Consider the following 72,089-nt stretch of genomic DNA (forward strand, 5'->3'; position numbering starts at 1 on the left):
TTCATTACTTCTTCTTCTTGTTGAAGGTTTCTTCAAGACTTTGTACATAAATAAAAAAAGAAATACAGAGTGAGTAAATTTAAAAATAAAGCAAAACTCAGAGTTGTGTATTAACTAATTATAACTTAAGGCTCCTGACTCCTCAGCCAAGAACTCTAGGTGGACGGTAGCGACATTCGGTCGCGGACAAAATTAGAACTAATACACGTGAAACGTGACAGATTGACGATGAGATGTTGTCGTGCATGTCATTTTGTTATTATGTGTTTTATTATAAAAATTGACTTGTCTCGTATTTATCAAATTCGTAAAAATGGACCGCGAGTAAAGTTTCTTTGAATTTTATACATAAAAGTTTTTCACTCCTTTCAATAGCTATCTGTGTGTTTTCCTGACTGAATAAACGTTACTTTACGTGCTTTTTACGACTATTTACTGATTGTTAGGCAAAAAAAATAGTTGTGACTAATATTTAGAAGTGTTTTACATCTGTTTAGTCTGTTTTATCGAAATTGGTTTTATTTACAAATGGCATGTTTGAAATGGCATGTTGAAAATTATGCGTCATTTTACACAATTTCTCGTTTCTGACATCACGACTTCAATATGGCCTCGGCGAGTACTTAAAAAGTTAAAAGGTAACTAATAAGATTAAAAAGTTAATAACATTTGACTTGATTCAATTAATTTTGAACAAGATGATTCTTAACTTTAACTATTATAGTTATCATTATTATAAATTACAACAAAATAATAAAATATAGAAAAATTCTCTCAAAAGATGTTATGGTTAAAATATAAGAAAGATTCGTAGTTTATATCGAGCAAATCTATTGAATGTAATGATGACAAAAACCCAAAAGATATGTTTTTCTTAAAGTTGCTCACTCGCTAGTAATACGCGTTCCTGCCGCAAACAGATGAATGCGGCGGGGATTACTTTTTGTATATAAGTCAAAAATTGCGCAGAATGGAATATAAAAGACGCAGCAATATGAAATTAATATTTACTTATAAATTATAATGAAACGTTTTGAAAACGATTATTCAAAGTCCGAAGACAAAAATAAATAAGACAGCGCATTTTGATAGTGCAATTTATATTTATAAAAATTAATTACAAAAATCAATACAATGAAGAAATTGATATTGATCTGCTTTTGTTCTTAAAAACAGATTTGATTTCATACCTCTCTGGCGACAGATTAGGTATGGTATAATACAAGTCTGTAGACGCTTTACAATAGACTAATAGATCTGTTTAGTGTTTGTTGCTGTCGTCGCATTGCTATTATCATCTGCTATGGTGTTGTCGTTAATTTGGCTGCGGAATATGTTCTTCAGATTTAATTCATATTGGAAACCAACTAAATGCACAATTTTGCCTTTGCTTCTCATTCAACAATATCCCATTACCAAATTACTTACTGTTATATCTCATAACAAGTTTTTTATACATTATAAGAATTTATTACGTTAAAAAGTCGAAGAAAAAATGGTTACATTCCGATAACTTTCATTCTGATATTTTTCGTTCCATTGATGAATTAAACATTTAACTACGAGTGAATCAAGACAGATCTCTACTAATTTGGGACATTGCAGAAAAATTTCACAACATACGTCAGGTGTTACATCGAGGATACGTAACAAAGTTAAACATTTTAAATTTTTGCATAGCGTTATAATTTCTAATTCACGATTGGTGAGAGCATCATTAAAGCTAAAATCGATTTTTTCCAAGCGTTGACATGAGGAAAACAATCTATGGAAGCTATTCCTTACGTTGGTTGTATTTTTAGCATCTGTCCACCTAAACAAAAGTTATACGTTTACTTGGTTATTTAATCGCAAATAATGTAGAAGAGAAGAGGAAAATATGGCATTTTCATTTTATTGAATAACTCTGTTTGTAATTAATATTTTGTATTAAAACTTGAACGATTATATTCGTGTGCTGTTTGACATTCTAAACACAAAGTAATAAAATATTTATTATTTCGAACGTGATTTATAAAAATCTAATGCACTGCATAATTGGAGGAAGAAAAAAAGTGGTTCTATCATGGTTATTTATAAAAATAATTTAAAAAAATTAGTTTAGTTTAAAAGAAACATAATACCTTGTTACAAAATTATATATTTTTAATTTTCCATTGTTTTGAATTTTCCTAATTTTGAATTTTTCTGCGCTTACAAATTTTAGTAATACCATTAGAAATTTCATTAGAAATATCATTTTATCTCTGTTTAACAACAAGCATAAAATGATATCTCTAATGTTTCTAAACAACGGCCTTTAGAATGATAATGGATTGAAGAAATATTTAGATATAAAAATTTTGCTTAAGAAATCATATTAACAAAAGTCCATGTTATTGCTTTAACTTTGTATAACTTGAAATGTGTACGGCCAAATAAAAAGTTAAATACCAAAAAAATATTCGAGTGTATATAAGTTTATGTGAAAATACAATTAAGTTTAAGGATAATAAAGAAATACATGTCATTAAAGCTTAAAAATGTACCTTGAAAGAGTTTAAAAATTTTACTCAAAAGTAAAAATGCCTTGTAACAATTGTTAGTTATTATATAACAAGTGTTAGTTATTAGCATATTAGCATCATTAAAAAACGGCGGGCTACTAAACAAATAATTCTATAAATAATTGTTAGAATACGTCACCTAATAACGGTAGTAGCCATATTGTCGACAATAGCCATAATAACCTGTTCTCCTCTACTTATTTCAAGAACCCCACAAGATAAAAGTAAATATATAAATTTTAATGAACTATAATACCAAAAAAAACTATTTTGTTATATACGTACATGTTTATAAAATTTACTTCTCTCAAATTCACACAATCGGCAAGGGCATCAATACCTTGCGAGGTCAAACGAATTTTTGTTAAATTTATCTTTTCAAAATTTGAGCAAAAAGTTTTCAGTGTTATTGCGACTTTGTCTACATTAAAAAATCTATTTGGGCATGCTAAATATAAGTAGCGCATTTGTTGATTTCTCTGCAGTATTTCGCAAACAGTTTCAACTTTTATGTCTCGTACGTATGCCAAATGTAAACGCTCAAGCGACTTTAGATTTTGAAGATGAGATAATCCATCGGCTTTTCCGATATTACAACCATTCAAATCCAATCCTGAAAAAAATATATATTGTTATGTATATATAATTTTATATTAGTTATACAGTATTTACAATTATTGTATAATTATTTATATGTATACCTTTTAAATTTTTGCATATTTTTGAAATTTGAAGTACAGCAGATTCGTCAATAAATGGGCAATGTCTTAATACTAAATGCGTCAGAAGTTTGCCACGAGTAGCAAGAAATATATTAAAAACCATAACAGAACAATCACAAAATGATAGATCTAACTGTGACAAATATTCACATTTAGGTGCAACGTAAAAAAATATATCATCGATATTATAGCGCCTATAAGTGTAGAATATATTTCGTACGTTCAGGCTTTTGTAAAGTCGAGAATCCCGTGATAAAGTGTACAGCCGTTTATTTACTCTACTCACACGACACAATGACTTTAAATCTAAATCTCCCAATATTTTAACTATTACTTTATTCTGTAAAAATAAAATAGATTACTTCAATACTTGAAATGACATTACAATAAATTAATACAGTAAAAGATAGACTTCTTGGAATACTTTACAGGAAGCTGAGAAAAACTGCAAGTGACAGGCTTATTGGATTCTTCCCATAAAAGTTTAATTTCTTGCAAAAACTTTTTATAATCCAAATAATTTCCGTGTAAAGTGCAATACTTACACATTCGTATAAAATATTGCATAATCAGGGTTAATTTTCCGAGATATATGCTTGTGACCGAGAGCATATTTATGGGAAGATTCTACTATTTCGCTGTAAATGTAAAATAGGAACAAATTAATTTTCATTTTCATGAGTATGACAAGAATTGAAAATATTATAACGTATTCGGTCGCAGTGAGTTTGAACTATTGATATATACTGGACAGAGTATGCAGCTTATTTCTTTTATTCTTTGTCTCAAGAGGCTTAGAACGTAAAAGGTATGTCAAAGTTCGTGATTATCCTTCTAGTGTCACGGTTGATTGAATTTTATTTAAGGAGAAAAGGAATAATAACGCATGCTTTTAAGTCAGAAACGTTTACGTTAACGTTTAGATTTATAAATTAGCGGCATCCGTTCTTTCTTTTTTTCGAAAAACGAATTTCACGTCTTAGAACTAAGGCTTTTGAATATTCGTCGCAACCATATTAAAGTCGTAACGTCAGAAGCGAGAAATTGCGTGAAATGACACGTAATTTTGTCAAACGTGCCATTTGTAAATAAAACCAATTTCGATAAAACAGATGGCTTTAAAACTCTTCTAAATATCGGTCACGACTATCCTTTTTCCGCCTAACAGTCAGTAGTCGCAAAAAGCAAGTAAAGTGACGCCTATTCAGACAGGAAAAGACACGGATAGCTATTAAAAGTGTGAAAAATGTACTTTTATGTATAAAATTCAAAGTAACTTTACTAATACACGTGAAACGTGACAGATTGACGATAAGACGTTGTCGTGCATGTCATTTTGTTATTATGTGTTTCATTGTGAAAATATGACTTGTCTCGTATTTATCAAATTCGTAAAAATGGCCCGCGAATAAAGTTTCTTTGAATTTTATACAGAAAAGTACATTTTTCACTCTTTTCAATAGCTATCCGTGTGTTTTCCTGTCTGAATAGGCGTCACTTTACGTGCATTTTACGACTATTTACTGACTGTTAGACGAAAAAAGAATAGTCGTGACCGATATTTAGAAATGCTTTAAAACTATCTGCTTAATCGGTTTTATCGAAATTGGTTATTTACAAATAACATGTTTGACAAAATTACATGTCATTAACGCAATTTCTCGCTTCTGACGTCACGACTTCAATATGGCCGCAGGAGCCTTGAGCCTGGATCTTGATCATTATTGTATCACAACAGCGAACTGTGTGTAGTTTGCACGTCGATTATCAGCAAAAATCAAATATAACACAATCATATACGTGCATGAAGCTCAAGATCTGTAAACTAAGCCTGTAATCTATGCCATTTTAGGTTAGCAGCAAAATCCTAACATGCCCTGCGTGTACGTTCAATCTGATAGTAGACTGTCAGCAAAGAATAGGCATGAACTGCAATTCTTGATTAATTACTGCTGCTAAATTTACCGACATAGCATGCCATAAGACTTCGTTTTATTTTGCAGTTGATCCATACCATCGAATATTTCAGACATCGAATATTTCAACATTTCTTTGTGCAATTTATTTTCTTCACCTTATTAAAAATTAGTATTCTGTTTATAATCTATTTTGCTACTCCTTTCACATCGTTGTTTCTCTTTCTACGTCAGTCAAAATAATTTTGATTCTACCCACACAATATTATAAAATATTTCCAAAAAAGTATTTTGTTAAAATATTATAAGAAATATTTAAAAAGGTTTATCAACTTTAAAAAAAATTTTTGACAATTATTTCCAGAATATTTTTAAAAATATTTTTTAAGAAAATCTATGAAACATAGAACTATTTTAAAAACATATTTTCTAATTACTTTAAAAATATTTAATCTGTATACAAGATGTTTTTATAATATTGTAAAAATATTTTGAGCTGTATGTGTATGTTCCGCCTAGTACTATATCCTCCATTTTCTAATTGAACGGTTGCAGCATGTGAAACCGATAATCCATCTTGGATTATGTTCAAACCCAGTACAACCGAAAACGTTATTAACGTTGGTGATTATTACCTTTCACAAAGTCATAATAATCCTATAAATTACACTGAACAACCTTTTGTCTTAAATAAAAGTATATAGGTGGTGTTTCCCATTGCAAAATATTTTTGCTTTTGAATGCAATTGTATTTAAGGCAAATTCAAAGTTTTCTGTTGGACAATAGAGGCAAGGATTAATCTTATCTAACAGATTAAATAGACAAGATGGATTTGATGGTTCAAGTCTTTTAGAAAGTATGAAATCTGATGTCCCAATAAGCATTACAGCAGTTGGAAACACAGCACTTAAGTATTCATACTTATATTCCAGTCTCAGCACTTTGGTTTTAAAGTAACCCGACTGTAAAATAGAAATACTTTTTGTTGTATAATTTTTTCTATAATTATAATAAATGCTTTCATCCCATAACAGAGACCACTTGTCATCAGAGTCTTTAGCCCAAATTCGTTTTATTTCGCTCCTCGTAAATTTCGAATAATCGAAAACGGAAATTCTGAGTGGACATACAGCTTTGTGATATTCCAGGTCTTCAAAGTAAAAAGTACAATTATAATCTCCTTTAAATGGTAATATACGAGGGTTATTCGAAAAATAAGGCTCGAAAACAAATATGGAAACTATGTAGAAATCAAACCTTACTTTTCGAATAACCTTCATATCTTCTTTAACAATATCAATATTATCAATTTAAATGTTACGTACTAATATAAGAAGTCTTTTTAGAATCCGCTAAGTCATAAGACGGTTCAGACGGTGAATATGATCTGCCCTGTGTATATTAAAAATATTAAATAAGAAAAATATCAAATTACATCATTTTGCAACGTAAAATAAGAATGTGATTATTCGGAAAAAAGAATTAGATCTGATCAAGTCAATAAATGATGTATCGGCTGATCAACTTATATCTGATCAAAAATGCTTAGGTGTTGCTTTTCAAATATTCGCGTACTTCTAGTGATACATATATTCAAAATGGACCTATATATGTAATTATATTGACTATTGATCATTATACGCAGAATATTTGCTGTGTGGCAATATGTTACTCCAAATTAAATTTGTTGTAAATCAGGATGAAGGTCTATATTACAGTGAAATAAATAAAGAGTATTGTAAAATATTTGGATATGTTACCTTCTATCACAATCAGTAGAAAGAACAAAACAGAAAAAAAGATGTGGCACCAAAAACAAAAGAATCATCAAAATATAAATAATCGATAATCAATTCAAAAACAAAATGCTCTAAGTTTAAATTTACTGTCCCAACAAGATCGGGTTAAACGTTACTTGATGGCAAACGATTTGATTGGTTATTGCGCCAACGTTCATCGCGTGGCAAACGTTATCGTGTACAGTGCACATGTGTAATTCTACTAAATCCATGCAAGATCAATTATTAGAGATTGAACTTTCAAAATGATTTCTATCTGTTACAATTCACATGCAACACTTGAGAAAATATTTTGTAAAATAAAATGTTGCTGCTGAAATATTTCTAAAATTTTGTGAAATGGAATGTCGCAATAGTAATGTTTCTGAAATCAAAACGTTTCTCAAAATAATTTCAGACATAAAAAGAATAATCTCTCCAAATATTAGCTCAATCGATCAATGCGACGGGAATCTGTACCTTAGCCTTGATGAACATTCATTTCCTTTTATTAAACTTCCTATACAATCAACGTTGGTTCTAAAAAGTTATTTCTCTAAAAATCTGCCTAGATAATTTTTTTTAGTATGTATGCTTTGCTTTTCTGCATCGTTTAAGACCTTATACGTCTCATTAAAAAAAATAATTAACCCTCATACTCTGTTCGCCTGGTACCCCTTAATCTTATATTAAGAGTCAAATTCGCCCTACATTTAAATGGTACAACAAGACTATTTTTATTTATCAATTGTTAATATTCTAATAATACAGTTTTGTTTACTCTATTTTTGTACGGTCCAACAAAAAATTTATGTTTACTTCAAGCAAAAAAAAAACACGAATTATATACGTACTTATATCAAAGAGAATTATTGTATTTTTGTGAAAATTATAACAAATCACGATGAAAAGAAGAGTCATAAAAATTTGTTGACAACTATTATAAATTAAAAGAGGGTTTATTTACGACTAAAATAAAATTAAATGTTTATTACCATTATTCGAACACGTAAAATTGATCTATGAATAGAAAAGTTTTATTAGTATGTGTTAGGATCAAAATGAATGTTACAAGCAGATTCCAATGACGAAAAAACTCAAAACATAATCATTCGAGACTTCATTAGAATGATTTAAAAAAATAAAATTTATGTTGTTTTATGCATTATAATTACATATTATTATAATCATATTCTAAGTTTGTGAAATGCTATTTAAACTTATATAAGCATAAAACTATAGACATTTAAGTTGCCTTCTAAATTACCTATTTGCATTCTATTACTCATTTTTATATTTTCATATATTTTAATATCATTTTTATAGTTTAAACATGAGTGTTTACTGTAAATAATAAAATATGCAAGTTTCGAATGCGTAATTATATCATTGAAATAGTCGTAACATTTTTCTTCATAGGAGATATCATTTTATCCATACTCATTAAGGAAGACGCCAATTTTGCAGGACTTAACAAATGTTTTGTATTAATCTGATATGTCAAAGTTTTTATAACATTATTTGTATGAATAAAGAGAATGTCAAAAATATTATAAATAATTTTGGCGGTTAATTCCACAGAATGATAAAGTTATTTTAGAAGAAAGGCTCCAACTTTTTATATAATTAGTATAAATAGTAGCACAATATTATTTATCACAATATTTTTGGAATGTCGCAGCAAGCTTTGTTTTGTATGAGTCGTGACTTGAAATTATATAAAGTAGTGACAATGACTCATAATACGTTTATAATACAACTATTTAAAATCATAAATGTAAATGTAAAACTATCCTTTTATTAAACACGTGCAATTCATTGTGTTTGTATGTTGGAATTTATTTTGTGCCTTCACATATACTAATAACACTTTCTCAGTTTATAATGCATTAGCTCTAATAATAAAAAAACAGCGTAATTAAATTTAGTTATTAACAATTTCTACTTGTTCAAATAAGAGGTGTAATATCATAAATACGCATAAATGCAAAACACATATGTTAAGAAGGAAAAGTATCCTAGATTTATTACGATTTTTGCGAAAATATTTTAGAAACTAATATTAGAATAAAAAAGAATTCGAGTTTAATATAAGGAAACTCAAAACTTTAACGAGCGTAAGGCATGGATATTCGTTTTTCAATCGCGCTGAAATTTTGCAAAAATTTTTTGTGGAATAAAATCATTTTGAAAGTTTCCGCAAGAAAATTCTGCTGTGAAAAAATGAAACCATTTTATAACATATAGTATATAAAAAATATTACATTTTTGTTATTTGTGTAAAAACAAATTATGATAAAGATTTAATTCGGAAAAAACAAGTATCTTTTTGTAAACAAAGAATGTTAGTTGAATATATACAATAAAACTTATACATGTATAAATTTTATTGATACTTAGTAGATTTTATCGATGTTTAGTACACTGCAAGCATATAGATAACAAATAATAAGAATAAAGAAAGCTTTGTGCTTTTCTTATCTTTGAAAAATGAAAAATTCTCAATTTATTAGAGGGGAAAAGGGTATTATGGCTACTGTCGACAATATGGTTACCCCTATTATCTCCATTATTAGGTGACATATTCTAACAATTGCTTATATAGTTATTCATTTAGTAGCCCGCCGTTTTTTAGTGAAGCTAATATGGCAATACATAATAAGTGACAATTGTTATAAGGCGTTTATACTTTTGAGCACTTCTAAACTTTTTCAAAATACACATTTAACCTTTAATTACTCATACTTCCTCATTATTCTTAAACTTGAGTGTATTGTCACACAAATGTACATACACTCGAGTATTTTTTGTTATTTACCTTTTTATTTGGGTATACACATTACGAGTTATACAAAGTTAAAACAATAACATGGAATTTTATTAATATGGCTTTTTAAGCAAAATTTTTATATTGAAATATTTCTTCGTCGATAAATCAATTATCGTTCTAAAGAGCGATGTCAAGAAACATTAAAGGCATTATTTTATATTTGTTGTTTAATGTTAAACAGGGATAAATGATATTTCTAACTAAATTTCTAATGGTATTTTTAAAGTTTCCGAACGCAGGAAAATTCTAAATCAGGAAAATTCTAAACAATGAAAAATTAAAAATACATAATTTTGTAACAAGATACTGTGTTTCTTTTAAACTAAACTAATTTTCTAAAATTATTTTTATAGACAGCTATATTACAGTCACTTTTTTTCTGCCACCGATAATGCAGTGCATTAAATTTTTATAAATCACGTCCTAAATAATAAACATCTCATTATTTTGAACCTAGACTCTATCAAACAACTTCGACGAATGTAATCGTTCAAGTTTCAATAGAAAATATTAATTGTAAACAAAATTATTCAATAAAATAAAAATGGGTGCCATATTATCCTTTTTTTCTCTATTATTTGATATTTTTTAAAGTTGTATTAAACGCTTTTAAAATTATTTACAGTTTTATATTAATAATAATATAAATTTATTTATTGTATATAATATCATACGAAATTTGCTTTTATTAAAAGAACACCTCATTAAATTTTAGTTTATTTTTATTATATCTTTTTTTCGCTTGATTTGACCTTGTTTGTCACTGATTATATTTTGTTGAATAATATAAATAATATAATCAATTTGAATATGCATTTTTATAAACTGAACACATTCGATAAATAATTTAACTATTTAAACCTGCTTATGTCTGTTTACATCTAGCCTGAAAAAATGCGGATCTAGCCGGATCTGATAAATCTGGTATGATTATATATTGGCAGATTTGATTCTTTTTTCCCAAGAATGGTATTAGTAAATATATATAAAACCTTACACTTAGTTTATCACGTAGACAACCTGAAAGGTCTGTAGATGGTCCAATTACATGGTCAGCAACAGAAAAACTAGAAGGACTTTTACTGTTTACATATCGATAACTAAAGCTTTTAATTGAAAATTGATAAATAAAATCAATAGACACACGATTATTCTTAGTATTCCAACCTGGAATAGACAGTTTCTCGACATAATGATATTGATTAATATCTTCATACCGTAAACAACGGTAGGGAAATGTTATATCTCTCTAAAAAAAGATGAAAAAGCGTTCCAAAAATTTAAAGTCCGCGTGAAAACATTTTTATATAATTATAATATACATTTTATATATATTTATACATAATTATGATTATGTATGAAATGTGTCTATATACATATATTAAATTTTTTTCATAATCATTCATTTTTTATACATTATTATATATTATTATATATAATTATACATATATATAAAATATTTTTCCTCTTTTTTACTTTGTGTAAGAAGTAGAAATCGATTGCCGCCAAAGTCTTTAAGATTTTCTTATTTGTTCAAATGGAAAATTCCAAGTTCCGCAATATACGGTTAATTGCCAAAGTAAGTGCACCTATTATCGTGGCATTTTTTAAAAATCTCAACTTCAATACATCGTAAAAAAAAGTAAATGAAAAATTTAAACTTTTCTTTCTTAACATTTATAAAAGAACTAAAAGAATATATAAATCCATCTATTATTAACAATACATCGTAAAAAAAAGTAAATGAAAAATTTAAACTTTTCTTTCTTAACATTTATAAAAGAACTAAAAGATATATAAATCCATCTATTATTAACAAAATGCAATTTCATTAATATTATAATAAAAACAGAATGCGCTTGTTACCGTGGTCATGTACGAATTATCGTGTACCCGTTTCCACGAATTTACCAATTATCGTGTCCCAAATACCGTTGATAAAAAAAATGCATTCCGTAATGCTGATTGGTTCTCATTCTGTGCTTACTTCATGAGCAATTGTCATCGTGGAGATCGCGTTTTGATAGTTATCAAGAATTATCGAGTAAATTTCATTGAAAATACCACAGTAATACCAACAACATGCGCATTGCACCTAATTTCGTGGGTAAATTTGATTTATTTATTAAATGTATTCATATTTCCGTCTTTATTTGATTTTAATTTATTTTACTTTTGATTAGGTTAAATGTAAAATAACTTTTTTCTATAGGTACTCTTTTTTTAACGAGCTATCATCTATTTCCCAAAAATCACGTTAGTAGGGCAGGCCACGATAATAGGTTCAATTACCCTACGTGGTAAAGTGGAACGCATCCCATCTTTCATCCCGATAGGGTGATATGGCTAAGAGTCAGAGAACGCGATAAAGATAACACCAGTTAAGTCAAAAACAAATTTCAATTCAACCACATTAAAACACTGTAAATATTATTATGTAAGAACAATATTTGTAATTATCTGGAAACTCTATATAGGATACAAAACGATTTTTTTAGGTAAAAAAGGCAAAATAAAAATATTTGGTTTGATATTTCACTTGATCTGCACTATAATATTGGTAAGGTGTAGATAATCTCATTTATTATAATATTTTGAAAAATAAACTACAAAAAATCCGGCTTTGTAAGAGTACTTTTGTAGCTTGGTCAAACATAAACCAAACAATAATTTAAAGCAAAATATTGTTCTACGAGACAAAAAGCGTTTGGTCACATTTGCATATGCATTAATTATTGAATAAAAAGTTGAAAATATCATTCGTTAAAACAACCTTCCATCTATAAAGATGAAATAGATGCAAAATTATTTCTATCAATAATTTTTAGCTTTATAAAAAAAAGCTGGAAAGGTGAAAAATATTTCGTCTGTGATATAAAATATGATAAAATAAATCCGCTCTAATAGGCATATTGTGCGGATATTCTACAATAATAGCATCACGAATTGACAAAAATTTTGCAATAATTGCAATATAATGAAAGACACGTTTGTGAATTAAAATGTTTATTATGCGAAAGTTTATTATATAATTTAATAAATGTTCTATCAAAGTACAGATATTGTACATTTGTTTCTGTACTACGAATACAGTTTAACGATATATAATTGAATTTACCTGTTACTTCTGCCGACTCTTAACAAACATCACTATACAATTTTTTATTTTACGCTAGTTCACTTGCGATTAAATGAATTACAGCAAACTTACTGAATTTTGCGGTCCTGTCTCATCAACTCTGTCCATCTTACAACAAAAAATTACAAAGGTCCTTTGTTTCCTTTTCTCGCACACGAACTGCACAATACAATGAGAAAAGTATTTGAATCGCTATTGGTGTTAGTCCTAATGTTGCATTTAAATCTGCATCCAAAATGCATTAAATAATTTGTTTAAATAGTTTTATAATGTAATATTAAATTTTTAAGACAGTATCAAATAAAATTTTATTCAGCTAATAAAATGAGCATCTTGAAATTATACTTAAGAAGGCATTTTGAGGTAAAAGAATTGAAATTCTGTTCTTTGCATTTTATGAAAATATATACTTTTAAGAATCTATTCTAAAATTCGTATTAAAAAAATTCAAAGTATTGTGGAAGTTACAATCTATTATTCGAAGCGGTATTCAGGTCAAAAACGAAGCTCTCACCCCAAGTTCTAATACAATGTAACGGACTTAAGAGCAGGTAAATGTACGATTTAAATACTGACATCAGTTTATGTATGTGTGTGTGTGTGTGTGTGTGTGTGTGTGTTTTGTATATGAATTAAGTAAATGTAAAAAATTAGTATATGCTCTACATATATATGAAATTTAAAACTTTATTCCTTTACCAGAAGATAAAATTTTATAATACCTTCTATTTATATTTACACAAAAGTTTGATTGTAATATATTCTATTAATTCAAAAGAAAATAACAAAAATAATAATAAATCGTTAACTTTTGAGTAACGGTAACGGTAACGGTATCGATTTATTTTCAGAAAATAACTTTCCAAACTAGACAAAAAATCACAAAATTTCTTATTTTTACATAAAAAATTCCTATTTATATTAATAAAATATGTATTATTGTGTGTAAATCAAGTTTAAAACTAATCACTTGCATAGTTTAAAAATTTATGAAAATGTTATAGCTTTATTTCAGCATACGAAATAAGAATGCCTTTAAACAATTTTAAATAAAATTAGATAATAAATACTATTCCATGTTTATGACTACTATTACTTTTCTAAAACTAATAATTTGTTTGCAACTCTTAAATACATAGTACAATTCACCACGTGTTTTATATCTTAATATTAAGAATTGATACAGCTACTTGATATACGACACTATATTTTGTAGTGTACTTTAATTAGAAAATAGATATTTACCTTATTTGCCTTTTAATCACTATTAATATATAATTTTAGTAAAAATAAATTTTTCTTTTTTGCGAGCAAAATGTATCACAAACTTCTTTTCAGTTAAGCAGCTAGAGGTAAAATGAAACGTAAGCCGGACGTTATAGCTACCTTGCGTTCAAAGGCCATCATGCGCACATTTCTGTATTGAGAACAAAAGATCATTTGTCACAAAGAGCAAAAGCATTCAATGAACACACTTTTAGGGCCAGTTTCACAACCTCCGTTTAACTTAACTGCCCGGTTGAGTGTCAACCGTAATTGGTTATTTTTAGTCAATTCTACTTAACGACAAATGCGATTGGTCAATTCCGATAGAAAAATCAGCCGATTGAGTTAACCAAAGGTTGTGAAACTGGCCCTCATTTGTTTATTGCTCATTAAATGTCCTAATGTAATTAGTTGTATCTAAAAGTAACAACCAATCACATTTTTCTGTTACATTGGTCATATGAAAATTTTGAGCCTCAACATGGCATTACTTGTCAAAATTATTCGGATACTTTAATTGTACACCCAGTGTGTTTGATTCTGTCCCTGAAGAAATTATTCAAACTGAGAAGTCACCACTTTTTACATACTCACAGTTTATGATTAATGTAGACGACTAAAGCTTATTGGTTGTCACATTAATCATGAACTGGAAATATGTAGAAAGATGGTGACTTCTCAGTTTCAAAAATTTCTTCAGAGACAGAATCAAACACGTTGTACGTATAACATACGTGGTTTGAAAGATACTTGAGAAAATTGTAATTATTTTGGATGCTCAGTTGTTTGACGATTATTTGTGCCAGTAGATGTCAGTTTTTTGTTTTTAATTGGAAAAATATTCCCAAGCAGAACAACGAGTCACAGTAATGTCGAATCAAGATAACATCAAAGTCATGATTGATCGAAAAATGACCTTTAATATAATCATTTTGTGCAGTTATGACGTCATTTTGATAATTTCATTTTTTTTCTGAGGAACACCAGATTAAATTTATGATGTATTTTATATTTTTAGTTTAAAAAATTGTCCGGTTTAAAATTTATTTCCAGACAGCACAGTGACGTTTTAAAAACATACTTTGAACTTACATTTTGGACGTTTTGAATATATTAAAACATCCAGTTTAGATCCATGGATATCTTGAAAACGTTTTAAAAACATCTAGTGTTACCATTATATGGAGTTCTTAAAAACGTCCATTTTAAGATACAATGGACTAAAACTGAACTAATGTCCAAAAATAGACGTCCAATGGACATCCATTAGACGTCGTTGTGCTATCTGAACTCGATGCTTGCCATTACTGCGTGCAGTCTGAACTAAGCTTTAAAACCAGATTGAGAGCACACTTCACACAAAACGCCTCGTAATGAAAATAAAACTTCTCGAGCAATTTTTAATGAAAATTATCAAGTCAGCGAAAGCAACACGTCGCGAGCAGACTTCGAAAATTTTTTGCATAAAATGGACATTTTTTAAATATCCAAATGTAATCATATTTTGTACATCAAATAACGTTTTTAAAACATTCGTATTAAGTCCATGGACGTTTGGACCAAATTGAAACCAAGTTTCACATGTCTACTTGCTACATTGCAGAGATTATTACCGTTAAAATATTATAATTATGTAACAGATTGAAAGCTTCGGCTTTATCTTCATGCCATCTTCAGTAAGGGTTTGTAATATTGTGTGCAAAAACTTCCTTTCGTATTGATGTATTTAAATTATTATTACTTTATGCTCATTTATTATGTCTAATTCTAGTCGTTATGTAGGTTAACATTTTCGGTTTTAATTATTCTTTAATTTTCTGATACTAAGAATTATAAGGATAAACAGTAAATTAAATAGATAATTCATCTACATTGGTGAAAATGGATATAAACGGCGAGTTCTTGACTTTTTCAACATTACATATAACTTTAATTCTTAAAAATTAGTACTCAATTTATAAAGAGAAAAGCAACAAAAGAAATACGCATCAACATTCTTGCTCGTTATTCACTCGACGACAAATACAAATGACAATTAGATGCTTCGTCAAAGCTTTAATGTAAATAAACTTTCAATTTAATTTACTGTTTAGCCTTATAATTGTAAAAGCTAGAAAATTAAAGAATAATTAAAATCGAAAGTGTTAATTTGCATTGGTGGAATATGACATAAATTAGCATAAATTAATAATAATTTTAATACATCAAAGAAAAAAAAGCTTTGCATACAATAACACAAACTCTTGCTGAAGAAGACATGAAGATAAAGCTGAAACTTTCAATCTGTTACATAAGTATAATAGTTTAACGGTTAATCTCTGTAGCAAGTAGATATGTGAAACATCAGAGATGTCTTCATTTATATTTTGTACATATTGTTGTAGAACATGGTTTTCAATCAAATGCCTCAATTAATTACTTATAAAATAAAAAATAAGATAAAATAAAAACAGTAGATACAAAATTAATATACTGTCGATAGATTTTCGGTATTATGTTAGTACTGAAATTGACAAACAAAATATGTCGAGCATTGGTACTGAACGAGTACTGATAGATTTTCAACATTGTTCAGTTTGTTAGAATACAAACCTTGATGCCGGCTCCACTCACAATCAGAGACAGTGCGAGTAAGTCGCGCGTGGATCCAAATTATCGCCCTGCGTTCCTACCAGATACGGTACTGAATGTGAAGTGTGAACGAGCGACAAACACAAGCGACAAAGATAGATTTGTCAGCTGATTGGCGATAGAGATGAAAAGTAGAAGCGGAAGAAATAGACGTTTGAGTGATTACTCACAGACCTTTAAAATGTTCAACAAAAATGTCTTTAATGCATGTTCGTTTTAACATCACATCCGTTTTGTTAACATCACATCCGTTTTAATTTGCGCGAATTGTTGCGCTACTATACTCTGTTAACTTTCACTTAGAACTCTCTCGGTTAAGCTCGATTTTGAATATCTGTGTTATTTGATCGCATCGGTCGAAGAGTCTGACGCTGCGCTTCACCGGTCGAGAGCACAAACCCCAAAGCTACAAGGGCGGATTAAGACTCATGCCGCCCCTAGACATCTTTATTAAATCTTTGCTATCCTTACTCAAGCCTCAAGTGTAACTTAAATTACTCGAATTTTATATTCTGCAAATTCTGCTTTCTTCTCATATTATTTTATGTTAAAGATTTTAGTTGATTGCGTCAGCCACTACAAGATAAGTTATAAAAAAATTGTTTTACAAAATACCATCCTTCTAAATTTGCCGTCCCTAGACAATAACCTAAATTAGGCTTGGGGGAGCTAACTCATCCCTGCAAAGCTATCGTTAGACAAAAGATAGTCGGGAGAAACAAATTTTTGAGGAAAACGGCCTCATTGATCCTGATCTACTTCTTGTCTCTCGTCATAGCTGATTTGAACAGACAAAGGATCGTACCGGTAAAATCAATATTTTGTAAAGCCCAATAACTGCTGACATTTCTTTGCGTGTACTGACAGAAAGAAAAACTTATTTGCTCCGAAGACAAACGATGTCCTGATGGACCAATCGTTAACATCAAAGCTTCGTATCTTATTATTTTGAAGAAAATTAGCAAAACAGAATATTTAAGTAAACATGTAATAATTAGAGTTTAACAGTTACGCTTATCTATTAATTTAATTGAAAATTAGAGGATCAAAAGATCCGAAATTATCGTTCCGGTTCTGAAAAAATGCCATATCATAGGGATTATCTTGTATGAATAATATAAATGTGTTTGTACATATCGGATATTGTGTATAAACAATGTATGCTTTTCTGCGAGTAAAATTAAGCTGCCGAGGAAACTGTCGAAAAATTATATGACTTTTAATAAACATTTGTTAAGAGAGAAAGAGAGAAAAATATCGAAGTGCAATTTATGCACTAATAAAAAAAAGCAAATGTCTTCTATTTATATCCCTCATTAATACTTGTATTAAGAAACTCATATAATTATGTTATCTTCGACAAATAAATTTTTGTGCAGAGATATAAATATAAAACAAAATGTACAGCATTATTTACTGTTAATTCTTTATTTACTTTTAATTAATAATTAATTCACTTTAAACTTTTTGAATATAATGTATTAATATCTTTGTGCCTCAATTAAAACATGAATTGCACAATGAACACTATTACGGCAATAATGAGTGCCGGGAAAAACAGGAGAAACCCGATTACAACGACGAGAGACAATTGCCATCACGAGCGAACGCAGAGAATTTGCGACGTATGTACGTACCTAAGAAGGCAAATAAAGTAGAGTTTTTATTTCGTTGTATAAGATGCTAGATATTAATTAATAAATATTATTAGATTTACAAGAAACGCTTTTATCAAAAGAAGTGTTTGCGAGGCAGCCACAAAATAAAGTTTTTTGTTAATCAACTGGTTTTGATGTTTTTGGTAAAGATAAACAAAATAACAGTAAATGAAGAAAACCGAAATATTAAATGAGAATGGTGGAAAGCTGAATTACAAAATTGAAATAAAGATACAACAAATTTTAGAGAACCAAAACTGTCTGTGTGAATTGCACTCGATTTGATTACTCGTTATTTGTTGTTGTTCGTATCAAATTTCTCGACTGCTCTTCCCGGCACGCTCAGGAATTTCGTGTAAACAAAGCGAGCAAACCGGGAAGAATCCCAATCACGTCGGTGGTTATGCGAAAGCGACAAGCTGAAAGATCCTGACAATTAAGGCACGCGGCCTTCACGCAAAACTAGTACGCAATTAATCTAAATCTTGACGGGCTTTAAACAAGAAGTAAAAAAATAATAATTTAAAATTTAATGATTCAATACATTAGCTATATAAATTTTGATTTTTTAATTTAAAGGAAATATGTTTTTCTATTGTGTACTTCCATTATTTCTTAAAAGTTTGCAAAGATTGTTTCTTTCCAGCATCCCAATAGTGTTCGTCGAATTCACAGTAAAATGGATCTTCATTTTACCATACAAAAGTTTGTTCGCCACCTCCCTAGTTATTATCACGATATCAGTGTAATTTGGGCTTCATCAATGAAAAACTGCTGACCACGTTGATCTGATGGCACATCCGGGACAAACCCTTTATCAGTTGTTCGAGCGTAACGAAATGACTCTTGTTTTGTAAGAAAAATAGTTCGAGCAAATACCTCATATTTACCTTGTTACATGAGTATATTTTTCAATAGTAATGGCAGTAACATAATTTTTTTTTTTTTGAAAGTATAACTTTTTAGCTTTAATACGCCGTATTTAAAAGTCCTTAAAAATTTTTTGTTGCAAAGATATTATTTTTTAAAGGAAAAGTATATTTTTGAACAATTTCTAATTTTTGCTTAATGGTTTTTCTTTTGTAACATAACAATAAATCATTTTTTAACAATGCCAATTATGCAGTCACATTTTTGAGATTCTGAACTTTCATGTGAAAAAGAGAATGTTGAAAAATGTTGATTGGAACCAAAGATATAACTTTTCAAAATTGAAAAAGTCTCCCAGACACGAAAATGTATTTACGTATTTTACGGGACGGTGTGTTTAAAGGTTAAAATAACTATATACCCATATAAAAGTATGCCATGAGTTCGAAAGAATACACGCAATTTTACACCTGAAAGTTTGCTAAAGCCGTGCATTATAATGATAATGAACAATGAAACTTATATTTCGAGAGTACCGAGAAGATGTGTGACTATATAAAAATATCCATTACAACAATTATAAAAATATTGGTAATCAGTAAGACTGGTTTTTGTGCAATAGCTCCAGATGAGAAATTTTTAAAATTAAAAAGTAATTTTTCCATAAAAATTATTAATGTAGCAACAGATAATTAAAAAATATCCAAGATTCCACTTGCTTTTATTATTTAAATGCTGATAATATAATGAAAGTTAACAAAATCAATTTTTTAACTTTTTTTGTTTTCTTCTTTATCATAATAATACTTTATCAACATTGTAGAATTTCTTAATGTAATGTGAAACATATAAAACATTCTTCATTCTAGAAAACGTTAATTAAGCCAAAAAAAAGAAAATTCGAATATTTTGAAAATTAAGCATTTTGGCAACTCCGCATTTATGAATTCAACTACATTTATTTAGCATTACGCACCTGTAAAAATTTATAGAAATCAAACTTCTTTAACCTTCTAAAGTTGAGCTCAATTTGGGCAAGTTTTTTTAATAGCGAAAACAATGTAAAATTAACAACAATTTGTGAGAAATAAACGAACATTAAATTAATTTTCCATTGACTCAATTTATTTTCAATGCAATTAATAAACACAGATACTTCCAGGGTGATTTGGAAATACGTCAGGATTAAATAAAAAGATATAACCAACTGTGTAGAGTGTTAAAAGATCTTCAAGTTTGTAGGTTTATAATTATTGATTGTGAAAAGTTGTAATTGTGAAATCGCGCGTGACTTAATTACAATGAGATAAATAATCAAATGAATGCTACATTTGAGACAGTATACGTAATTGAGCATCATGTTCTTCAATAATAACTTATAGGTTTTATTCACATAAAGCTAGATGATATATAATATTGAAAGAAATCGAGACACAGATTTCCTTATCAGCAATAATTTCATATTAATATATTTTACAGAAAAAATTCAGAGAAATTTCTCTTTAAATTATCTTAAAATTTCTTTGCTTATTTCTTTTTATTATGTTAAAAATTTATCTTCAGTTTCTTCTAAAATTTTTTGTAGATAGGTCTTACAAAGAAATTGTCGAATAATTTTTTAGCAGTATTCTTTGTAAATTCTTTAAAAACTTGTCAGAGTTCTTTCTATAGTTTTGTCTTTTGTTTCTCTTCAATTTCTTTGCAAAGAGATTTCATTCAGAACATTATTTTGGGCGCCACACTACGATGGTGTAATCGTTTGATGTCGTGAGTGTACCGTTTAGATAACTCATCTGCAAAATAAAAAAATTAAAAAAATATAAAAATATATTCTATTTTTTGAAAAAATATACATTTACGTATGTATAATAACGTAATTATTATGTACAGGATATTCAGCAACAGGTGAGAGAAAACTTAAGTGGTGATAAAATAAGATAAAGATCAAGAATAATCAAATTACGATTAAGGTTTTGTTTCTTAATTGTAAATACTTAAATATTCCTATGTCTTAGACAATTATATATGTAAATTTTTAAACATTTTCTTAACTACAAAACCAAGAATAATACACAATTTTGATAGCATTATTTTTTAATTATTATATCTTTATATTTACGTGTTTTTCAACATTTTATTATACGAATGTTTAAACAATTATAATTAAAAAATAAAATTTTAAATGCAATTTTGTTTTTCTTGATTTTTGTCTTATTACATCATTTAGAATTAAAAATTTTCTCCCATTTGTTTCCAAACTCTGTATATAACATAAATATATATAACATCTAGCTACATTCATAGGTTATTATAGTTTAGAAAAACCTATAATAGCTATAAGAATGTCGTCAATTTTCAAAATTTGATTAATGCTGTTTTGTGCAAATTTTCAATATTATCATATTATTTGAGTCAATATGATCAAAAAATGTAAAAAAGCAAACGATATTCACAAAAGAAAAGTTGCATTAATAGACAAAATTATCAGAACGCTATATCTTAAACATTATTTTTTAAATAAAATATTAATAAAACAGTAAAATTTCTTTTTTATTTAAAAAGAACTCAAAAGGCTTAATGTTCACCAAATAATGATGAAATCTGATTTTAAAATTTAATTATAAGTACAAATTTAATTTTCAAACTGCATTTCTGACTATATGTATATAAATACGTTCAATAAATTTTTTCCTGAAAGTCAACAATGCAACACTTTATACAAATTTTTCACGTATATGTTACTCACACTTTTAATCTCATGATAGAACGGTGAATACAAAGTAGCAATTGATTCTGACGGATCCATAAGGCTCGAAACGTAGCAATATCCCGTGGTGCTCGTTATCAAACATCCTTGCGTCAGATGCATCCCTGTTATATAATCTGAATACCCATCGGAAATAAATTTTGCCAACTGAAAACCGTTCTTTGGATTTAGCACGTGCACCATGCCTTTCGTGTCCCCAACGCAAATCCACTCCTTTTGCATGCTCATGCATGTGGCTTCATTTGGAAACTGAAATGTATATCCACGATATAATAATATTTGTTTTAACATTAACGGCATTAGGGAATCGTAAAATAAATTAAGGACATTTTTTTATTAAAAGATATTTTTGAATAATGAAATACTTTCATATATAACTAAATATATATCAAAATGGTACACATTTTTTCTGTTATTAGCACACACTTTTGTTAAAGTACTTAAAAACTTAGTCATACATATAGATCTGCAAATAATTTTGTTAAACCAAGATTATGCAAAACGATAAGAAATGTTACATAAAGTTTTGATATTTTGGTTTGAGCGTCTTGCACAATTATTTTGATATCAACAAACTAACGAAACTATTTCAAGATTTTTATACAGCTAAATTAAAAAGAAATACTTTAGAAAAATCTTTCTTCACCGCGGTGAAATCATCCTTTGTTTTTTTTCTATATCCGTGTATATTTTAATTATTTAAACTCTTTAAAATTATGTAAAAATCTAATTCAAAATTTTAATAAAAACTTGTCGATAATATTTGAAATTTTACTTTTTCTGAGGATCTTAAAAATATGGAATAAAATTACTGTAATAGTCTTCATGGTCCTCTCGGCCCTTTGATCCCAAACGCACACCGTTTCGTTGAGAGACAAGATGTATTCCGAGTCCATAGCAAGCTTTTTCACGGGTTTGTTGTTCGGCCGGTAGTTTCTAATCGGCTTGTGTCCTAATCTCGAATCAAACAAAAATACGCTCCCGCGTTCCGAGCCTGTCGCAAAGAGAGATTGCTTTGGACACGAGGATATGCATTTCGTGCAATTCAGCTCATTCCTAGAATGTTTGATATTGATAGAAAACGATACGACCTAATTGATAATATTGATAAAAATTTCGGTCTGACGAGTGTGATCTATAGAATTGAGTTTCCGAATCATTTGTCGACAAGCGAGATACGGAAAGTGGTACGTGCATTTTAAGTAATATATATCTTTTTTATCGCGAACCGACCGAAACAAGTAGTCTTTTGTTATCACGTACGTGTTATACGTTGTTAGCTGGACGAAGCCGGTGTCCGTGAGCATACACGACTTGACGGTCTGGTTCCAGCTGCAACTGTAGATTGTGTTGTCTATCGCCGTCAGATCCAAAATTTCTGTGTTATGCACGAAATCGATGCGAACGGGGTTTGCTTTGATTTTTTGTCTAAAACAGGAATCCCCAATGTCGTGAGAGAGTAGCTCTTCGTGCGATGGAATTTTCCAGGAAAGCAGACTGTAATAACTCCCGGCTACTATACAAGTGGTCCCATCCTAAGCATTAAAATCGTCAGCATTATATTGTTGTCTACGGGAAGAAATATCCACCCAAGAACAGATTATATCAAAATAACATTAAAATAAATCATGATTGATTGAAAAGTGACTTTTAATACGAGATTACTACTTATATCTTTCTAACGTTAATATTCTGAGTAAAAGTTCATTCACATAATTCAAAACTTTATACACTTTTATGAATATTTTTCTCTTTATACGTTACAAGATACTAAAATAACTGCACCAGCATTTAATGTAAAAAACCTTATTAAACATTATTTTAAATTATCAATACTTTAAAAATAAAACTATACTAAACCTTAATTAGCTTAAAATGTACATATAGTTGCGCTCTAATAACAGTTTAAAAAGTTTTGTACAAAAGTTGATTCTGACTGATTTTTCACATTGAATCCTAATCTATCATCAAAATTCCCAAATTCCACTTTAAGATATAAAAATTTTTTTAATATACAATATTATGAGGTTTTATTGAATTTTTAAAAACAAATCAGAATTATTGAGCTTTTAATTCGTTTTTCTACATGAAAGTCATGTAGATATTATAGGCAAATTTTCATATTTCTGTAAATATGCAGTCTTCTATTTTATTCCTCTTCGTTTCTCCATTGCACATATTTTAAATTCTTTACTAAAAGATATAATGTTCGATTAAAAAGTTTTTATTTCTATAACATAAAATCTCAAAATATAATATGATATTCACACGTTATTAAAAAAATCTTTAAACTCGCGTTGAATTGCATTTTCAATTTCTTTCATTCTTTATTTAAAAATCTTTACTTTCTCCGTCTTCTTTAATTCCTTTCTCTTATCTATTTGTTTCTATTTCATTACCATTTAAATGCTAATAGATGCATTAATGCCTCCTTAAAAATTGAGACGATCGAATAATAAATTAGTTATTATAAATTATTTATTATTATGTATAACAAATAATTATTATTTATAGTAATTATAATTGTAATGGAAGGGCCCCAACTGCCTATAAACCGATTGCTTACAGCATTGATAGCCAGTCGCAGCTAGGTCTTCGTGCTTGTATCGTTTATGTGACTTTATATATTTTTCTCCAGTTCAATGAACTGCGCGCCAAATTAATTTTTAGTCATAACACAATTTTACATTGAAAATATCACGTATTATTAAACATTAACACCCGCCCCCCCCCGAAAAGCCTGGCTGAGGTGATATTTTTTGCAATATTTTCTTTACAGTTTTTTTTATGAGGGAAAAGGGTTAATGTTTAATAATACGTGATATTTTAAATTTAGAATTGTGTTCTGACTGAAAATTATTTTAGCGCGCAATTCATTGAACTTAACGAAAGTATATAAAATCACATAAACAATACAAACACGAAGACCTAGCTGCGACCGTAGAAGGCATTCTTTTTTAACTAAATTTTTATTCAAACAAATAATGTTTTGTATAACCATATGTTATTTCAATGAAACAAATTTCAATAAATAGGAATGCTGAATCTAAATAGGCCTTTTTCTGTGTACGAAAGATTTGTAGGCAAACGTGCGTTGGCTATCGATGCTGTAGGCAATTGGAGCTCTCCCATTTTTTCAATAACGTATATTGAACTGATCTACCAGTTATATACACGTATCAGCACAAGTTGTTCACAGGTCATCACGAGAGAATTCGTAGCGATTACAGAGATCAAGCAACGTTTAGCGGAGTCTTGACTTGAATGAGTGACCGCTTGGAAATTTCCAAAAAAAATATTCCTAAGAATAGAATTTTTCTTGCAAAAATTTTTTAAAAATATTATATTATAAAATATTATTTCGTTCATTGAGATTATGTGGTATAATATATTTATGCGGATATTTCAAACAAATTTTAGATGATTTTATTTAATCATATATGACCATGGCTTTATATGGCTAAAATTCATATATGAGCATATAATATTATTTCCTGTATGAACATATAAGAGGTTTTTTCTCTGAGTTAATCCATTCTAAATGAATTTTTTCAAAAAAATGTATAAAATTTTAAAAATGCGCCGATTATAAGGAGAATATGTTACTCTTTGAAATAACTGCTGTACTACTGTTAACAGATAAAACACAAGTTATAGTATTTTTATTTTTTAAATAAAAGTAGTGGTTTCTTTAATTTCTTTTTGAATAAAATTAAACTGGTACTATCTGTGTATTTCTATTAAAAAATCTATTCTAATTCAAGTGGAAGTATTTAATTGAAAAAAATTTCAATGAAATATACATATAATCTCAAAGAATTAACCTCCAGGCACCCTTTTTTAGGATTATCTTTTTGAAACTCTTTGCCCTCCGACGCCATTTTTAACAAAACGACAAATGATATTTGACGTTATAGTCTTTTAACATAACCAACAAGGCTACTAGATGGCACTAATAAAATATTTCGGTGTTACCATTTTAAACGCAGACCTCAGAATTATTTTTTTCTTACGTACTATGTATAGTACAAACGTACCCAGGAGGTTAAAGAAGAAACAGAAATACAAAATTTTATTAAAATAAAAAATTTTTAATCTACAAAAACTTGGCGCTGCTAGATGACTAAATATAACGTGTGTTTTGTAATAATAAAATAATAATTTCTTTTAAGGTCAAAATATTGAACAATAAATTATAACAAGCCACAAATAAGGTTGAGTGGAACAAAATAAAAATTTTACAATAATACTTTAAAATTTAAAGTTTCTCTATATACAGATTTCTTATACAATTATGTATATAAATATGTTTCGGATTTACATGTCCGTCTTCAGTATGTTACAATTCCGATAATGTTGTAAAATATAATAGTTATAGTTACTTAGAAAATTATAATGACTTACAATGTTACTTAAATGTTAAATTTAATCTTCAACTTACTTTGCATAATTACTTTTGTAATGCATACCTTACAAGTGTTACATTTATGGCATTCTTTCTTAAATCAATTCCTCTCATGACTTATCTAACTGCTCCAAGTTTTTGTAGTTTAAAAATTTTTTATTTCAATAAAATTTTATATTCCTGTTTTCTCTTTAATTCGTTGAGATTATATGTGATATATTCCGTTAAAACTTTTTACAATTAAATAAATCCACTTAGGTTAGAATAGATTTTTCATTAAAAATACATAGATAATACCACACAGATTGCACTTGCATTTTATTTGTTAAAAGTAGTACAGCAGTTATTTCACAAAGCAATATAATTTACCTTATAATTTGCGCATTGTAAAGATTTCATACATTTTTTTGAAAAAATACATTTATATTAGATTGAATTTGAGATACTTATTTTTTAGACTATACTATTTATGTTGAAATAGGAAGATTTTTCAATGATAATACAGAAATAGTATTATTTAGACTTGGATTTTGCAGAAAATAAGAAAGATTTAAGAGATACACACACACGCACGCAAGCACGCACGCACTCTCTCTCTCTCTCTCTCTCTCTCTCTTCCTCTCTCAGTTGGCGCCTTTTTTTACTTTTTTATTGAAAAAGTAATTTTGTACTGTAATACTACTTACGTGCATCTGTAGCACTGTGTTACTAGTGTTTTTTACGTTGATAAACAGTTCGTCCATGGACTCCTTTTCCCATCGATTCCATAGCGCTGTTTGTTTTTTAATGGCGAGGTAAGATAATTTCATGTATTGTTCGTCGGGTCTTGCTGAAATGAAAGTGACTGCTCTTATCAAAGGAATATGAAGCTCATTCGTATAAAATTAATTATAACAAAATAATTATAAATACAATTAACTTGAATCAAGTACAAACTACAAGATTCCTAATCGAGAAATCTATTAATATTCTTACTTTGTGTATTTCAGGTTAATGCATTAAATAGATCCAGTTAATATGATTTGTAATTGCTGTACAATTTGAAAGTAATACTTTATATAATATATTATTCGTAATATTTATATCATAATTATTATACTTGTATTTAAGTATTGCTTTCTTTTATGTAATGTAAATACGCAAATGTATATATTATTAACATAACGAATATGTGATATTCAATATAGAATTTAAACATTGGAACCATATTGTAGGTGTTGTACACAAAGTAATTAATTATATGATAATATAAATATACCATTATCGTTACATTTGAAAAAGAGTGAAATTGTAATATAACTATAACATTAATGCAACTTTCATGTTATATAAAATGTGATACTGAAACTTATATCTGTATAAATATAGTGAACACAAAACTGCAGTATCTACTGGAGAGCTGTTTAAATAAGATTGACTTTTTATCAATAAAAAATGTATAATATATTTTATGAAACTTGTGTTATTTTGGTTATCTTTTCAAGACAAACAAGTGTGAAATGTTACAAGATAAAGTGTAATCGCGATGTGAGGAAGTGATCTGCAACCTGTAAAGAGTGTTCATTAATGGTTTTATATACCTTCTACCATAAGAATGCACCTTATAACTATGACTTACCGACTACACTCTATGTAATTTATATGGAGTGAAGTCGGTTATTCACCTCTTACAGTAAAAGGTGTATACAGCCATTAATAAACACCCTGTATGTGCATATCTAAGTTTAAACAGCACACCTGCTGAAACGGTACACAGATGGTGTTTTATTTACTATATACAAAGTGTGAGTGTGGTCATGCAATGCGTAAGGGTAATATCAATTCAAACTAACTTGGAAACAAGAACGGACTGTAACGAGCATTCGGCCACGTACGGATAATTTGATACTTCCATAATAAGTTATCTTTTATAATTTTATAAAACTTTTTGCACACAAGGCTTAAACTGTGTGCCAAGGTCCCCGCATCCACAAAAGAGCATACATGCAGAAAAATCTGAAATGCAGGCAGAATAAAAATATTAAACACACGTCCGAAATAAACGCAACATTGTGGGTGGAAGACAGAGGAAGAGGGAGCGTCTAATACCGTCACTGGTTAAACATTCTTTCCTCCGTTGATAAACAACTAGTAACGAGATCGACAATAAAGGCTGTTCTACAATAAATTGCAAACGCTTCATCGCCAGTTGCAAAAAATGGCAACTAGCTATTTCCGGTGGCGCCGGCTGTCGCGGTTGCCAAACGAGAGTTGGCCAACTTTTAACTTTGGCAACAGCAACTGGCGATCGTACCATCTTAGCCCTATAAAGTGAACTGAAAGAGCGTGGCGGAGCGCGACAAGAATCACGACAAATGTAATTTGTGGTAGGACAATTTTCGGTAGTGATACCTTGAACGTCTGGTGCTCACATATCTCGCTTAACCAAACATTCAATTTGCATCTTTCGAGAATCTCGATATTCAAACGCAAATTAGGCGTTGAAATTATTTATAACTTGTGACTGGAAACTAGCCACTCGCGAATTGCAACTACGCTTTGCAACTCATTGTAGACCAGTCTTAAGTGACAAGGGCGATTTATAGAAAAAACGGACTTATACGCGCGCGTACGTGAAACACGAGACTGAGAAATCAGAGGACTGTTTCTTTTTTTTTCCTCCATGCAAACCTCAATCGGGAGATCCTGCAGTGACAGTTTGTCTTGCTGTTTTTCTTGCTGTTTTTCTATGTTTTTCTTGCTGCTTTTCTTGTTGTTCTTCTTGGTGTTCTTCTTGCGTGCATTCTTTCTTGCATTTTTGCGTGAATTCTTGCTCTTCTTCTTCCGTGCATTCTTGCTTGCTTTCTGGTTATTCATTTTTCTTCACGCCAGTGCCGGATCAAGGAACTTTTAAGACTGAAGCGCTAAAAATTTTCGGGCCCCTTATCTTCTTGAAAAAAAATACAAACCATCAGAAAATAAACATTTATAAATTTATTTGTTACTTAATAAAATAAACATAAGAACTCATAATAAAAATAAAAAAGAGTAATAAAGTAATAAAAATAGTTTTACTTAAACTATAAATGAATATATTTTTTTCTTGCTTTCTTTAAAGCAAAGTCTTTTATAATATCATCACATTTAATACTGTCCATACTTTTGCTCTCTATGTATAGCAAAGAAAGAGCATCCAGTCTAGTTTGTCCCATAGTCGATTTTAAGTAATTTTTTATTCTTTTTAAGGTGGAAAACGATCTCTCTGCAGAGGCATTGGATAACGGGATTGTTAAATAAATTTCCAGCAAAGTAATAATATTAGGAAATGTTGATCTAACATTTTGCGCTTGTTTTAATTTTTGATAAATAGTTTCTGAATTAGTGTTTTTACATAAAATTTGGAAATGTTGAAACTCATCTTTTAAATTTACTGTTTCAATATCTCCTTCATATTTTGCAGAGAGATTTGTTAAAGATTCATCGATGATCTTGTCATCGTTTGTAAAAAAGCATTTAAAAGAGGATTCAACTTCTGAATATGATTCCAGTCTTCTTCTTATTTCCTGTGCTAAACCGTCACAAATAACATAAAATACATTTATTTTAAAATTTTGACGCCCTCTCAATTCAATTTCATTTTCTTTGGTTTCATTTTCAGATATTTTTCTTTTTTTTATTCTCTTTGTTTCGTCTTTACACTGTGCATCATTTCCAATCATTAATTTGGCCGTACGTTCTAATTCATCGAATTTTTCTCTAAACTCATTAACAAAGATAGCAAGTGATTCTAAAAGTTGAACTCCAGCGGTAAGGGTTAATGTTGGACTTTCCAGAGTCTTACTTGTTGCATTTATTCTCTCCAATAATTTGGACCATATAACCGTTAAAAGCATGGTTTCAAAAATTTCCATCTTTTTGGACAGAGACAAAGCTTCACTTCTGGTTGAAGGTTTTTCATGTTCATCCTGAGCAAAATTCGTGAAAATATTTTGAATAGATTTATAATTTTTATTTAAAGCATGTACTGCACTATGTCGAGCAGACCATCTAGTATCGCTTAATCTTTTTGGAACGGGACTACAGTTTTCTTTTAATTTTTGCCATCTATGTGTTGACGAAGAAAAAAATGTATATATATTTTGAACTAAATTAAAATAATCAACGGCTTGGAAACAAGTCTCACAGGCAAAATTAAGAATCAAATTAAGAGAATGATTAGCACAGGGTATATAAACAGCAGTAGGAGATATAGTTTTTATTCTTGCTTGCAAACCGTTGTATTTCCCTGACATGTTAGCAGCATTGTCGTAGCTTTGACCACGACAATTTTCAATGTCAAGTCCCAATTGTTTGATATTATTTAAAACAATCTCTTGTAAATATTCGGCAGTATGTTTTTCAATTTTAAGAAACCCCATAAATCTTTCTACTATTTGTCCTTCATGTACATACCTTACAATAAAAGTTAATTGGTTACAATGACTTATGTCCGGAGTGGAATCAATTATAATTGAAAAATATTTTGCAGTTTTAATTTCAGCCGTAAAAGCATCAAGTAGTTTATCTTTCATCAATTGAATAAATTCTTCACATATATGATGAGATAAATAACTGGTAGAACCCTTTCCTTGATTTCCGTAGCGGCGTAGATGTTCAGCTAAGAAATCGTCGAATTCGGCAAGATACACTAAACAGCTTAAATAATTGCCTCTTTAACGACTTTCAAGATTTTCATCAGATCCCCGAAAAGCTAGACCTTGTCTGGAAAGTAATCTGACTGTGGCCAATATACGCTTTAGGACCTTTTCCCAGTATTGTTCTTCTTCCTGAATTTGATGCCTTAATTTTGTGTCTACTGCTCCGACTAGAGATGTTCTCGTAGCTAATGTTACCATAGCGCTTAAATGAGATTTAGTTTCTTCATGATTTTTAAGCGTCCTTGTGAGATTTTTCCAATCATTATAGCCGGAATTACTTAAAGATGTAATTTCCTTCGAAAATAATTTACAGGGATAACAGTACACAGATTTGGTATGCGAATCATATATATATTAGCCATTCTCTTTTTACTTTCTCTCCATTTGGTTTAAGGCGATAAAAATCGGATTCTTTTAAACATCTGTAATAAGTACGACTGCCATCTTTGTATACTTTTCCTGTATCTTCGATAGTATCGCTCTTTGGTTTATTCGTAACTATACTTTTTATAAATTTATCAGTCCTAATAATTTCAGCAGACCATTCAGATACTTTGAGAAACTTCTTAATTTTATCATTATTTATTATTTCTTCTTCTTGAAGTTCTTGTATTACTTGTTGACTAGCTTCGTCCTTCTTTTTCTTTTGGATATTTCTATTAATATCAGTCTCGATAGATTTAGGTACTTTACTCGATGCAGATATAAAAGAACAATCAGGATCCCCAATTTCTGCATAGTAAAAAACATATTGTATTTTTGTTAAAACCGATGCTTGTTAAAATTTTTGTGTTGAATTTTTAACATATCCAACTGTTAGTTTAACATAACGTGAATATGTTATTTGAACATTCTGTGTTAAATTAATATTTAACATCTCTTAGCGTCAAAATAACACTATTTGTGAGCGAATAAATACATAGCATAAAAATAATGTAGTTTTAAAACATAAAGTCTGAGATGAATGAATAAAATATACGTGTCAACATATTACAAATGTTAACTTTACTGAAGAAATATGTTTTCACATTCTGTTTCCAAACTGTGTCGAAGAGTTACATCTTTTGTGTTAATTCTTTACATAATATTTATGTTACTTTCTAGCATATTCATCTCGTGTTAAATTAATACAAAAATTTGAGTGAACCGTTTGGGACATATGAGATATGTTAAATTTAACACAAATCTTTAACTGCTTTTTTTAACTGTGACAATAAATGTTTACTCGTTTCGTTGATCATTTGTTCGTCTTCGCTTTTTTCTGAATCTGATATCCTTTCATGATCTTTTTCATGATCTTCATTATCTTTCGCTATAAAAAAGTTTGTAATTTTCGGCAATTGTCTTTTTGCTTCTTCTAAAATTTGTCGCTTTTTTCGTTTTTCGAAACCAGAAGCATGTTTATAATTCATTTTATCTAAATCTAAAATAAGAAATAATAAAAAGGAATAATGAATAATGTTAATTTTAATTAAAATTAAACTCTCTTTTATATAGTGCATTCTCTTACTTTTGTTTCCGACTCTGATACAACACACACGCTTCAGTAAGACACGATCATACATGCTATGACTGACAAATGACGATATGCACGACGCGACACCGCGGCGCACAAGTCGTCGCCGGCGATCGACAAATCGGCAACTGCAGGGTCGGGCCCTTGCAGAGACTGGGCCCTGAGGCGTGCGCCTCATGCGCCTCGTGTATAATCCGGCACTGCTTCACGCGGTGCAAAACTAACAGCGTTTTTGACTGCGGTTGGTTTTAACCCAGGATCGTCGCTATTTGCCGGAATCGTCTAATTAAGACGGACAATCCTCTATGTGTATACAAAATTTCAGAATTTTTTGATTTTCCGAGTTTGCAAATCTTTCTTGTAAGTGAAGTATTTGAAATACTTCCTAATTTGAAGATCAAACTATCACAAAGAACAACTGATAAATTTTTCGATTTTATAATTTTAAATATTTTAAAACGATTGCTGATAGCTTAGCAAACTTCTATTTAAATATTTTCTTATACGTGTCACCATTCTTACAAGCAAACCTACCCAACTGTTACACTCCGATTTTGATGAGCTTTGAATATGTTGTAGTCTAGGTCAAAATAAGAGACACGTATTTTTTTTATAAGGGCCCATACGCACTTTTAGAGGATGAAACACCTCTTTGAAGAAAAAGACTTTTTTTTTCGAAGCGTATATCGTCGAAACTATAAGAGATAGAAAAAAATGTTCTAATTAAAAGTTAAATGGCATGAAAAGTACTATAAAACAGTGATAAAAAAAATTTTTTTTTTTAATTTTTTTTGTACTTTTCCTCATCACCTACCAATTTTTTTCAAAATTTTTATTTCTTTTTATAAGCGGAATAAAGTTTATTTTATTACAAATCCAACGATGTATAACAAAGTTATATTCCGACATTCCCATTTGCCAAAAATAATTAAAAACTTCTCTATACTCATGGTACGCGCACCCGTCCGTGTGCTACGGAAGTGTCCCTTTCCAATTTTGACGAGTTTTTAATATGTTGTAATACAAATAAAAATATGGGACACGCATTTTTTATACGCCCATATGACCGTTAAGGGGGTAAAACACGCTGTTGAAAAAAATTGATTGTTTAATTTCTGAGGTAATACTGTCGAAACGGTAAAAGATATAAAAAAAAGTTTCAAATAAAAGTTTTATGGCTTTCTATGTACTTTATAACCGTTCGCTCAGATTTTTTGAAAATGTCATTTTTCTCAAAATCTTCTTCCCTCCTCTTCTAAATTTTTGAAAAATTTAAAATTTATCTTATATCAAAACTTATAGCCTATTTAACAACAAATTTAAACATGTATGATAAAGTTGTAGCCCAAAGACACATTTTTCAGAAATCAACTAATTAATATAGAAATAGAATAAATAGAAAACAACATATTAAAAACTCGTCAAAATTGGAAAGGGACACTTCCGTAGCACACGGACGGGTGCGCGTACCATGAGTATAGAGAAGTTTTTAATTATTTTTGGCAAATGGAAATGTCGGAATATAACTTTCTTATACATCGTTGGATTCGTAATAAAATAAACTTTATTCCGCTTATAAAAAGAAATAAAAATTTTGAAAAAAATTGGTAGGTGATGAGGAAAAGTATAAAAAATATTAAAAAAAAAAATTTTTTTATCACTGTTGTATAGTACTTTTCATGCCATTTAACTTTTAATTAGAACATTTTTTTCTATCTCTTATAGTTTCGACGATATACGCTTCGAAAAAAAAAAGTCTTTTTCTTCAAAGAGATGTTTCATCCCCTAAAAGTGCGTATGGGCCCTTATAAAAAAATACGTGTCTCTTATTTTGACCTAGACTACAACATATTCAAAGCTCATCAAAATCGGAGTGTAACAGTTGGGTAGGTTTGCTTGTTAGTAGTTATTTCTCCGAAAACAAAATGGTACATATTCTTCAAGGAATAATTTCATCTCCTAAAGCTGTAATTTGGTACAAACAAAAAATAATTTTATGAATTATTCTACTTGCACACAATATTATCAAGTTTACTGAATTTTTGGGTTGCCTAACATTCATCAATAAAATACATTAACAATTAGCTGTTCTACAGTCGAAATCAAATAAACAATATTTTGCAAAAAATAATAATTTCTTTATTCCTACATCGTTTTTAATTGTACAAAGTATCACGTACATATTTTAACATCGCCAAAAATATTTTATTGATTTTACTAGTCAAGATCAAAAACTTATTAATATTTTATTCTTTCAAGTATTATTATTACTATTTAAATAAATTCTTATTTTAATATTCATTACACTATACTGATTTGCCTTCAATGCTCTTTTAAGTAATTCGCGATTAGCATATCAGACGAATGCGTTCCAGCACGAAAAAATCGAGCACATAAACGGGTACGCATTGTTACTGTTGGAGATGAATGTTTCTCGCCGTAGTTATCTGTTGTGATGGCACTACTTCATAGAGGCTTAGATCGATGGGTCGATCGGTTTCACGCTGCGCGCCTACGCCCGAGCAAGTCCCTCTTGCTTCGTCTCCTTACTTACGGACACACACACACACGCTGCTGAGTGCACGTTAAAAACGTCTTTGTATATCATTGCCAAATATATACGAGGTGTGTTCAAAAAGTATCGCGAATTTTGTGTTTTTTCAAAAATTATTTATTTATTCATGAATATCTATTTTGTCCCCTTCAAAGTAATCCCTATGAGATATTATACACTTGTGCCAACGGTTTTTCCAATCTTCGAAGCACTTCAAAAAATCATTTTTTTTTATCTTGTTCAGCTCCTCCTTCGATGCCGTCTTTATCTCGTCAAGCGTAGCGTAACGTCGTCCTTTCATGGGCCTCTTCAGTTTAGGGAACAAGAAAAAGTCACAGGGGGCCAGATCTGGGGAATACGGTGGCTGCGGCATCATTAGTGTGTTGTTTTTGGCCAAAAAGTCGCGCACAAGCAACGATGTGTGAGCAGGGGCGTTATCGTGGTGCAAAAGCCAATTTTTGTTCTTCCACAAATCCGGGCGTTTCTGGCGGATTGCTTCGCGCAAATTGCGCATAACTTGCAGGTAATATTCCTTATTGACCGTTCTATCCTGTGGCAAGAACTCATGATGCACCACGCCCCTGCAATCGAAGAAAACTGTCAGCAAAACTTTCACATTCGACCGAACTTGGCGCGCTTTTTTCGGTCTTGGTTCGTGCGGCAGCTTCCATTGAGATGATTGAGCTTTGGTTTCCACGTCATAACCATAAACCCACGATTCGTCACCAGTTATGACCCTCTGGAGCAAATTTGGGTCGTCGCGGACAGAGTCCAACATCTCATTAGCAATGTTCATGCGATGCTGTTTTTGGTCGCAATTGAGCAATTTTGGTACGAATTTCGCGGCGACCCGTCTCATGCCCAAATCATTGATAAAAATCGAATGGCACAAGCCAATCGATATGTTTAGGTCCTCAGCAACTTCTCTAACGGTGATTCGACGATTGGCCAATACCATTTTCTCCACTTCATTAATTTTTTCGTCTGTTGTTGAAGTGCTCGGGCGTCCGGCACGCTCTTCGTCGTTCACATCTTCTCGGCCTTCTGAGAACATTTTGTACCACCGATAAACGTTGCTTCGGTCCAAGGTAGCTTCTCCGTATGCCACGGTCAACATTCGGAATGCATCCGCGCACTTAATTTCGTTTTTCACACAAAATTTGATACAGGTTCTTTGATCCATTTTTTTGAATAGGTAAAAATCGAAGACGATCCAAAACACGTGCAAGCAAAGCAGCTGTCAACAATTAAGTGAACATTCAAAATGGCCGAGCTTGTCGGCATAAGTGAGAGACATGAGTACCAACATAACGCCACAAAAAGATCGAAATTCGAATATACGTAACCCGCGAAAATTCAAAATTCGCGATACTTTTTGAACACGCCTCGTATACTCTGTACCAATAATCGTGTGTCTCACTCTGCACTACCGAAGTTAACAATTTTTATCAGATTATGAGACTTAATCTGTGCTGATTAAATAAAGGTTAGAGACGTGTGGTATTAGTGAGGTTAGAGACGCGTGGTACCAGTGAGGTTAAGAGAATTGCAGGTAACGGATCGATGGCTACGGAAACTACACTGAGAGACATTCGAGTTACTAAGCTCACGAAAGCAACGTATAGTCGTTGGAAAATCGAAATCCATGATGCTCTGGAGAGTTATCAAATTTGGGAAGTCACAATCGGAAGGACGACTAAGCCAAGCGAGGTGAGATCCGAGGACGGCGTCGTTACTAATGTGAAGGAAAATGATGACTGGAGAGTGAAAGACAGCAAGGCACGATCTGTTATTCGATCAACGCTCGACGACACAACTTTTGATCAGGTATGCGACTGTGAGACGTCAGCAGACATTATGAAAAGGATCAAAGCGTTTTTCGAGCCGAAGACGTTAAACGCTTTACTGGAATTGCTACGTGAGTTCTTTAGTTATTCGTGGAAGTCTAATGACACAGTCGGTATGTTCGTAGCAGGATTAAAAGTTATTGCACGTAAGATTGAAGCTTTAGATTCCGAAGATTTTGGAAATAAATTTAATGAAAAACTTGTAATGGCAAAGATTCTAGGATGCCTGCCGAAGGATGTCGATAGCTTTGTTACAAGCTGGTCCATTTTGTCGGAGGAGATGTCCTTGGAGCTTTTCTTGGAGAAACTTGCTAACGCTGAAAGGAACATTGAGGGATGCACTGATGATGTATCGGTTGAAGCGTTCAAGTCACAGTGTAAGTCAGCAAATGGTCAGGTAAAGAAAACCAATGAAAAGAAATTTAAGGGCAAGTGTCATAAATGTGGCAAAATTGGACACTTAAAACGAGATTGTAGGTCGAAATCAGATAAGTCAGAGAAACAGGAAGCAACAAAGTCACAAAAAGAGATGAAAGAATCTAAGGACGTACAAGAGAAAGAATTGTCTGCATCATCGGCTCACCGTTTGAAGGATGAAGGATGTATTATCGCAGATTCTGGCGCAAGTGTTCATCTTACTGGTAATGTTGAATGGTTTTCACTGCTCAGAAAGATAGATGTACCACTTACATTAAACATTGCCGATGGTAAAACGTTAAAAGCTACTCACGTGGGTGATATTCGGATTGAAAAATCAATCGATGGTAAAAAGTGGGAAAAACGAGTATGGAAAACGGTATACTACTGTGAAGATATGGGTAGTGAATCACTCTTTTCAACTACATTTATGGAGAAAACTAGAGGTTATGGATTCTATCACGGAAATGGAACTATGCAGTTAATGGATGGACGGAAGACGATACTCGGTGGAAGAAGGATTAACAGTCAGTACCTTTTATTCGAGTTGTACCGCCATCAGCTTCTGTAAAAATTACTCGATCAATTGAATTATGGCATCAACGCCTTGGTCATGTTAGTGACAATATGATACGAGCAATGGTGAAAAATAATCTTGTTGATGGCCTTGATGTAATTTTAAAGAAAAGAGATGATTGCGATTCCTGCCATTTTGGAAAACAAAAAGTAAGTTCACATCCCACTCGAGAAAAACGTGAATGCTTGCCTGGTCAACGTTTTCATTCTGATGTATGTCATGTTGGAATTATGTCATGGAATAAATGCAAGTACTTCTTGACACTTAAGGACGAGGCATCTGGTTATCGCAGAGTTTTCTTCATGAAATCAAAAGAAGAAGTATCAAGTATTCTAAAGATATTTTTCCTAGCAGCAGAGAAGGAAACTGGAAGAAAAGCAATTTCGTTGAGAACTGATAACGGAACCGAATACATAAATGAAAAGGTGAAGGAAGTCCTACGGGAGCTGAACATTACACACGAACTGTCGCCACCAAATGTAAAACAGTGCAATGGTATGGCAGAACGAGAGAATCGTACACTATGTGATACTGCTCGATCGCTGTTATTTAACGCTGACCTTTCAAAAACGGATCGTCATCTGTTATGGACCGAAGCTGTTGGAACGGCTGCATACCTTCGTAATCGGGTACCAAACCGAGGAGTTACAACTACAATTCCATATAGTGAATGGTATGGAAAGAAGCCTGAGGTAACTCACTTGAGAGTTTTTGAGGCGAAAGCTTTTGTTCGTATTTCTGACTCGACGAGACATAAGATGGATCCTAAAGCAAAGAAGATGATATTTGTTGGATATGATCGTCATACTGACAAGATATATCGGGTCTTTGATTTCGAAAAGAAGATTGTGGAAAGAGTCGCCGATGTAACAATAGAGGATGTAACGAATACGAATGAGCAAGTTCTTTTTCCGCTAATGTTCGAAGAGCAAGAGGAGGTTTCTACCGAATTACTCAAGCAAGAAGAAACTCTTGAAGATTTATCTAGAGAGGATGACTCTACCGACGAGTTCTACTCAGACGAAGGAGAAGTAATTCAAGTTTCACCTGAACCTCAAAAGAAAAGAGGACGACCAGTAGGATCACGGTCTTATCAGAAACCAGTGCTTCCATCAGATCGAGTGCTGCGAGATAGGACGGATAAGTCAGTTCGTATTGTTGCAATGAAAGTATCTCTGGACCCAATCTCCTACGAAGATGCAATTTCAAGAGATGATTCTGACTACTGGAAGCAAGCGATGGATGATGAAATGGCGTTCATACGTAAGAATAACTTGGGAACTTGAATCGTTACCAGATGGACAATCTACAGTTTCATGTCGATGGGTTTATAAATCGAAGTTGCGGTCCGATGGAACAATCAAACGTTATAAGGCGAGATTAGTTGCTCGAGGCTTTAGCCAGACATATATTATTTTGAGACTTTCTCGCCGGTACGTTATGAATCGGTGAGAGCAATTTTAGCTATCGTAGCTAAATACAACATGGAACTTGTACAGTTTGATGTGAAGACAGCTTTCTTGAATAGTCCACTGGAAGAAGATATCTATATGCAACAGCCGGAGGGGTATGAAGATGGATCAAGTCGTGTCTGTCACTTAAAGAAAGGACTGTATGGACTCAAGCAAGCCTCTCGAAATTGGAATAATAGATTCAACGATTTTGTTATGTCTCATGGTTTTAAGCGATCAGAAGCTGATCCGTGTGTCTTCGTGAAGGGAGCTTATACAGATGATTGGATGATACTGTCTCTATATGTTGATGACGGCTTGATAGAATGTAAAAGGAAGAGAACACAGTGTATCTTTGTTTCATTGTTGATCTCAGAATTCGAAGTTACGTGTCATGAGCCGACGTGTTATGTTGGAATGGAAATAGCTCGAAATCGAGAGACAGGGACACTATGTATCAAGCAACAAGGATTCACATTTCACGTATGTTGCATCGTTTTGGAATGGAGGACTGTAAATCTGTAAAGTCTCCAATGAATTCATCTATTGAGTCAACTGAACTGAAGGAAACAAAAGATGAGGAAAAACGTTTTCCCTACAGAGAAGCAACTGGCTGCTTAAATTATATTGCTACAGTGTCGAGACCAGATATCTCGTATGCAGTGAGCAAACTTGCCCGATATTCCAATGATCCACAACAGCTTCACTGGAAGGCAGTGAAACGTGTTATGAAGTATCTCAAAGGTACGATCGATGTCTCATTGTATTTCCACAAAGAATTATCAGATGAATTGATTGGATATTGCGATTCCGACTACGCTGGTGAACTGAAAGAAAGAAGATCCACGTCCGGATATGTTTTTCTTATTCATGGTGGACCGATCGCTTGGTCATCGAGTCTACAACGTATTACAGCACTCTCCTCATCGGAAGCGGAATACATGTCGATCTCGGATGCATTAAAAGAACTTCTTTGGTTGAGAACACTTGTTAAATCTCTTGGAATAGAGCAAACAAAGTCAACAGAGTTGAAAGTGGACAATCAAGCAGCTATAGCAATGTCAAGAAATCCGGAGTTCCATAAAAGAACCAAACATATTGCGGTTCGATTTCATCGCATCAGACAGGAACAGGAAGCTGGGAAGGTTCATGTCACATATGTATCTTCAAGCAATCAGGTAGCAGATTTACTTACAAAACCTCTACCTTGGCCTACGATTTCAAGATGTCTTGGACAAATGAGAATGACGTCGGGAACAAGAGGAGGTGTTGGAGATGAATGTTCCTCGCCGTAGTTATCTGTTGTGATGGCACTATTTCATAGAGGCTTAGATCGATTGGTCGATCTGTTTCACGCTGCGTGCCTGCGCCCGAGCAAGTCTCTCTTGCTTCGTCTCCTTACTTACGGACACACACACACGCTGCTGAGTGCACGTTAAAAACCTCTTTGTATATCATTGCCAAATATATATACTCTGTACCAATAATCGTGTGTCTCACTCTGCACTACCGAAGTTAACAATTTTTATCAGTTACATCCGAAGGATTTCACGATTTCCCTTTTCGCGTTCATCATACAAAATATGAAACGCGAAACAAGTTAAAAAATTGTTTGTAAAATTTATAATACTTATATCCGGAACTCCACGATTTCTCTTTTATAACACTATCACCCGGTTACTATAAAAAAAATCAAAGTTTGTCTTTGGAATATATAATGGCATCCGGAGCAATAAGTCCATTAAATAAGCAAAAGGGAAAAATCGTGCGACGACAAAACTACAAACAACGGCCTATCCTAATACAATAATCCATATGAACAAACAAAGCCTGGACTCGAGAGAAAAAAAGAAAATCTAAATGCTATTAAAGTCTGGCAACAATCAAAGATAAGATTGAGTCGCGACGCCGGACGGAAACTATAAAACTATAAAATCAAAACTTACAATCCCGGTTTTGTTTATTCGAACCTATGTTTCATCACGAACGGAAAGATGATCCATATGGAAAGCTAGTCCCAAATAAACGGACGCGACGATATAAAAATCGGGACCGAACGTTCCAAGAAGAAAAACCGTAAGATAACGAATCCCTTAGGCGATTGGGTGATGCAACTGCTCGCCCCTCTTAAAATTAAGAACAATCAGGAGAAGATGGAAAATTAGCCAACGAGAGATCATCCAAGAAGATGATTGGTAGTGAGCGTTGGTGAACTATCCAACGAACAAGCCCAAAATTTTGATAGCAAAGAATCTCCAAAGAAAAGGAAAAGGCTCAAAAGAGCTTTACGCAATCAAATCTCCATCCTACCCACTAAATCATTTCCACGCCCTTTTCTAAACTCTATAAAATGTGCAACTTCTTGACACTCCGGGTCATTATCACTTTTATTTTTCAAGATTCAAGATCTAAGATTTTTGTTCTCAGTCTAAAGTCAAAGCTGTGCGCGTTATTTTTAAAATCGTTTTTGAACTTAGAATCTGTGCGCGAGACGCAGACTGTCTAGTTTCAAGATCGTTCTCTAATCTCCAAAAATCAGAAAACGCGTCATCTCTCTGCTACCATAAGTAAGTCTTTTTTTTCCTCTTTTTTGGTTTTACTTCAATGTTTCATTCAACTTGCCAAAAATCAATCGCTAATAAGCAATCACAGCCGTTCATGTCCCAGCTCCTTGTTCCCAATATTATTATTTTTATTTCGGATTAATACAGCAATTCTCATTTTAAACAATTCCCGACTTTCCCTCTAAATATTTCTCAAATCTCTATGTAAATGTAAATGTTCTATTTCCATTCTTAAATCTTAGGTTTCGATTTGATTTAATAGTTAAAATATGAATTTCAACGCATAATAACGAATTTATTAAAAAATAAGTTAATTCCATCTCCTCCTGTACACATAATAACGCGTATAGTTTAAGTTTTTAAAATTAATTATTTGTAATACCAATGTTAATTCAATATGAATAATTTCTAAATCAATTATTCAATAATCCTCAATGTAAATGTTACATACAGTATTTTCAATATGCACCGCTTAGCTTTCTCAATTAAACACTATACTTATAATAATAGATAATTTACACTAATATTAATTCCTTCAAGTAGTCGTAATTAATTAATTGTATTCTTGATAACTAATCATGTAGTATCCTGTAATTCTCAATGTTTCTAAACCTCAAAAATAATATTAACTTGATAGATTTTCTTACCGATATTAAAAATGTACTTAAATTTTAATCTTCTGAATAATCATTACCTAATCGTTTTATATTTTAAATAAGCTAACTGATTACGTACTCCTGTTTTAATTAATAATAATTACCTTGTTATATTGTTTCTTTTTTTCTATTAAATAACAATAACCGATTATGTATTTACCAGGTGTATGCATAAGTTTTTTTCGGTTTCACTAATAGATGGCGCCAGCGAAAAGTACGCAGCGTATTAATTTGACACATACGTCATTTTGTTCGTCTGACATAGAACTACAAATACACACAAGTTGAGTTCGCTAAAAACTAGCGTCTTTGTTTTATTGTTTAGTGATCATGTCGAGTTTTGTGCCTGAAAAACAACATTTGCAGCACGTATTGCTTTTTTTATTTAATCAAAAGAAAAAAGCTGTTGAAAGTCATCGTTTGCTGGTAGAAACATATGGTCAACACGCTCCATCGATTAGAACATGTGAGACATGGTTTCGACAATTTAAAAGTGGTGATTTCAATGTGAAAGACAATGAGCGCTCTGGTAGACCACAAAAATGCGAAAACGAGCAATTGCAGGAATTATTGGATGATGACTCAACTCAAACTCAACGGCAATTAGCAGAAGCATTACATCTATCACAAGAAACAATTAGCAGACGTTTACGAGCAATGGGAAAGATCAATAAACACGGTAAATGGGTTCCACACAATTTGAATGAACGTCAAATGGAAAATCGCAAAGTCACTTGAAAAATGCTGCTTCAACGCCACGAAAAGAAATCATTTTTGAATCGAATTGTGACGTGTGACGAAAAATGGATTTATTTTGTAAACCCGAAGCGGAAAAGATCGTGGCTTTCACGTGGCGATGCCGGTCCATCAACACCAAGGCCAAATCCCTTCGGCAAGAAGACCATGCTCTGTGTCTGGTGGGACCAGAGCGGTATTGTGTATTATGAACTCTTGAAGCCCGGCGAAACCGTTAATACACAACGCTATCGCCAACAAATGATTAATTTTAACCACGCATTAATCGAAAGACGCCCGGAATGGGCCAGAAGAAATGGCAAAGTGATTTTGTTACACGACAATGCGCCGTCTCACACAGCAAAACCAGTGAAAGACACCTTAAAATTTCTTGGATGAAACATCCTTCCGCACCCGCCGTACTCCCCAGACCTGGCGCTATCTGACTATCACCTCTTCGCATCAATGGGGCACGCGTTCGCAGAGCACCACTTCAGCAATTTCGAGAAAGTTGGAAAATGGCTCGACAAATGGTTTGCCGCAAAAGACAAGCAGTTTTTCTGCCATAGTATTCATAAATTACTTGAAAGATGGGCGAAATGTGTAGAAGCCAATGGCCAATATTTTGAATAAAAAAAAATGAATTTCCCTTGAAAATTACGTGTTTTTTTTTTACCAAAAAACCGGAAAAAACTTATGCATACACCTGGTTTTGCTAATTCTTTTGAACAACTTTATAGAAACCTTACGTATGTAAATTTCAAGTATCAGAATATATGTTAAATTTTAGTTAAAAAAAAAGCTTCAATGTAAAATTTTATTTTATCAACCCATTTCGTACTCACACTGACCTCCCGACTTAAAAAGATTGCACTCGGTCCGATCCCGAGTTATAGAGATTGAAGTCTCTGACTCAAATTAGGACCAACGATCGCATGATTCTGAAAAAGCGTTAAAGCGTGTCATTACACGTTGACGCATAATTTCGGAATCATCAAAAGTGCGTTCGGCTCATGCCGGACATCCCACTACAATAGTGTGGTCACGAGTATAAAAAGAGTTTCTGTTGCATTCTTTCCTGCCTTCGTCAAGTCCCAGGCATCTTTTGAGAGATAGCCTTCCTTTCTTTAAGGTTGGATGTAACATATAGTATGCATATATAAGGAATTGTTATTTTTCAAGAATAGTACAGTCGTGGGCAGTTTAGTAGCGGCACTTATATTTCGATGAATTTCCGAACGCGCAACTATACTGAAAGGTGAGCACGACTGCGAGTATCGAGGTTAGCGCGAAAGGTCAAACGTTCATATACAAGGTGTACAAAATAAGATTGGTGCACCAAGAAAAAATATAAGATAAGTATAGTTTTGAAATAAATTTTATAAATAAATATGTGAGTATTTTTTGTATTGATCGATTTTGGTCTAATTAAGGTTATAAAATTGTCATTACATCAACAACAAGCTGAAATACTTTGACGTAGTTAAATAAATTATAACTGTAACAAATATTGAAAATTAAAATTTTAAATTTTTGTTACAGTTACAATTAGAGTTTATTTAACTACATTTAAGCATCTTAGGTCATTGTTGTTGTAATAACAAATTTATAAAACTCAGTTAGACCAAAGCCTATCCAATACAAAAAGATGTGTTATTTATCAATTAAAATTAACTTTTTCTTTTTTGCAAAAGAAGTAGAGAGCACACAAGGATGAGACATTGGAAAAAAGATAAGTAAGATTTTATTTTAATTATATAAAATATTTATCTAATTTATTTTTTTTTTAAATTGACAATGAGTGCCAGGTCATTATGGACTATGAAGTACGCCCGGAGGTACCCTGTGAAAATTCTACTCTGCAAGCGATGAGTATTTTGTACAGAGAGATACACGAACATAAGTCTTTTGAAATATACAGATCCATTTCAGGTTAATTATATTGCTATTATGTCAATTTTTGTGTTAATTTTATACACGCAGTGGACAAAGTTAGTGAGTTTTATGAAGCTGCTGCAAAGTCTGATTTAAACAACGAAGAACTCCTAACGCATCTCTCCATGTCATATGTTCGTCTTGGCGATTAGAAAAAAACAACGGCTGCTCTTCTACAAATCAACTCATAAAAAACCATATTATTTTTGGGCTGTTATAAGTATAGCGATGCAAGCTATTCATGCTGATCAAAAAATAGCAAAAGGAGTTATCTTGCCTTTGGCGGAAAAAATGGTTAGTATATTAATTGTTTATCATTATTATTGTAATTGCTTGTTTAATACAAAAAGAATTATTGAATTATTCGTTAACTTGTAAATAAATTAATACTCCATCAATTACAATTTTTTTCTATAAATATATTTAGGTCCTAAAATTAGTAAGGGAAGGAAAAATGGAAGCGGAACAGGAAGTGCAATTTTATCTGATATTAGAACTGCAAGACAAAAATGAAGAAGTATTGAATCTACTGTCTAGTCTTTTAGTTTTATATTTTTCATATATACCTCAACGAAAGTGCGGTATGCCGATCAGCGCAATATGCCGTGCTTGTGCAGTACACTCAGAACCAGGCACACAATCGCAAAAGAAAAATGAGAAGAAATATAATAAAAAATTCGAGCCAATGAGACCAATATAAATTTTTTTATATTGATAGTCGTAACATTTTAATATGTAGTAAAGTATATAGTACGTAAATGAAATATCATAATATATAACTTTCTTATATAACTTTCTTTGTTACACTGTTTTATAAAATATTTGTTCTGTAAAATATTTATGGAACTCCAATATAATTTTCATTATTTATTGTATTACAAACTTGAAGAGAAATAACTGTATTACTGTCAGAAAGAGTCGAAAATTTAGATGCGGTCCTAACAGAATTTTAAAAAATATGATTTAGACACAGGATTAGATGAGAAGGATGATGTTACGTGGCATTATTATGACACGTGAACAAGCAAGTGTCGAACAAACCTGCGTGTTGGTTCCGAGATCCCTCAAATCTCGTTCCCAATCCATATTAAGATTTTTAAGTAATTTACAAAGCTGAAACTATTCGACAGTATTTGTACAAAGAACATCTATATCCGTCTACTTTTCATAATTTTCAAAAATGATTTGAGAGTTCTGTACATAATTCTTAGCTCCAATTCAATTATACATAATGAATCAATGGTTCAATGCTGATTAAAATACTTGAGCTTACTTTTGTTTTTATGAAAAGCAGTTAACTGCCATTTTGGTCAGTTCATAACTGATATATTCTTTAAACAATTAACAAATTGTAAAAGTTAAAATATTTCTGAAATTGTGTAATTTTCAGAACTAAAGAAGACACTAATTTTATCGATTTAAAAAACGTGGTCTACTTACTTGCCACTTTTTCATAACATTTTATGTATTTTACATCGCATATAATTTTTATTTGCGCATCGATCAACATTACTTATTTTACGATTTCTATTCATTTAGACTTTTTAAAGAATAACGCTCGTAAATTGCATTTAATTATATTTTGTGACATCTATATGTATATATAAATATGTAGTTTTTTTTTCACAATTATATAGATTTTTTATTAAATAGTTGGTTATTAATTGTTAAACCATTCTATAGAATTGGTTAAGAAATGATAGTTTACTGGAAAAGAATAAACTGCTAATACCAGTGCAGAGAAATATGTATGTATTTATTTTTTTATAATTATGTTACTTAAATTGAAAGAATGGTATATCATTAATTGTAACGTTAATGTCTATGTTAATAAACATATATATACGTAATTAAAAATATAAAACTACAAATTTTTAACCATTTCCATTTACTCGGTAACGTTCGTTATCTTTATTTAGGTACCTTTATTTACATAAAATTATACATGCATTTTTATTTGATGCTTACATTTTTATAAATAAAGAATAATTCTTTCAAAAAAAAATTATCATTTTTGGCCTATTAATTTATCATACAGGATTTAAAATCACGCACTTAAGTAAGTTATTTTTATTATTAATTATAGATTTAAATATTATTGTACTCAAATGTGAGTCTATCATGATAAACAGACGAGAAATATATTTCTTTTACGAAGCAGGTTATTGTTACTTTTTTAAGATTAGGAAGTACGAATTGGGGTGTCGATCAAATACAAAAAATATACATTATTGCAATAAAAATATTTACTTTATTATAATTTTTATCTCTCTTAGCTTAACAATAGCTATAATTTTGTTAACAAGATAGTTTTACATACAACACTGTATATAACAATTTTTGTAGTAAATTTGTTAGAGTTGAAGCATTCGCGCCCTCTACTTACACTCGAGTCTGTTGGGGCTTTTACACTCGCAACGCATGCAGCGCTCGTTGACTGACTCTCATTTCTCGGTTTCGTATCTTTGTCTATAGCTTTCATGCATATACCTTAATAGCACAAAACGTCCTCGGGATGATCCTGAATTCGTCCTGAATGTCCCGGGACAATAATGGGACGGACTTAGGATATTATACTAGGATGAAAATTTCAGGACTTCCTGAGCAATGTTAAATAAACTAAAGGAATTCTATATACAGCCTACATTATACCCACTGGGCGTAATTTTAAGTCGTCCACACAGCACACTGTATTCAAACGACGTTCTTGGGACGTCTAAGTCCTAAGCCAAGCCTAAGGACGTCCGTAGGTCATTCAAATCCTAAGTCGATCCTAAGGACGTCCTTTGACCGTCTCTCTGTGTCATATGACACAAACTAGAAAAGCTAAGGGAAAATAGAAAAATTCACGGTTATAATACTTTTTCGCATTTCTACATTATCAAATTACTAACTCTTTTAATGTCAAAACTTTTATTTAATAAAGATTTGAATTTGAGCAAAAAAATTTGAGATTAAGAATTTTGCTTTAAACAAAAAAGACCAAGACTGCCTACGGAGGGTTAATCCAGACTATATACATATAATATCTAAGTATGTATATAAAGAATTTAAGAAAGTTTTTATTATAAATCACACTTAAACATATAAAATTGTTTTAATAAAAAAAAAACGTTTGTATTGTATCAGAAAATTAAATATACGAGTAGGATTTGTTTTTTATTGCTGCATTGGACTGCACTAGCTTTTTCTTTTTGGTTTCATCAAATTTAAACATATACCTAAATATTATTTTTAACGCAGAATGTGCACTACTTCAGCAATAAAAAGCAGGCCTATAATACATATGACAGCTACTCTGAATCATAAAGATCAACTTAAAATTATACATTGTTTTTAAATAATTAATCACATATTTAATCCCTAATGAATAAAAAAAATAAAAAAATTTCTTTGATATATAATAATTAAATGTTAATTTCACAATTTCAAACAATATAAAGATTTAAAGCCGCTGTTCATATATCATCAAAAATTGGCTGCGTTTAGCGGAAAATACAGCTTTGCAATTGTTGTAAAATTCTTTAATATAAATGGTTATACATTCAGATACAAAAAGTAAGGGCAAATATTAATTATATCAAAGAATTTTATAACGGTATCAATAGACAAAATAGATCTATGAATGAAGAAATCTACATCTCAATGAATATTTTAGACAATATTTTTTAAATGTTTTTTTTAATAAAAATTTTTTCATACTTAATTTAGTTATTGTATTATATTGACATATTTTCTAGTTGCATTCTTAAACCAATAATAACAAAAAAGTTATTCCAGATGCTAATCCGCATTTGTAAATATCAGTAAAAAAACTATAATTTTATATATGTTTATATAAATAATATGGTTTAATTATACATAGTTCATCTTTTCAATAATATAAATTTACTTAATCTATCAGTTATATACACATATTAGAATAAAGTGTTCACAGATTATCACGAGGAATCCAGTTCGCAGCGATCACGGAGGTCAAGCAACGTTCACCGGAGTCGCAACTTGGATGGGTGACCGTTTGGAAATTTTCGAGAAAAAATTCCCGATTTTTTTTGCGAAAAATGTTTTTTAAAATGTTATTAAAACATTGTTTTGCTCATTGGAATTGTGTAGTGTAATAATATAATATATTTATGCGGATGTTCCTTAAATATCCTAAAATGGTCCTGAAATACGTATGTATCCCGAGGATTGCGATAAACGTCCTTAGGACTCCCGATGGGACGTCCACAGGATGTCTATAAGCAAGAATGAGCTCATTCGGCAGTCCACAGGACGTACACAGGATGTTTCGGGACTATAACCGGTAGTTCCCAGGATATCCCGCTCGTCCCGACAGGACGTCCTTAGGACGTCCCGTGGACATTCCTATCCTATTATAGTTACTTTTACCGGTTCGCGCCTTTTTAACCGCGTTCACTCATGTGCGTTCCGTATACACAGCTTGTATTTCACAATTGAATAAAAGTGTTTATCTAGTTCGATAAGCCCTAATCGGTTTGTTTCTCGTCCCCGCGCATTCCTATAACTATCAAAATTTATATTTTCAACACAAATATATTTAAAATTTTAAAAACATTTAATAATTTTTTAAATAATATTTAACATTATAATATACTATTTTAACTAGTATATATAAAAGAAATATACATGTATATGTATTTATTATGATAAAATATATCACATTTAATAAAAATAAATTTTAAATTAAAATTGAACAATTACAAATTTTTAATCATATTCCGTTTACCGGATAACGTTTGTTGCCTTTATTTAATACTTTGCAAACAAAAATGAATTCAAAAGATTTAAAATAGATTCAAAAAATCAAGAATTTAAATTTGGCTATTATAGTGATGGAACAAAAAGCAATAGCGTGAAGGTAGATCTAGCCTTTTGTTATTATTATGCTAATGTGTCACTTGCGTTTTTGCAAAAATGCGACGTCGCAGAAGACAAGAAGCAAAATTTTAGCTTTTTCAAAAGTAGGACTCTCTCCTACTGAAGTAGCTAGACTGTGCAATGTGCATGTGAATTAAATCCATTTCAATATTGTTGATGCACGTCAATAATTTTATGGATACGCATCAACTACGTTGACTCTCAATTGCCCTTCCTTGTTTTATTGTTAATAAAATAACGTTCTTACATTTATTACACTTTTTTTTTATTAAACATTTCAGAAAGTATGTTTCTATTTAGTGTAACAATATGATTACAAATAATAAATTAAATTTTTAACAAAAGTACTAATTGCATTTTGAGTTCAATTTTTATTGAGCCTTTTTAATATATTTTATAATTTTTATTGAACCTTGTAAGCCTTTAAATATAAAAAATTTAAGCAGACCCTGGTGAAAATTTTTCTCAAACTTTTTCACATAAATTTTCAGAATTTTTGTATGATTTTATATTTAGCAGATTTTTTATACGAATTGACTTTTCAGAAATAACGGAAAGCCTGCAACTTTTCCCTGAATTTTTCACATAATAATTATGAAATATCCTAAAAATTATAAAATTTTTTATTTTATAATTTTTGGAAATGTTATAAAATGTAAATCATAAGTTAAAAATATTTTTTAGTAATTGTAGAATATTATATATTTCAAAATATTTCCAAATTTACATGTATGAAATATTCTGAGAAAGGATGTAAACTTTCTGAGCATTTCTGAAAAACATTTCAATAGGTATTCAAAAGTTATGAGAAAGGTTTTCACCAGAATTATTTCTGAAGTACTTTAACTTTAAAGCAACTTTTAATTTTGTTAATGTTATACTCCAAAAATGTTTATTATATCAGAAGACCACAATTTAGAAAGATTTCAAACATTTTCAGTTGCTTTGAACAATATTTCTGCAAGTTTTCAAGTTACAGAATTATGTGTTTATCCTCTTGTCTTTTTCAATAAAATGTATTCTATTTCAGAGAAGTACAGTGTACAGAATTTTACATAAAAATGCAACTCAAAGCCATGTACTTCGAGAGCCACATCTTGACCGACCGTTATGTACCAATGAAGAACAAAATGAACAAATTGTTAATACTATTAGACAAGACGGCTTCCAATCATCTTCACAAGTACGTGAGAAAATATGAATAAAAGAAATTTAAGAATTATGGTGAAAATTTTCCTCTGAATTTCTCATAATTTTGCGGAAGTTTCTAGTTTTCTGTATAATTGTATAACTTTCTCAGATTTATTAAATTGAAATAATTTTCAGTCAGAATAATCAGAAAGTCTACATCTTTTCTTAATATTTTTCATATATATTATTATTATTTACTTTATTTTAATCTATTTGCCTTTTCTGTCAATTCAATTACCTTGAATCAGCTTACATGAACATCGCTCTTTCAATTGAAATTACATTCACACTTAAAGTTGAATCTAACGCTAAAAATTGAAACTTGATTTTGCCTTTGGACTTAATCGGTAACTTTATCCTACTCCAAATTATAATCTAATTTCTACTTAGATTTAGGTTGTAATTATTATCAAAATCAAAATTTAATCAAAATTAAAATTGAAATCAAAGTAAAAACAACATTAAACTTAAAACTTAAAATTGACTTCACCGATGAAATTGGCTCTACAGTTCTTATTGTTGGTAGCATTAGTCTTTGGTACCTCGATTTTAGCATTGCCGTTGAATGAAATGCCCTTACTAAACTTTGGTCTTTGGTTAATAATATTTCTCATATATATATTACTTAATTATGAATTATTCTATAATTTCTAAACTTTTTCGTTTTATAATTCCTGATGAAATGTTATAAAATCTAAAAAAGTTAGAAGTATTTCTTTAGATTTTTGAACAATTTTTCACTTTTGCTTAATGATTTTTCCTTTATAACTACGCAAAAGTTATTTTTCGGCAATGTTAATTACGCAGTACACATTTCTGAAATTCTAAACTTTTATTTGAAAAAAAGATTGTTGAAAAATATTGATTGGAACCAAAGTTATTATAACTTTTCAAAGTTGAAAAAGTCAGAATCCCATAATTTTAATCTCACTCATTGATTAAAAAATGGTTTCAAAGAATTTTTAAACTTTAGTTGGATAGAAATGGACTCGTGTGGTCACTATAGTATATCGAATCCAAATTTTTGATTTGTGTTAAATCTGTTTCTATCTATTTTAAATACTTTGAATCTATTTCCGTTTGCTAGCTGTAAACTATAGTTAAAGAAATCACTAATAATTTTTTAGCTTGCTTAGTTATCAGTAAATTTTAATGTTACAGATGAAAGCTGCGATTGAAATAAATTGTTCAGCGCGTACCATACAACGCAGATGGCAAAAGAATGGGTTTGCGCATCACATTTCCAAGCAAAAAGAAACATTAAGCCCACAACATAAAGAACAACGGATGGCTTTTGCTAGGCAGCATTTAGAATGGAACGATGAATGGATGGTAATAATTCTTTCTGATGAAAAAGTCTTTAGTACGGATAAGAATGGAAGAGTGACGTTGTGGAGAACGAGAGAAATAAGGTACGCTGAGGAAAATATCCGTTTTCAATAACCAAGTGGGCGCATTACATTAGGTTTTTGGGGATGTACGATTTCACATGGTCGTGGACCATTAGTGCGCACTACGCCACATATGAACAGTGAAGAGTACATCCGCATATTATCTGATGTAATGCCGCCGTACGTTGAGGAAACATTTCCTAGCGTTCCCGTTAATTTCGTTCAAGACAACTCAGGAGTGCATCGAGCGAGAGTTGTTCAAGATTGGCTGGCTGCACAACCCAAACTTAGGACGTTGAATTGGCCAGTCAAATCCCCTGACATGAATTTTAATGAAAACCTTTGAGGCATTATGGTTCAAGAGTGGGACCCTCAAGTTTGGCGCACATGCGAGGCACTTGCGCAACATGTTTTTGATCAATGGGAGGATCTCAGCGCAAGGCCCGAATATTTTCAAAATTTAGTAGCATCTATGCCCTGAAGGTTAAAACAGTGCTTGAAAACAATGGAAGTGTTACAAGATATTAAGTGTAACACGTTCCTTATTCCCAGAAACACCAAAGTACATGTAATACAAATGTTAGTTGTAATTTCCCTCTCAACAACTGTTATATACTGTATGTAACTGTTATATAATGAATGTATTAAATAATAGTTACATTGTTGAGTAGGAAATTACAAATAACATTTGTATTGCATGTAACTTGGTGTTTACAGAGTTAATTTTGGTTGATGTTTAGATTGCTTGAGTGAGTTATTAAATGATTGTATTTTAAACTCTTGAAATGAATAAAGCTCAGTGTGTGAAGAGAATAAATGTAGTTTGAATCTGGCATGAAAGAGTTGACAAAGCAAAAGCCATTCGTTGTAGATCTCTAGTAAATGAAAATGAATTGAAAAATTGTGATCCATTTTAATTTTTTGAATACATTTTGGATTAAAAGACAGCAATTAAATCATTTCAATCGTCTGTTATAGACTAAATGGATTGGACGATCTGCAAAAAAACTCCTCTAGATTGGAAAGTAGCAAGTGGACACATAAAGATCACTACATTTCAATCCCGTTTCATGGATTGAAATGGATTATACGACCCGCATAACCTTCTTTGATTTAAAAAAGTAAAAAATTCGTAATTTTAATCCCACTTGATATATTAAACCAATTAGAGAAATTCTTAAACTTGAATTGGATAGAAACGGATTCGTGTTGAAATAGCCAAATTCAAATTCTTGATACTTTGAATCCATTTTAAATCTTTCGAATTCATTTTTGTTTGCAAAGTATTAAATAAAGACAACGAACGTTATCCGGTAAACGGAATATGATTAAAAATTTGTAATTGTTCAATTTTAATTTAAAATTTATTTGTATTAAATTTGATATATTTTATCATAAAGAATACATATACATGTATATTTCTTTTATATATACTAGTTGAAACGTATATTATTATTCCAAAAGTTATTAAATGTTTTTGAAATTTTAAATATATTTGTGTTAAAAATATAATATTTACTAAAAAAATTGTTATGTACAATGTTGTATGTAAAACTATCTTGTTAACAAAATTATAACTATTGTTAAACTAAGAGAGACAAAAATTATAATAACGTAAATATTTTTATTGCAATAATGTATTTTTTTTTTGTATTTGATCCACACCCCAATTCATACCTCCTAATCTTAAAAAAGTAACAATAAACTGCTTCGTAAAAGAAATATATTTCTAGTCTGTTTATTATGATAGACTCATTCGAGTGCAATATTATTTAAATCTATAATTAATAATAAAAATAACTTATTTAAGTGCGTAATTTTAAATCCTTTTATGATAAATTAATAGGCAGAAAATGATAATCTTTTTTTTTGAAATATTCATTCTTTATTCATAAAAGTAAGCATCAAAAAATAAAAATGCATGTATAATTTAATGTAAATAAAGATACCTAAATAAAGATAACGAACGTTACCCAGTAAACGAAAATGGTTAAAAATTTATAATTCTTTATTTTTAATTACGTATATGTATGTTTATTAACATAAACAACGATACAATCAATGATATATCATTCTATCAATTTAAGTAAAATAATTATAAAAAAATAAATACATACATATTTCTCTGCACTGGTATAAGCAATTTATTCCTTTCCAGTTAGCAATTCATTTTTAACCGATTCTATAGAATGGTTTAACAATTAATAACCAACTACTTAATAATAAATTTATATAATTATGAAAAAGAAACTACATATTTATATATACATATAGATGTCACAAAATATAATTAAATGCAATTTACGAGCGTTATTCTTTGAAAAGTCTAAATGAATAGAAATCGTAAAATAAGTAATGCTGATCGATGCGCGAATTAAAATTTTTTGCAATGTAAAATACATAAAATATTATGAAAAAATAGCACGTAAGTAGACCACGTTTTTTAAATCGATAAAATTAGTGTCTTCTTTAATGCAGAAAATTACACAATTTCAGAAATATTTTAACTTTTACAATTTGTTAATTGTTTAAAGAATGTATCAGTTATAAACTGACCAAAATGGCAGTTAACTGCTTTTCATAAAAATGAAAGTAGGCTCAAGTATTTTAATCAGCATTGAACCATTCATTCATTATGTATAATTGAATTGGAGCTAAGAATTATGTACAGAACTCTCAAGTCATTTTTGAAAATTATGAAAAGTAGACGGATACAGATGTCCTTTGTACAAATACTGTCGAATAGTTTCAATTTTTTAAATTACTTAAAAGCCTTAATATGGATTGGGAACGAGATTTGAGGGATCTCGGAACCAACACGCAGGTTTGTTCGACACTTGCTTGTCCACGTGTCATAATAATGACACGTAACATCCTTCTCATCTAATCCTGTGTGTAAATCACATTTTTCAAATTCTGTTAGAACCGCATCTAAATTTTTGGCTCTTTCTGACAGAAATATAGCTATTTCTCTCCAAGTCTGTAAAACAATGAATAATAAAAATTATACAGGAGTTCCATAAATATTTTACAGAACAAATATGTTATAAAACAGTGTAACAAAGAAAATTATATAAGAAAGTTATACATGATGACACTTTATTTACGTACGATATACTTTACTACATATTAAAATGTTACAATTATCAATGTAAAAAAATTTACCTTAGTCTCATTGGCTCGACTTTTTTATTATATTTCTTCTCATTTTTCTTATGCAATTGTGCGCTTGGTTCTGTGTGTACTGCACAAGCACGGCAAACTGCGCCGACGATCGCACTTTCGTTGAGGTATATACTAAGACATATGAAGCTAAAAGACTGGACAGTAGATTCAATACTTCTTCATTTTTGTCTTGCAGTTCTAATATCACATAAAGTTGCACTTCCTGTTCCGCTTCTATTTTTCTTTCCCTTACTAATTTTAGGACCTAAATATATTCGTAGAAAAAAATTGTAATTGATGGAATATTAATTTATGTACAAGTTTTGAATAATTTAATAATTTCTTATGTATTAAACAAGCAATTACAATGATAATGATAAGCAATTAATATACTAACCATTCTTTCCGCTCAAAGCAAGATAACTCCTTTTGCTATTTCCTGATCAGCATGAATAGCTCGCATCGCTATACTCATAACAGCCCAGAAATAATATGGATTTTTATGAGTTGATTTGTAGAGGAGCAGCCTGCTGTTGTTTTTTTTTTAATCGCCAACGCGAACATATGACGTGGAGAGATGCGTTAGGAGTTCTTCCTTGTTTGGATCAAACTTTGCAACAGCTTCATAAAGCTCACTAACTTTGTCCACTGCGTGTATAAGATTAACACAATAATTGACATAATAGCAATATAATTAATCTGAAATGTGATCTGTACATTTCAAAAGACTTACGTTGGTGTATTTCTCTGTACAAAATAATTATCGCTTGCAGAGTAGAATTTTCAGAGGGTACCTCCGGGCGCACTTCATAGTCCATAATGACCTGGCACTCATTGTCAATTTAAGAAAAAATTAAATAGATAAATATTTTATATAATTAAAATAAAATCTTACATACTTTTTTTCCAATGTCTCATCCTGGTGTGCTCTCTACTTCTTCTGCAAAAAAGAAAAAGTTAGCTTATATAATAAATAACACATCTTCTTGTATTGGATCGGCTTTGGTCTGATTGAGTTTTATAAATTCATTATTACAACAACGATGACCTAAGATGCTTAAATGTAGTTAAATAAACTATAATTATAACTGCAACAAATTATTAAAAATTTAATTTTTAATATTTGTTACAGTTATAATTTATTTAACTACGTCTGAGTATTTCAGCTTGTTGTTGATGTAATGACAATTTTATAACCTTAATTAGACCAAAATCGATCAATACAAAAAATATGCACATATTTATTTATAAAATTTATTTCAAAACTATACTTATCTTATAATTTCTCCTGGTGCACCAATCTTATTTCGTACACCTTGTATATGAACGTTTGACCTTTCGCGCTAACCTTGATAGTCGCAATCGTGCTCATCTCTCGGTATAGTTGCGCGTTCGGAAATTCATCGTAATAAAAGTGTCGCAACTATACTGTCCACGACTGTACAAACCACGGACTTAGGAATAGAAGGACAATGTATAACCTAGAGGGTTTTGGCACGTTTGCGGCGGGGTGAGGGGGGCCGCCTTATTAGTTTCTGGGATCGCACACATAGAATATGTAATGTATACAGGGTGATTATTAATGAATGTCTCCACTTTTTACCATAGAAGGACGCATTTGTAAAAAAATGAAGACATTCATTAATAATCACTCTGTATATGTGTGAAATAAAGAGTACAGAATATTAAAGTTCAAAATTTTGTTATTCTTTTACAATAAACTTTTTTCATTATTTAATAATATATAATACATTTTGCAATGTAATAAGTTAGTATAACAAACGTATTAAATAATATTTTACATATAAGAACTAACTAAAAAATAAACCCTGATAAAATAAAAAATAATAATTTGAAATAATTTTTTTCTTTTTTGTATTAAATAAATAAAGCATCGACAAATACATACATCAGTAGTATCAACAAAGAAAATATTTTTTTATATTAATAAAAATAAAATATTACGTATTAATAAGATTATTATAATTTTTTAGCTGTGGAAAGTAATTTTTATATTTTGTGTCAATACTTTCTAAAATTTATTTTTATATTTTTCTAAAGAATTTGTCATGAAACATCGTAGTACTATGCATTTTATCATTTTTATTTTTAAATAGTGAATTAACATTGATGAATAAGATGAATGGTTGGGTCGAGTATTTACGACGAATCGGGTATTTAATCAATCTTTATAGCTATCATACTAATACAACGCAAGTGGGATGTCACTGACACATATCTATGTGTGAGTTTTAGGAAACTGATATGGCGGAGAACGGTTCCCCCTGCATGCCTGAACGAACACCCCCCTTGCGTAAAGTAGAACTTTGTGCTCCGTTTCTCTTCTCCTAAGTCCGTGGTATAAACGCAGAGAGTGCGTGGAGAAATTTTGTCTTTTGTTTAAAATCATGATACCAATTCTGTGAGTTTTAAACGTTTTTTTTTTACCGCAAAATTCACTTATTGCCAGAAAAGTTGTGTAAAGTTCTAGCTAGCGACAAACATTATTTTGTATAAAGTATAATTTAACGTTTCTCTTAATGAATATGTATTTTTTGCAAAATATCTCTCAAAATTAATCGGTGCTCCTAATAAGTTCTATACACAAGCGGTCATTAATGCCTTCCCTGCAGTCCTTTTCTCCTTATATTTTCATATGCATGTAACGTATATATCCTATATGAATGCATGGCATGCGCACATGGATATGCACGAGGAAGGAATTAATGACCGCTTATGTAAATAATGAACCATAAATTAAGGTAATCACAAGTCAATAACAAGACAGTATATATAATAACGGGAAAAGCATTGTTTTACTTACTATTGTCCTGCACTTTGGTGATCACTCATTAAACTCTGGCTTTACGTTGCAACCTTTCAACGGTTTAACACCTACTGCGGAGTTTAGGACAACGAAACTCTCATCGGCGGCGATCCGAAATCAGGGCTGTCTCTAGGCAACTGAACTACAAAATCTTTGTCGCCCATACTCAAGCTACAAATATAATTTAAATTAATTGAATTCTATATTCTGATGCTTTTTACGTTTTATTTTACGTATCTATACAATATAAGTATACGTATATATAAAAGTATGATCGCGAGATTAACTATAATTACAAAAGTTAAAATGATAAAACATGTAAACCGAATATGAACAAAATAATTTAATTTAAATTTTTAATTTGTTTAGTTTTATCAGAATATTATACATATTAACAAATTGCAAAGTGTATTACATACAAGATAGATATTATATACTGTAGACAAAATATCTATTTATTATAATAGAACTTTATATTTTTTCTTAACAGCAAACTCATCGTTTATAATAGAATTATAATCCATTTCGCGATTAAGCTCTGCTTCAATATATAATAATTTAAGGCACTTTATACGTTCTATGCTCTGAGTATTTTTTAAATAGCTTTTTACTCCTGTCAGAATGATCGTGTTTATTATTCTACATGAAACTAGAACAATCGACAATGTCGTCATTCTTCTTAAGAAAATTTTCCTTTGGTCGCCTTAAAAAATACTTTACCGGTGTTTCGAATCTAACGACGACTTTATTTTAAACGTTTAATTATTTTTCGCATTTTAAGCGTGTTGGTGCAAGAATAAGTATATCGGAAAAATACACAAATCAACTCAAAACAAACAAAAATCACGAAACCCCAACTCGAATCTAATAATTGATAAACAATGTTTTTATTCGCGTAAAACTGCAATTTTTTAAAAATTATTCTAACAATAAGGTAAAATGCTGCCACTCATCCTTATCATTCCTAGGCAATAGCCTATGAGCCGGCCCTGAGGGAAATTATCTTGAATTTCAGGCAAGAGGATTAGAGTCCTTCCAAGAAAAGGTAGTGTGCCCAAGTTCGGCGATTGTTTGCGCCGAAAAAGTTTCCCATACAGAGTCGGCTGAACAGATTTATTCCGGATGTTGACTGGTCTGGCGGGGGGATTGGGGGGGGGGAAGTAGGATCTTTAAAAAAGGTAAAAAGAAAAAATGTTTCTTTTTTTTAAATTGTAGGATAATGTATTTATGGATAAAAGCAACTTTCAGATTCAATTGTAAGTTTGGTAAACTTTTAGTTACAAGATAACTTCAATTTACAAACCATATATATATATAAACATTTGAACGCAATAACAGTGAAGATTTATTTTTTGATAAAGCAAATTTTTTGATACAGCAGTTTGCTTCAAATTTTTGGAAGTAAAATCATCCATAAGTTTTCGATATTAAGATTGTCGGTTGATTCGGAGTAAATGTTCAAAATAATTATGCGAAACTGCTCTTCAGATTCACTTGCAGCATTCTCATCAAAACAATTAAATCACATTGTTTGAAAATTCCGGGTGTTGCATTCACCACCCGGAAAAATTCCGGTGGTAATTACGGTATACCCCCGATAAGTCTTCCGTCGGTCCTGTTTTCATGAACTCAGGCGAATGACCCAATTTTATGATAATCGGATGCGTTCTGATATTTGTATCAAGGTGGGAGTAAGAACTTCTTATTTCCATCGTGATTTGGATGCTCACGCGCTATAAGCGCTTACGCTTATGAGCGCTATTTTCAATCGTTTTATTTGATGCCAAAGCGCTTATACGTGCTTTAGTAAAATCGTTCTTTGTGATTCGTAAGCATTAGTGACCTGAGTGAGCGTTGCGTACATTTCAAAGTGTCGTATAAATTAATTTAATGTTTACTATATTTGCAAATAATTGCATTAGAATTATTTTTTCACGATGAAAGTGATTTGCATTATGATGAATTGGAAAATATTTTGTATCTTAACAAATATTGCAAACGTTTAATATTACAGCTAGAAACTACGTAGAAATTATTATACCATTATACAACGATGAGTTATTCAATGACATTTTTGGTATGTCTTATTTTTAAATAAATAAGCCTGTTTTTTTTAATTAAATTTTTTGCACAGTTTACTTTCCCTCTTTCTTTTCATGTTAAAAAATAAAGTCTGAATTGTAGATGCTATAAAGGTTAGATTATGCAGGTCGTAATTTTTGCTGGAACCGCTAAAATTCAATAATAAAGGATTTTAATGCTTCTGTGTATATAAACAAAAATTGAAATCTTATTCTTACACTTTACCGGTTCCAGCATTGTCCGGTAAGCATCACACACATTTATTTTTCAAATAAATTTTTTTTTTTTATCATTAGAATGAAACAAATTAAGAATGAAACATTTAATTTCATGTTGAATTTAATAAAACTTTTATTAGTAAAAACAAAGAGTGAACGTAAAAGTATATCGGCAGAAAAACAATTTTCTATTGCAATTTGGAAAATGACTACTCCAGATTCGTATTAGTACGTCATTAAAATATTTATACTCGTTTGTTAATTTGTAAATATAATATGTTTTAATTATTTATAGATCAATTTGTGAAAAATTTAATGTGAATAAAGTCACAGCGTTACGCGCTGTAAGAAGAGTATCTAAAGCAATTGCCAAATTATCTCTTCTTTTTATTACATGGCCAGAAGGTAACAGAGCAGAAGATGTTATGAAGGAATTTTTTACAACAAGTGCTTTTTCTAAAATGTTAGCTGCCATAGATGGCACACATATAAAAAAAATTGCTCCACATATCAGTCCCGAGACGTATATTAATAGAAAAAGGCATCACAGTATGTGCAATTACAAGTAATTTACGTTAACTTAATACTCTTTTATAAAATAGTTATACAGTTACACAATTATAATTATAATTAATTCTTTGTTACTCACTGGCTATTTGTGATCGTGAGCGACGATTTATTCATTGTTATGCCGGAAATGTTGGTTCTGTCTACGATCAACGAGTATTTTGTTTGTCTAAAATCTATAATTTTTGGAAGATCTTGTAAAGTTTCCTAATAATAGTCACTTAGTAGGTGATGTAGCAAATATTCATAAATGTTTATTAATACTATATCGCGATAATGGACATCTCAAAAATAGACAAAAAATTACAATTTTTGCCATTCATCTGCTCGAGCGGACATTTGGCTTACTAAAAGGAAGATTTAGAAGCTTGTTATTATTTCTAGGACGGGATCCGATAGCGCACGGTGCAATAGCCAATCATCTTGACTTATCTAACTTAATCAACGGAAAAACTCGAAGCATCGGTCGCTGTGAGTGGTGGTGTCCCTGGCAAAAATATTTCTCTGTTGTTTCTACGCAAATTTATATGCAATTTCTCTGCATATTTTTCTGCTGTCCTAAAATTGGGCCGCTTGGCGTAGAAATTGCAGACAAATGTGTGATAAAACCCCAGAAAAATTAACAAAGAACTTACAGAGAAATAGCAATACTGCTTTTCTCTTCGGTTTCTCTGCATTCCCAATCAGCAGAACCCTTACGGAAATAAACTATTGTAACTATTAATAAATCTATTAATAAAACTATTACGTTATTTGTCATAGTTTTTTCGCGGATTATTGGGACGAACTATTACACAGAACTATTGAAAAATTATTTGAGCCCAATAGTCACTACGATTATACAGTCGTATAAAATACGTATTGATAAATCAATAATTTAAACGTAATAAATTATAGTTTCCAAAGGAATATTTTTTCCTTTTCGTTCAAAAGGATTAAAAAAATATTAAACCTGAATTAAACATTTTTGTACAAGATTCAATAACAATACAAATTGTTATTTACATGTAAAAATATAAAATTTTATGTGGAACAGCGTTCCACGTACACATCACTTTTGAAAAAAACGAGAGCAAATTTTCGTCTCGAGGTTACAACAATCAGTTCCCAAAAGTTTCACTGAAGTTCGATTTGGAAAGATGGTCCCGGTGGCGCCTAGATAAAACGCCTGTGGCCGCATTTGACTCACGAAAAGATCCCCCGCGGCGTGGCCACCGAAGCGGAAGCCGCGCAAACCGCAAAGGCGCGAAGACTGACGTCGCGAAAAAGCTTTGAGACTCAAAAGCAAACCGCTCGATTTTCGAGAGCACCGTAATATATTTTTACGTGTAAAATAACTATTAATAATTGAATGTCTTGGATTCTAACAGTATTCGGTATTTCCGAAATGATTTATAAATGTTTTTCATTTCATAAATAAAGTGAATGTCCCATGTTAGTAACCATGTCCTAGTTAGTGACCAGGCACATATTTTATTGGAATTGCAAGGAAATTTGCATATTGCCAGTATTAACTATTTAACGTTCTATTTTCAAAGTAGTACATGTTTATATGAGTTTTTATCAATTTTTTCTTTTATTTTATTAGTTTAAGCATATTAAATGCGACCACATGTCATTCAAGGCGTATGTGTGACGTTGGCTTTTAAGATACGCGAAATTCATGACGAACTTGCCTCAATTAATGGTTGTATTTAAATTATATATTTTATCAGAAATAGTGATAAAAATGATCACTTATATTATTTAGACGTAAAAGAAGTTAACAGTAAATGCAAATGTATTACATGGCTAATTAAAAATAAAATAACGGTGGTGGTTACTAATATGTACCGATAAACGTACGTGTCAAAATAGTGACCGACTACATAAAATAGCTTAAATTAATGTGATTTTTTTATTTGCTTCAGGAAATAATCTTATTTTATTATTAAATTTTAGTTTATTTTCATATTAGTTTGTTTTACAGCCCTTTAACGTTAAAAAAATCCACACAGTAAATGATTTTACAGTGTTCATTAAACAATGTTCATTTACAGTCTTCATTAAAAAATAATTGACACATTTAAGAGGTATTATATTTTCGTAATGATACTTTCTCAAAAGTACTTTTTCTTACCGAGAATTACATTTTTCTCATGTCCAGAGCAATTTTTGCATAAAAGTCGCAAATTTATTCATTTTAACCTATGCATACTTGATACTTCGCTTGAAGTTTACTAATCGGGACAAACATAGGTTACTAATTGAGACAAAGCAAAGTCGAACGATCACTAATAGATACATTTACATGTAGCGATATATCTGTTATTTATTGAATATGTATAGCATTATAAAATTATCAGCGAAATTTTCTATTGATAAAATAATATACTTTTCCAAGAATAAAAATGGTTTTAATTAAAAACCAAGTTTTATTTATTTACACCTCATCCATAATTTTCAAGACGTTACTTGTTCATTCACCTTAATATACGTTTTCAATAAACTCTTAATTAGCTATATCGATGTGGTATGAAATACGTTTATTATTCGTTTAAATATTGCTGCAATGAAATCGTATAAATATAATTTACGCTCAAACTTTTATTAATTTAAGAAGTGTATCATATTTAAGAAGTATATCATACCTGGATATTAAATCCTATCTTTGTTACGTTATTTAAAGAGACAACTTTTAGAAATAATAAATGTATTTAAGAAACGTTTATTTAATTAGCATTTGATAGTATTTCTGTACGTTATAAACGTAAATACAATTCTGGCATTTTATAAACTATTTTTCTGCATATAAAATATGTTTTGTATCATATGTATATATATATATATAAAAACGATTATTATATGTATATATATAGAAAATAAAAACGATTATTATAAACGTATATTGCACTAACGTATAAAAACCGTTTTACCTATATACATATCTGCCATATAACTATACCTGTTTTATACCATACCTTGCGTTTAATAAACGTATATAAAACGACTCAGTTCTTATTGGGTTTATTGCGGATAGTCGACTAATAATCATTTATATATTAACTATTAAAAATAGTGTGTTGGTGATTATTGAAAATAATTTGATTAATGGAATCGATAATCATTTTATAAGAGAACTATTAGGAAATGATTATTGCAAGCAATCTGACTTGGTATTAATATAATAATCATTCACTACAGTGAAAAACTATTGAGCAGTAGTTATTGCAAATAACCTGATTATGAAATCAATAATTATTCCATAAAAGAACTATTGGAGAATGATTATCGCAAATAATCTCATTATGAAATCAATAATCACTCATTCAAAAACTGTTAGGAAATAATTATTGCGAATATTCCAATTATTGGATGCTACATAATCACAATTAGAGAATGAATAATTACTATTGTAAGTCAATAGCGATTATTGGCTTTCCAATAGTTCATTTCCGTAAGGGAACGTCTAAAACGGCATACCAAACAACTTTAACCCTTAACGTAAATGGGTGAGAGACCCCATGTGAAGCTTCGAACGCTTGCTGTGTCAAAACGGAATGAGATAGAAGGTTCAGATCAATACGTAAAAAAATTTGAATTCTCCTCTTTCCATTGATATGGTTGATCAACTTTTTTGGTCAACTAGAATTCGAACGGCACGGACGCAATGTTTTGTTAGGGTCAATGCGACCCATACAGTGTGCGAGTGAAACTTTTGTGGGTAATCTTATGTAAAAAAAACCGGACAAAACACGATCAACAGGTCCGTATGTCGCGTATGTTACTCTGTCTAAAGTTAAAATACTATAGTGCCGTGAGAAAGAGAACTTCTGCGTAGAGTCGGAAATATATTATCAAACAAATTAATTTTCAATTTTAGGTACTTTGAGTTTATCAAAAATACCTCATATCTGCCTTGTTATGTGAGTATATTTTATTGTAGAAATGGCAATGGCATAATTTTTTCTTTTTCTTATGACTCTAGCTTTAAAACGCCGTATTTGAAAGTCCTTAAGAGTTTTTTGTTGCGGAGATATGATTTTTTAAAGGAAAAGAGAATTTTTGAACAATTTCTAATTTTTGCTTAATCGTTTTTTCTTTTTATAACATAACAATAAATCATTTTTTGACAATGCCAATTATGCAGTTACATTTGTGAGATTCTAAACTTTCATGTGAAATAAAGATTGTTGAAAAATGTTGATGGAACCAAAGTTATAACTTCTCAAAGTTGAAAAAAATCACCCACACCCGGAAATTAACGTATTTTATGGGATCGGTATGTTTAAGAGTTAAAATAACTATATAACCATATAAAGATATGCCATGATGAGTTCGGAAGAATACACGCAATTACATCCAAAAGTTTGCTAAGCCATGTATTATAATGATAATGAATGATAAAACTTATATTTCGAGAGAACCGAGAAGACGTGTGACTGTATGAAAATGTTCATTACAACAATTATAAAAATATTAGTAATCAGAGAGAGTGGTTTTTGTGCAATAGCTCCAGATGAAAACTTTTTGAAATTAAAATGTAATTTTTCCGTAAGAATTATTAATGAAGCAACAGATAATTAAAAATGTCCGAGATTCTACTTTCTTTTATTATTTAAATGCTGATAATATAATAAAAGTTAACAAAATCAATTTTTTAATCTTTATGGTTTTCTTCTCTATCATAATAGTACTTTATCAACATTGTAGCATTTCTTAATGTGAAAAATATAAAACATTATTCATCTCAGAAAATGTTAATTAAGTCAAAACAATAAATTTCGAACAGTTTGAAAATTAAGTATTTTTGCAACTCCGCAATAATGAATTCAACTACATTAATTTAGTATTACGCATTTGTAAAAATTTATAGAAATCAAACTTGTGTAACTTCTAAAGTTGAGCTTAATTTGGGCAAGTTTTTTTAATAGCGGAAACAATGTAAAGTTAACTACAATTTGTGAAAAATAAACAAACATTAAATTAACTTTCTATTGACTCAATTTATTTTCAATGCAATTAATAAACGCAGATACTTCCAGGGTGGTTTGGAAATACGTCAGGATTAAATAAAAAGATATAACCAACTGTGTAGAGTGTTAAAAGATCTTCAAGTTTGTAGGTTTTCATAATTACTGATTGTGAGTAAAAGTTGTAATTGTGAAATCGCGCGTGACATAATTACAATGAGATTAATAATCAAATGAATGCTACATTTGAGACAGTATACGTAATTGAGCATCATGTTCTTCAATAATCACTTATAGGTTTTATTCACATAAAGCTAGATAATATATAATATTGAAAGAGATCGAGACACAGATTTCCTTATCAGCAACAATTTCATATTAATATATTTTACAGAAAAAATTCAGAGAAATTTCTCTTTAAATTATCTTAAAATTTCTTTGCTTATTTCTTGTTATTATGCTAAAAATTTATCTTTAGTTTCTTCTAAAATTTTTTGTAGATAGGTTTTACAAAGAAATTGTCGAGTAATTTTTTAGCAGTATTCTTTGTAAATTCTTTAAAAACTTGTCAGAGTTTTTTCTATAGTTTTGTCTTTTGTTTCTCTTCAGTTTCTTTGCAAAGAGATTTCATTCAGAACATTATTTCGGGCGCGATGGGCCAGGAGACCTTAAAAAGTGGCCAAAATTCAAAATGTTTATGGATTTGCGTGAAACTTGATATAGGTGGGTTTTTGAGGTCGCTGATTTCGAATTTGATGTCAAAAATTCAAAACGGCGGAACCAATATGGCGGACAAAATTATCAAAATCAACTGAATTTGCTTGAAATTTGCTATTTAGGGGTTTTTGAGGTCGCTGATTTCGAATTTGATGTCAAATATTTAAAATACAAAATGGCGGATACAAAATAGTGGATAAAATTATCAAAATCAACTGCATTTGCTTGAAACTTGTTATTTAGGTGTTTTCGAGGTCTCTAATTACGAATCCAATGTCAAAGATACAACATTTGAAATGCCAGATGTAATATGCAAATTTATATGGCAAACGTAATTTTTAAAGTTTTAAGCAAATTCGGACTTTTCTATAACTTGGTAGTTAAGAGTTTTTAAAGTCATTTATAATGAATCTGACACCAAAAATTTTAAATTCATAATGGCGGACCTAATATGGCGGCTATTTTATACTGCTAACTACAATTCAAAAGTTTAGAAAATTAAATGTTACACCCTTAACTAACCTACAACATTGTAATTTCTAGAGTCTATCACGAAAGATTTGCGATTTTAGATTCTTTCAGGATGCTTGTTTTACGTGAGTCCTCTCGCCTCTCACGAATCGGGGTGCTTGTTTCACGTGGTCCCCTCGCCTCTCACGAATCGAAATGCTTGTTTTAAGGTGTTTACCTTAAAACCTTACCTATCACAAAACAAACTAAATTATATATTTTCTTCCTCGTCCGTAAGTTCTAAATCAAGAATATTTTCTGATTCATCTTCAGATTCAGATTCAGAATCAGAATCATATAATATTCACCAAAATCAAAATTCTTATTTGTTTCAAGATCAAAATCATCTTAACCGGCTTCAGAAATAAACTGACTAGGTTCAGGAATCTCAAGTAAATATATAACTTCTGGAGGAAGCTTAAGACGTTTGTAACTGTGAAGTCTTGATTTCAAATTTATGCTTGAAACGAGAGAATCTGTTGAATCCATTCCTCGATAAAAAAACATCCGCAAAGGTTGCCGATCTATTGATTTTTCTACTGTACTGTAGTTGGACACTCTTGTAATATTTGTTTCTCGCTTCAGATGCCTCTTCGGCTAGTATCCCTACTGGCAAAATGCTGAATCTCACGATTTCATTACCATGCACTAAAATTTTGTGCAGTGTCACTAACATTGGATATCAGGGATAGCATTTGATATATAATTCAACAGTCTCAATACAAAATTCTTTAAAACAAGACGCATTGATAGGAAAGTAACACGATAAAGCAACTAAAATAGTTTTGAAATTTCTAAGTAATTGTGGGTTGAGACCGAGATACTTTGCAAACAGTTTGGGATCTTTAAATGCTCTTCTAGCTGTGTTTCCATTATTGCTATTACCACATCCTCCTGGTTTAGGTTTATCAACTTTGACGTTTAATTTCTCCCAAAGCATTGCTTAGATTTTGGCTTTTTGTTGTGCACATATTTTTTTATTTAAAGATCTTATTTGCCCTTTTTTAATAGGAAGTCGATATGAAATATGCAAACATAATTCAAGAAGCCTTATCCAAGCATGCAGTGGACTTATACCGTATTGTAGTGATGTCTTAATAGGTACAAATTTTTCTTCCTTTATGTTTGAAATTATATTGAATAATTTTGGTGTTGCATGGCATATTGGACAGGATTGCATTGATTTTGTACCAGTAATGATATTAAGCACTTTGCCATCAATTAACGTCGTGGATAGGTTGAAGTGTATCCGTATTACACAACCATTTTTTAACTCAACGTTATATGATTGCAGATTTTTTATTTCATCTTCCAATGCTTGCTTTTCTGTTAAAATTACGTCTTTTGTTTCATGGACATACTGCAATTTTTTGGACGACAAAATCGTGGAGATTGAGACATTTCATTATTCCAAAGTATTTTATTATTTTCATTTAATAATCGAAGGCGAAGTGGAATAAGTGTAGTAGCTAATAAATTTTCATCGTCAATATTGGTATTTTTTTCAGCATTTCTGAAACTTTGATTGTAAGGGGAATGTCCACTGCTTCCATCAAAACCATAAGAACATATTAATTCTGCTTCCATTTCGGGACACTTTGTAATTTCTCTAGTATGCAGTATAACGTCTAATTGCAATTCAACGATTCTTGCAGCAGTGTGGTTTAATAAAGCTTGTAAAGAGACTTTAACTTTATCATCAAAAATCGAAATGTGTTCTTCTGATGGTCTGCATTTTTTTTTAGCTTTTCTTATTGTATTATATGTCGGCCAAATATCTGCCCCACCAGCCTTACTTGTCAGACGCATCTCTGAATACAATTTTTTTGAAACGGAGTTATCAAGTAAGAAAGATAACGCTTCTTCAGGAGATTTCTTTTTGATAACTGTTCTTTCTAATGTATTTAACATTTTCCGGAACTTTTTTGGCCGTGTCGGACTTTTTGAGATTTCCTTAAGAATTGCATTTGTAACATTACGCCCCTCCACAGTGCCGCCACTCAAGACCGACCAACCGTCGGACGCACCGCAGCCGAGCACGTGCGTCTTACGTAAGACCCACGCGCGGACGTAAGGCCACCACATGCTACCGCGCACGAACGCCACGCGCCGCGTTCGGCAAGCGTTCTCACTCCGGCCGGCTCGACCGCGCGAGCTGATTGGTGCGTCCAGCCGCGCGTTACGGTATATAAGCCGGCAGTGGACAGCCGAAAAGAGATCCTTTCGAATACCTGATCTCCTCGGATCATCTCCAGCGCTGGGCATACTCGGCGCCTCCTAGCTCGGGGATTCTCGAGCACCTCCTCGGGAACGGGCATTCTCGTTCTAGCCTCCCCGCGACGGATATACCCGTCGTCCCCGAGGCCGGGTATGCTCGGCCACTCCGATCCGCATTCTCGTCGCGCGGCCAGTCGAGACCGTCCAGCCGGACGACGGGCATTCTCGTGCGTCCGGCCAGGTCCAATCCGCATCCGTTACACCGTGTGGCGGGAATTCTTACCGCACGGCTTATCCATTCCGTTCAGCCGAACGACGGGCATTCTCGTCGTCCGGCCACTCCGACCAGACCGTTCCGAGTGTCCCCGGGAATTCTCGGGGACCGTCCGCGCCGACACTGTTCCTGTGTCCGTTTACCGTACCTCACGGGGTGTTCTTCCCGCGAGATGAGGCCACCCAGGCCGACACCGGCAACGACCCTCGCGCAGCGCGAAACTGTCCGTCGCGCCGCGAGCCGTCGCACCGAGACCGTAACCGGTCAGCCGCACGGGCCAATCACGATCCGACACGGCAATTAAAGTTCGCCGCCGTGCCACCACTCTAAATACGGATACCGCACGCTTAGAGCATAAGCCGAATCCGTCCGTATATCGCACGATTCATCCGAGTCCGTCCGTTTCCGTAACCGCGAGTCCGTTCTTGTATATCACGTTCCGTCGCGAGTTATATATATGTTGTCCGCGAAACCAAAGGTTGTCTCACCGAGCAACTCCGATTGCTACCTCCGAGCGCACAGCGCATAGCATGTGTCCGTCCGTTTTCCTTAGTGACTTGAAACCGTTTCTTCTAAGTGTCTAGATATTAAGGCTCCTGACTCCTCAGCCGAGAACTCCGCGTTGACGGTAGCGACATTTCGTCGCGGACAAAATTAGAACTAATACACGTGAAACGTGACAGATTGACGATGAAATGTTATCGTGCATGTCATTTTGTTATTATGTGTTTCATTGTAAAAACATGACTTTTCTCGTATTTACCAAATTCGTAAAAATGGACCGCGAGTAAAGTTTCTTTGATTTTTATACATAAAAGTACATTTTTCACTCCTTTTAATAGCTATCCGTGTGTTTTCCTGTCTGAATAGACGTCACTTTACGTGCTTTTTACGACTATTTACTGACTGCTAGGCGAAGAAAGGATAGTCGTGACCGATATTTAGAAGTGTTTTAAAGCCATCTGATTAGTCTGTTTTATCCAAATTGGCATTATTTAGAAATGGCACGTCGGACAAAATTATGTGCCCATGTGTTTTCCTGTTTCAATTGCTTCACTTTACATGCTTTTTACAACTATTTACTGATTGTTAGGCGGAAAAAGGATAGTCGTGACCGATATTTAGAAGTGTTTTAAAGTCATCTGCTTAGTTTGTTTTATCCAAATTGGCTTTATTTACAAATGGCATGTCGGACAAAATTACGTGTCATTTCACGCAATTTCTCGCTTCTGACGTCACGACTTCAATATGGCCGCGGCGAGTACTCAGGAGCCTTAAGTATGCCGCGAATACATCGTGACCGTTCTTTTAGTTTCACGCGGGCCGACGACCGCACAATTAAGCACTCCAGTGCCGTAATACTATTCGTGGAGTTCAGTATTATCCGATAACGATATCGGGACCTTGTGATTCTTTTGTACTAAACCATAGCAAAATATATTTAAACTATTTTGTTTTCACTACCAAACCACGGCGTTATCATTTGACACGAACCCGGACATCCGGCGAGCACATCCGAGCAACCGATCCCGACTCCAATCCCGTAACCTACTACACCGAGAAACTACCAGCGTTACATGCATTTAAATCTTTTTCACCTGAACGTTTTGCAGCGTAAC

At 31.2% G+C, this 72,089-nt stretch overlaps 3 protein-coding genes across 7 annotated transcripts; 1 reads left to right on the plus strand and 2 right to left on the minus strand.

The window, feature by feature from the left end:
* Positions 1 to 1,083: 1,083 nt before the first annotated feature.
* Positions 1,084 to 4,338, minus strand: LOC113005090. 2 transcript variants are annotated; one of them, XR_005574662.1, is made up of 3 exons: positions 3,698 to 4,338; positions 2,832 to 3,608; positions 1,084 to 1,813 (listed from the first exon to the last, which is right to left on the minus strand). XR_005574662.1 is itself a non-coding variant. In XM_039448669.1 (2 exons), exons 1-2 carry the CDS (start codon positions 3,011 to 3,013, stop codon positions 1,477 to 1,479), a joined length of 519 nt encoding a protein of 172 aa, XP_039304603.1. In that variant the 5' UTR covers positions 3,014 to 3,177; the 3' UTR covers positions 1,084 to 1,476. The 2 variants fall into 2 exon arrangements, 1 of the variants encoding a protein (XP_039304603.1); XM_039448669.1 differs by lacking the exon at positions 3,698 to 4,338 and having other exon boundaries at positions 2,832 to 3,177.
* Positions 4,339 to 21,060: 16,722 nt separating this feature from the next.
* On the minus strand, positions 21,061 to 59,016 carry LOC105202982 (F-box/WD repeat-containing protein 9). Of its 4 annotated transcripts, XM_039447911.1 has the most exons (8): positions 58,931 to 59,011; positions 29,200 to 29,455; positions 28,362 to 28,524; positions 27,216 to 27,358; positions 23,388 to 23,659; positions 22,937 to 23,180; positions 22,104 to 22,373; positions 21,061 to 21,150 (listed from the first exon to the last, which is right to left on the minus strand). In XM_039447911.1, exons 2-8 carry the CDS (start codon positions 29,383 to 29,385, stop codon positions 21,082 to 21,084), a joined length of 1,347 nt encoding a protein of 448 aa, XP_039303845.1. In that variant the 5' UTR covers positions 29,386 to 29,455; positions 58,931 to 59,011; the 3' UTR covers positions 21,061 to 21,081. The 4 variants fall into 4 exon arrangements, 1 of the variants encoding a protein (XP_039303845.1); XR_003269361.2 differs by lacking the exons at positions 21,061 to 21,150; positions 22,104 to 22,373; positions 22,937 to 23,180; ... (2 more) ...; positions 28,362 to 28,524; positions 29,200 to 29,455 and adding exons at positions 54,932 to 55,921; positions 56,107 to 56,371; positions 56,504 to 56,754; positions 56,840 to 56,930; positions 57,006 to 57,046 and having other exon boundaries at positions 58,931 to 59,016; XR_003269362.2 differs by lacking the exons at positions 21,061 to 21,150; positions 22,104 to 22,373; positions 22,937 to 23,180; ... (2 more) ...; positions 28,362 to 28,524; positions 29,200 to 29,455 and adding exons at positions 54,932 to 55,921; positions 56,107 to 56,371; positions 56,504 to 56,754; positions 56,840 to 56,936; positions 57,006 to 57,046 and having other exon boundaries at positions 58,931 to 59,012.
* LOC120357609 (secreted RxLR effector protein 161-like) lies at positions 40,101 to 40,862 on the plus strand. Its single transcript, XM_039448453.1, has one exon. The coding sequence runs from the start codon at positions 40,101 to 40,103 to the stop codon at positions 40,860 to 40,862; it is 762 nt and encodes a 253-aa protein (XP_039304387.1).
* Positions 59,017 to 72,089: the final 13,073 nt, after the last annotated feature.

Source organism: Solenopsis invicta, chromosome 4 (genome assembly GCF_016802725.1).
Source record: "Solenopsis invicta isolate M01_SB chromosome 4, UNIL_Sinv_3.0, whole genome shotgun sequence".
Classification (NCBI taxonomy): Eukaryota; Metazoa; Arthropoda; class Insecta; order Hymenoptera; family Formicidae; genus Solenopsis; species Solenopsis invicta.

Excerpts from the sequence above, each read along its gene's own strand:
- LOC105202982 (XM_039447911.1), bottom strand. The coding sequence starts at position 29,385 with ATGAATAACCAGAAAGCAAGCAAGAATGCACGGAAGAAGAAGAGCAAG. Across the intron at positions 22,374-22,936 it reads GGACCATGAAGACTATTACA|TTTCCAAATGAAGCCACATG; the intron begins GTAATTTTATTC and ends TATACATTTCAG. Across the intron at positions 21,151-22,103 it reads TCTATCATGAGATTAAAAGT|ATGAGTTATCTAAACGGTAC; the intron begins GTGAGTAACATA and ends TTTATTTTGCAG.
- LOC113005090 (XM_039448669.1), bottom strand. The coding sequence starts at position 3,013 with ATGCGCTACTTATATTTAGCATGCCCAAATAGATTTTTTAATGTAGAC. Across the intron at positions 1,814-2,831 it reads GAAGTAAATTTTATAAACAT|GTGGACAGATGCTAAAAATA; the intron begins GTACGTATATAA and ends ACTTTTGTTTAG.
- LOC120357609 (XM_039448453.1), top strand. The coding sequence starts at position 40,101 with ATGAATTCATCTATTGAGTCAACTGAACTGAAGGAAACAAAAGATGAG.